The sequence below is a fragment of the Zootoca vivipara genome, chromosome Z1, assembly GCF_965207765.1.
Source record: "Zootoca vivipara chromosome Z1, rZooViv2.hap1.1, whole genome shotgun sequence".
Taxonomy (NCBI): Eukaryota; Metazoa; Chordata; class Lepidosauria; order Squamata; family Lacertidae; genus Zootoca; species Zootoca vivipara.
Genome location: NC_142583.1, coordinates 11,701,221 through 11,773,309, shown reverse-complemented (window position 1 = coordinate 11,773,309; position 72,089 = coordinate 11,701,221).

Here is a 72,089-nt window from a genome sequence, read left to right as displayed (position 1 = left end):
TTTGCATTGTGGGATCCATCTAACTATCATACTGACTTGAGACCCTTTCCAATTAAAGTAGTTCTCCAGCTGTTACATGTGACTGCTTCTATATATATTTCCCCATATCCACTGTCATTTGACCAGCAAACTTTTGATATTCTCAGAATAGTGAAGTGTAGAGCTCAAGATACATCAGGGTGAAGCTGAGCTGTACATAAAGTCTCCCTTGAAATTTTCCACCCTATTTACAGGCATTACCAGATCTACAAATTTTGTCCTTGGGGGAAGAAGTGGATGTGTAGTAAACTAGGCAAAAATGTTTTTTACAACATAAAATGAAAGCAATGAAAAATCTATGCAAGCAAGCTTCTAATTAAAGTATTAGATGAATCATTAGTTATTGAAATAATGGATGCTTTGTTTAAACTATTTGCTAATTTCTGTTCTTAATTTTGGTAATTGTAAATAATGCTTATATTCACCAAGAGGTGTTATAATTTACAGAGGTTGGAATGTATTTGTTTTGCATTCTGATAAATTTATAAATAACCATGCATGCAGTTTTCCTGTCTACTGAATCGGTTTGGTATTCATGGTTATTAATTAATTTATCATTTAGCAGAAGGAATTATCAAATAATAGAATTGTAGAGTTGGAAGAGTCCCAAGGGTCATCTAGTGATGCAGGAATTTCAACTAATGTATCCATGACATGTGGCCATTCAATCTTTGCCTTAAAACTTCCAATGAAAGAGAGTCCAGTACCTTCTGAGGCAGTCCATTCCCCTGTCAAACAGCTCTTACTGGCAGAAAGTTCTTCCTAATCTTTAGTAGGAATCTCCTTTCTTGTAACTTGAATCCATTGGTTTGGGTCCTAGCCTCCAGCAGGAGGAAAAAAAACTTGCTCCATCTTCCATGTGACAGCCCTTTAGATATTTGAAGATGGATATCATATCTCTTATCAGTGTCCTCTTTCCCAGGCTTAACATACCCAACTCCCTCAATCATTCCTCATAATCCTATAACAGGATAAAGTAATCCAGGCATGGTCTGCCAAGGCAGAACAGAGTGATACTATTGCTTCCCTTGTTTGGGACACTATACTTACATTGATGCAACCTAGAAGAGCATTAGCTTTCCCCCCTTTTTCTTTTTGCTGCTGCACCACACTGTTGACTCACGTTAAGCTGAAGGTCTATTAAGACCCCTAGGTTCTTTTCACACATATTACTGACAAGCCAGGTGTCATCCATCTTATATTTGTGCAGCTCGTTCTTCCTGCTTAAGTATAGAACCTGACATTTTCCCTATTGAAATCCCCCCCTTTTTTTTAGTTTGGACCCAGATCTCCAATCTTTTAAGGTCAACATGAGTCCTAATTCGGTCTTCAGCATCATTGACTATCCCTTCCAGTTTGGTGTCATCTGCAAATTTGATGAGCATCCCCCTCAATACCTTCATCCAAGTCATTTATAAAGATGTCCTGTAACAACGGACCCGGGACAGAACCCTGTGGCACCCCACTTGTCACTTTTTTCCAGGATATTGAGGAACTGTTAGTGAGCACTCTTGGGGATCAGCCTGTCAACCTTCTCCCTTCAACTGTCGGCTACTCATGTATATTCCTCCCCTTTCTTACATCTCAGCTGATCTGTAAGCTCCTTGTGCGGCCACACTGGTTTCTTTAGATGTCTCCCACTTTTCCTTCCTGTTGCAATTGTCTGCACTTGTGTCTTCAACATTTCACCTTTAAGAAACTCCCATCCATCTTGGACTCCCTTGTCTTGGAGTATTTCTGACCATGGGACTTCACCTAGAGGAGCATACTAGAACTTTGTTATATCCCATGTCCTGAAGAAAATTGGCCCCTCTGGTATGTTCCATGGAGAATTTCATGCAACCAGGTCAGGAAAAGCATCTGCATGGATTTCTAAAGAAGTTTCAAGAATTTTAATACATATAGCGTCTTCCTTTGCCACTCATAGTTGTACCTTGCTCTGAATGCTTGCCAAAAACACTTTCAAGCAATGTGAACTATGTCGCCAACAGTGGTAATGTTGAAACTTTATATAAAACAGAGTCAGAGGCTGTGCATTCTAACAATGAGGGTCTATGCTAGCAAGATATGAAAGCTAGGAAAAGAAGCGTACAGAATCAGATAGATATCAAGGGAACCAAGCAACCAATGTAAAATGGTACAATGGAATAAAGCATCCATACACTTTAAATAACTTCTTTTGCTCTCCACAGAGTTTGTCATGAGCACTTGGATTCTAAGAGGGCTCAGCATGGCAGAGAATGTGTCTGGCAATCATCAGCATATTGGATATCTATATTTTCATCTTTCCTCCCACATCTGACATTTGACTATCCGTACCACAAGGAAAATCATTTCCAAACATTAAGAGTGTGTGACTTTGAAACAGGGCGAGTATAATCACTGGAAGACTATTTTAGTTCAAGCAGATTCTGAAGAGTCCTCAAATCCGGGATTCTGAAGAGTTGCTGGCATTTTGAAAGCTTTGATAAGAGATTCTTATCTTTCAAATCTTTCCTTTTTATAGGTGCTTGCAGAACCAGAAAACTGTAGGCCAAAGAGATGGCGCCCTGCATTATTTCTAACAGCTACCACAAATGGAGATGACCGCCATCCTTAGGGTCCTTTCACACATGATTGCTGCGATATGAGGAGGGCAGCCCGGGAGCTCCCTGTCACACCACTTAAGTAATTCTTCAAAGCCTAGAATAATGTGGATCTTTCCACCCAATCATTTTCTGGTATTGAGAAAGTGACACAATTGGCTGTTTGTTTGTTTATCTATTTCATAAATAGGAAGGACTTGCATGATTAGCCTGAGTAACAATCCTCAGCTATTACTAAGGAGGGCTCAGTTGTAACGCTAATCGTCACCCGGATGTGTAGCATTGTGGAGTGATAATTATTTCTGCACAGTCATGGTTCGACTACACCACAGCAGTAAATTGGCACTGCAAGTAATATAGTGCTGGCAACTGAACTTTCTGTATCAGGACAAGGTCCATCTAATCTAGCATTTTCATTCAAATAGTCTGGGTATCCTCAAGCAAGCGAAGATTGCAACTGCCTTCCCCTACTGCTTTTCCCCAAAATCCAGAACTGAGAGGTATAATGCATTTAGCACTTGTGGCTGAAAGTGTGGGATATAAAGCTATCAGTAAAGGAGGCCCGGCTCGCCCATTGACTCTAGTGGCGCAATGCACCACGGCGCCTGGGTGATCAGGGGGCACTGAGGGGCGCCCCAGCAAGTGGGGGAGCTTCGCGGTGGCCTCCCTTTTCCCTCCACCAGCCGTGCCGCGAGAGCAGGGAGGGAAGCGAGTGGAACAGGGGCACTAGGACCCTGTTCCGCTCTGCAGCGCCAGGGTCATCCCTCACCCCGGCACTGCGTTTCATTAGTAGAGGTGACACCACATGGCAGCACCTCTACCAATGAAACACAGCGCCCTGTTGGCGGGAAGGAACCCGCCGTGGCCCGGCCTGCCCAGGCATCCCGCTCCACTGGGAGAAGGGAGGAAGGCCGCGCGGAGCAGCGGCACCCCCTCCCCCACTCAATCCGGTGGCATCGGACAGGCAGGCGGCCTCCGGCACAGCACGGCCCTGCTGTGAGGTGCGGGGGGCCGCCGTGAGGCTCCCGCCGCCCGGTACGCCAGGTAAGAGCTTTCCTTTTTTAAAAGAGTGGGGGGGGGCGCCCGCCCGAGGGATCCCTGCACCAGGGCGCCCAATGACCTTAAGATGGCCCTGCAATCAAGTCCAACATTCCAAGAGGACTAACTGCCTCTATGTGGCAGGCAGTTTTGTTCATTGATTGGTCAGTTGCTGTAAGGAGTGTTAATTGTTAACTGCTCGAATACTGTCTTCTCATAATTCACTACTATCTAGTATATAGTTTATCTGTTATGTAACCAAAGTCTGCCTTCAGGAACAACTATGTGAACCTGAATGAATCTGAAAGTAAAGTAGTTTATGTTAATATGATTCAGATTCATGTGTGTTTTCTTTAAGAGGGACAGAAAGGGATTATCAACCAGGAAGGTATAATTATTGATAGGACTCAAATGAGTTAGCAACCCGTTTGTCGCTGCATAAACTCAAACAGGGGATGGTTTAAACTCTGCTAAATTATATAAATGTTCCCACAGAAAGCTGGTAAGACATCTCCATGAATCTATCACTGTCTTTTCTAAACCCACTAAAGATTATAGCTATAGCTACATATTGTGGTTCTGAATTGCATAAGTAAACTACCCTGTGATCCTCAGAAGAAGGACAGAATGTATATTTCATAAATAAAGTAAGTTCATGCATTATGCCCTAAAGTACTCGTTTCAGTGGTGGCATAGGCTGGAGTCAGGTTTTCCTCTTTTGGCTTGAATATATGATCTACAAAAATGTATCACTGCATAGCAACACTTGTTGCAAGCCGACTTCAACTTTTCTTGTTTTGTTTCACGCATAACACTTGTAATTTTTTATAGCACTTAAGAGTCTTTTGCATTTTGCATACAAACATGATCTCATTCAATAAGGACAGGTCAGTATTATTATGCCCATATTGCAGATTGGGTGGATAAATTGACTTAAACTAAACACTAAAAACTCCATTAAGGCTATTGGCCTTAGTGGCAAAAGTGGGACTTGAATCTGTAACTTTATAACAGTTCCTTAACCACTTGTGCCATGATACTTACATTCTATATTTGCAGTTTCAAAATGTATCTAAAAAGGAAAACAAAAGCACTATTTAAGCAAGCTCTCTGCACCCAGGATCTATCCACAGTTAGAATGAACAATCACCCATTAAGAAGGAGCAGCTAGGTAAATGAAGATTTATAGAAAGAGATTCAGTAGTGGTTTCAAATAAGAGAAAAGGTAGGAAGACAACCATTGATAATGTATCTGAAGTTTCCTCTCCAGTACACTTATTGCCTTAATTTAAAAATGAGTTTAGTGCTAATGAAGTTTGGAAGGAAAACAAGTTCCAGATAACAGAGAATAGTTTGGTCCTCAAGGGGTAAAAGGCCTGAAGACCACACAGAATCCAGCCCTCTGCCGAAGCAAAGAATTAGATTTTGTGTGTAGCTTTTGACTGCAAAGTGTGCTAAAAAACAGCCTCCCCAGTTTTTCTGCCTTGTGTGTTAAATACTAAAGGAAGTGGCAATTCTGTGCACGTTTGGGTTGCATATGAGTGTATGTTTCTATTTCTACCACAAAAACAAAATAAAACCAAACCTACGTTCAACTAGAGTCACAACAATAGATTATAAGAATATACTTGCCCTACGTGGCTGTAGAAACATACCCTCCAACTTTTCTCTGGTGAAAGTAGGGATGTCTTAAGGAAAAGCGAGATGTTCTGGGTTCATATCAGAAATTGTGGCAGCTTCTGTCCATCTAGGACTGTCCCTGGGGAACAGGGACACTAAGAGGCTCTGTGCCATTTCTCATTTTGCTTGGTATATCCAGTGTTGGTTTTTTTTCTTTAAAAAATGTTTAGGGGTACTCTCATTTTGACACAAGAAAATCACCATTTTATAGTTCAAATTGGGGAAAAATAAATACAGTAAGTGGACAAAAGTACAGTGATTCACAAAATGTTTAGGGGTATGCATCCCCCTGCGTCGCCCCAGGGGGAAAAAAACACTGGGTATATCTAAATGGTTTGGATATGCTTAAAGAAAGATAAAACAACTTTTTTGTAACTCAAAAAACAAACAAAAGAACACAAAAGAACACTTTATACCACCCGGCTGCCTACGCTTCCTGGAAAGCCCTTGGGAGGACATAATGAGGACATAATGGGTGTGTTTAGGAGAGGATTAGACAAATTCATGGCTCAATGGCTATCTCTGATGTCTATGTCATACATCCAGGGTTGGAGGCAGTGTGTCTTTGAATGCTAGCTGCTGTGAATCACGTGAGCAGAGTGCTGTTTTGCACTCAAGTCCTGCTTTTGGACTAGATGAGCCTTTGGAACATTCTTTCATATGTGGTGGACCTGTAAAGGGATAAAAGAGTATTGGGAAATGATCCATAATGAATTGAAAAAAATGTTTAAAAGTACTTTTTCCAAAGAAACCAGAGTCCTTTCTGTTGGGGATAATTCAGATGGAAATTCCCAGGTGTAAAAAAATGTTATTTATGTATGCTACTGTGGCATACTACACTGCGTACTACTGTGGTCCGCGTTTTGTTAGCCCCCAAAATGGAAAGCAAGCAAGGTCCCAACTAAAGAAGAATGGCAACTTAAACTGATGGAATATGTGCAGTTCGTGTACCTAACATATAGAACAGGAGAACAAGAAGAACATACGTTTAAAGAAGATTGGAAAACGTTTATTGAATATATGAGGGAAAACTGTGTACACTGGAAAATGTGGGCAGCATTAAGATAAATTCAACAGTGTAAATAAGTTCTGATGGATGTAATAATGGAATACTGAATGGTTTAGTTTATGTAAAATATGCAGGGATTTATGATATGCAAAATGAACAATGGAAAGAGAAGAAGGGAAGTCATTGATATTTTAAGGTTGTTTCTAAATTGTAAAATGCCAAGTTGGGAGGAAGTGTGCCTAGTGGGAAGCCAGAGTGCAACACGCCCCCGCTGTGAGGTGGAAGCGACTTCTTCTTAGGCTTTTAATGTCCTCCCTTTAGGCAATCTAGGAAGTGTGGACATACCAGTCTATGTGCATAGGATTCTCCCAGCAGCTTTCAATGTGTGGACCTCCTTTGCAGGATCAATGTGTGATGGGGGCTTAAGTTTTCTTAACTGCAATGTGAGAGATGCGTACTGCAATTCTGAACATATTTACTTCAAAGCAAGTCCTACTGTATTCAGAGGGAATTACTCCCAGGTTAAGTGTGCATAAAATCTGCCTTATTCTTAAACAGAAGCTCATTTCTCTGACTGCCCTTACTTGTAGCTTAATATGTTTGACTTTGGTTAGAGAATGTTCATATTAGCCAACAGTCTTGAGACATTTGCTGCCATTCCTGCTTTACTGAATTGTTTCTTAATTTGTTTAATTGAATTTTAATGTGCTTTTTATTCGTGTAAGATTCACTGTTGCTGGGTTTTAAAAATAGACTTTAAACACCACCACGAGTGCTTCTTAGCAGAAAAAAGCCGTTAATGTGGTTTAAATTAAAGGGTGTAATAAAACAAAAATTAAGTACTTTTTAGTTCCATTGGTTCCAGTGGGAGAGTTGTATCGTGTGCTTCACACTCTCATTGAAATCGATAGAACTTTAAGGAGCTTATTTATCCCAAAATAAATAACATAATTGAAACAAATGGAAAGTTCTTCTGAAGCTCAAAGGAGAAGCAAACTCCATTGGCTGGTGACTAGGGTGATGTGATCTTCCTCTTGCCATTTGTTCTTGATTTGAAAGCATTGCAAGTCTTGCCCAGCTGAGTGGTCCCTGAGCCAGAATATTGTTCGCCATTCCTGTAGCCACAGGGCAATTTGTAGCATCCATCATATAGACAAACACACTTCTCTTTGAGTCATGGACACTTAGTGAATACAGCTTTGGTCCTAAGTTAACAAAATGAAGTTGTGTTAACCTGAGAGAAAGAACATTTAGCACATTTCCTTTTAAATCAAATTATGATTTTTTTTTAATCATTTGCAATTTTGGTCTCAATTTTTGCATGAGAGCACCATAACTGACCTTTCACAAATGCCAGCAATAATATTTAATATTAATATGCTCCACAGCCATTGTTCAACACTCTAATATTGTTTAATATGAAAAAATAATCGTGATATTTGTACTCAAAATGTCACTGCATACTGCATGAACAGTGATCATGCTGATTTTGTTCTCAACTTAACTTGGGCATCCAATGTCTTATAATACCAGATGGCTTAAGAAAAGGAGATGGTAAAGAAAACATAATTTTCCTTGCAAATTCAGTGCGGGAAATTGGTATTTTTGTTATTATGACTATACCAGGTGAAAAAGATCCGGCATTGTAGAAATGCTGAAGAGAAAGTTGCAGGAGGATGACTACAAGGAATCATAATTTGTACCTCAAAGGGGGGGGGGCATAAGAGACATATAATTTCAATATTCACTCAGAAAGAATCACATCTGATTCAGTCAAACAAAGTCCAGATAGATGGATAGAAAGAAAGAATGGCAGACATTCACACTGTTTCCCTGGCTGCTGCTACTCTTTACCATGATTTTTCTTCTTTGAATTCACTGTTTCCAGTCTCTGTGGTCATTTAAATCTTATCCATGGTGACTGAGGTGACCTTGTATTTCAGTTCTGCAATGTAATGACAGGAGATGCAACATTGTGATATCATTGGCTAAAGCAAGCGGGTTGCCAGAGCCAATAGGATTACCGTAAGTGGCAGTAGGGGTGACAATGGGGCCAAGAACAGTGAGGGCAAAGAGGAAGAAGGAGCATAGTTTTAAGAAGAAAAACTTTGAAACAACACAAATATGTTGGCAACAAATGCTAAACACTGACAAAGAAGTGCCTTTTGAAAGTGAAATGAGGTTATCCTCATTGGAGTTCAATAGCTGGTGAAGAAACCCACCAACAAACTGTACACAAAGTCATTGGGTTATTGGGTTAGAGTTTCCACCAGAGAAAAATCCCAAGGGATGTCTTGGGATTATTACTTGAGCAATATAGACAATGAATTTAGAGGGAAGTAAAGTGGGGGTTTGGGGGGGGGGCGTGCGACCCATCCCTAATTAAAATAAATGGTATTAGTGCAAGAACTTTAGCATGGCTGGATTTAAAAGCTGAACAACTATCAGGAGCACACATAGAATTATAGAATCATAGGGTTGGAAGAGACCACAAGGGCCATCCAGTCCAACCCCCTGCCAAGCAGGAAACACCATCAAAGCATTCTTGACATATGCCTGTCAAGCCTCTGCTTAAAGACCTCCAAAGAAGGAGACTCCACCACACTCCTTGGCAGCAAATTCCACTGCCAAACAGCTCTTGCTGTCAGGAAGTTATTCCTAATGTTCAGGTGGAATCTTCTTTCTTGTAGTTTGAATCCATTGCTCCGTGTCCGCTTCTCTGGAGCAGCAGAAAACAATCTTTCTCCCTCCTCTATATGACATCCTTTTATATATTTGAACATGGCAATCATATCACCCCTTAACCTTCTCTTCTCCAGGCTAAACATACCCAGCTCCCTAAGCCGTTCCTCATAAGGCATCGTTTCCAGGCCTTTGACCATTTTGGTTGCCCTGCTCTGGACACGTTCCAGCTTGTCTGTATCCTTCTTGAACTGTGGTGCCCAGAACTGGACACAGTACTCCAGGTGAGGTCTGACCAGAGCAGAATACAGTGGTACTATTACTTCGCTTGATCTAGATGCTATACTCCTATTGATGCAGCCCAGAATTGCATTGGCTTTTTTAGCTGCTGCATCACACTGTTGACTCATGTCAAGTTTGTGGTCTACCAAGACTCCTAGATCCTATTCACATGTACTGCTCTCAAGCCAGGTGTCTCCCAATCTGTATTTGTGCCTTTCTTTCTTTCTTTCTTTCTTTCTTTCTTTCTTTCTTTCTTTCTTTCTTTCTTTCTTTCTTTCTTTCTTTCTTTCTTTTTTGCCCAAGTGTAGTACTTTACATTTCTCCTTGTTACATTTCTCCTTCTCCCACACATGGGAGGACATGCGAGATTTCGTTTGCACAAAAGCTCCCAGCATGGAAATAAGAAGCTGATGCACATTCTTTACCAGATTCCTGGGACATTTGAGAAGTTTCCACTTGCACTGTTGGTGCTTCTGTTAATATCCTGGTTCCAATGTAGATTCCAGGCCCAACTCAAGCAGGCAGTACAATTTCTCTGACGTGTCTTCTCCCACTGAGCAGAAACCATCCATCTTGTTGGGGTACTAAAGAATGGAGGACCATGAAGCAGTTAGGGAGATGCATGTAACATATAGAACTCACTTTATTTAAGGTATTTTTATTAAAGATTTCTTGAATTACAAAGGTGTGTGCAGTGTCTCTCATATTTTACATGGCTTATTTTTGCAAATCAGTTTCATTTCTTAAGACACTAAGAAGAAAGAAGGGAAACACTTTGAGCCGAATCAGACACTAGGAAGAGGAGTTAATTATCAAGCCTACTTGGTGACAGCGATGGCAGCAAAGAGGCACAACCTCTCTGCCTCCATTGTATGTATACCTTCAATCCAAGAAAGAACTTTACACACCAGGAACCATCAAAAGACTGGTTTATTACAAGGAATAGAAAGAATGCTGCTTTAAACAGTTACAAAGAAATTATATGCAGGCAGAAGAGAACCCCTGATGATCTCTTCTAGAGATAAATATATCGTAACTTCCAGGAAATATAGAGGAAAAAGCAAACATAACAAACATTGTGGAACAGAGACAGGAGCAAAGTTATACCTTGCCCTGGAGATAGTCAAGAAACACATCGGGATTAGATTTTCTATACCTGTTGAGAGTTAATCTATCAAGATATATCTGTAACCTACAAGCTGTCCTGAGGTCCATAGGATTGCAATTGTAGAAGAAATTGTAGAAGCAAAGATGCGTTGAAGTAAAGTGTGCTAATAGCCCCTTGCCCAACCTGAAGCTTAAATATGTTTTGGGGTCTCGCTAATTCTATGAAAAGGAGGCACAGATGCTGACATGGAAAGCTGAACAAAGTTTCTTTGAAAAAAGCAGTTTGCCATGGTGCTTACATGAGATACAGTTGAAGTAAAGAAGACAAACTCTGCTTGAAGTTGGGTTCCTCTTTAAGGAAACTCATAACCAGATATTTCCTGGCAAGTAGAAAATTTGTTGATATGGTCAGGTGAAGGCTTTTCCATGTCACGAATAAGTGAGGGGCTATACAAAATAATTGTTTACTGGGGGGGGGGATTTCAAAAATTGCAAGCAAATGGGCCAGGCAAAAGTCCAAAAGTATACCTCCTTGACATTGATGCTCTACAGGCATGTAAAACCTGCGGCCCTCCAGATGTTTTGGACTACAATTCCCATCTTCCCCAGCCACTGGTCCTGCTAGCTAGGGATCATGGGAGTTGTAGGCCAAAACATCTGGCGGGCCGCAGGTTTGACATGCCTGCATGATCCCTCTCCTAATGGTCTTCCTACAGAAGCCTGCCTGGTCTCCATATTGCTGACTTCTTCCTAAACCTTTAAAGGTCATGGGTTAAGTTCTTATAGTACATTTGGTCATTCTAATCCAGGTATTTGATTGGTGTTCTTTGGTTCTCTGCTGTATACTATTTTTGTTGTGTTGATTTTGTATTTGCATTCTTAGGCTGGCTGCCCCCTACATCTTTTTTTCTTTTTACAGCATGACTTTATTTTTATGTTTATATTGTCTTTTTATTTGTATGTTCATTTTATGAGATTTATTGTGAATTTATTTTATAAGATGCCTCATAAATATAATCAATACCAGGAGTAAATAAGAAATAAATGCAGAAATTGTGATTCCCCCCCCCTTCTCATTTCTCCTCCACCCCTACATGTGTGAGGGTGTTTCTGTTCAATACAGTCAGCAAGGAGCTGCTGTTGTGGCTTTCTGCCACTCTCTGGTTTCTGCTTAACATCACTCACGTTCATACCTGCCAAGTTGCTGTCAGAGAAATAAGGGACCGGGCCGGAAATAGCAGACCGGAAGTAGCGCTGCCGCCATTTTGGAACTGGGCGGAGCATGCTCAGAAGTGACTTTTGATGCTGCTTTGCCCAGTTCCAAAATGGCTGCCGCGCCAGAAGTCGCACTGCAGCCATTTTAGAACTGGGTAGAGCAGCATCAAAAGTCGCTTCTGAGCATGCTCTGCCCAGTTCCAAAATGGCCGCCGTGCCAGAATAAACCGAGGAAAAACAAAAAAATCTGGTTTTTCAGCTAGGAACAGTTGGAAAAACGAGGATTTCCCACGGAAACCGGGTGACTTGGCAGCTATGCTCACGTTTGATGATTACTTAGTCTGTCATCTTTTGAGAAGGGGGGGGGACTTCTCAGATTGAATGAGCCAACCCTTTTTCCTACTCACTGACCTGGGAAAAATAAAAATAAACCACAATATGAAACCTATAGTACTTTCTCTCCCCCCCACTCCCCCCCATCATCCCACCCTAGTTATAGATTCTCAGAGAGAATTTAACAAATTAGCAGTGGCGTAGCAAGGGGCCGGGGCGATAGGTGCCACCCTGGACGGGGGTGAAATTTGGCTCCCCCCCACTGGGGGACATTTTTTTTCCTGTTGCATGAGATTTTTCAACTGTTCTTATATGTTCTTTCAATGCTGATTTCATATCTGAAGTCGGTTTTGTTCTGTAAGCTCTAGTGTGTTTTGCAATTCATGTTTTTCACTTTTCACCAGAGCCAGGGCCAGGGCCAGAGCCATATGTGGGGGGTGACAAAAAAAAACGCACCGGGTACCACCTGGGCTTGCTACGCCTCTGCAAATTAGTAAGGCATAACCTTCATCTTTGGGGGATGTTAGCTTCCTTTAATCAAACTGCGCTTTTTTAACTTGACAGATTGAAACAAAAACTTCTAATACTTTTGGCACAAGCTGAAGCTAAAGTATATTTGGTCTTTTATTCCCTGCCATATCCCTAGGCTTCTTCTTAAGAATGATATTACATTGACTTTCCCATTTCTGTTCCTTTTTTTCATTAGCTCCTACAGTGTAGCTGTTTTCTGGGACTATGGTCGCTTTAGGGGTGCCTGTTTACTGAGCATTCATTCTAATTTGTTTGCACGAAGTTTTTGCTGCTGTGTGTTAAGACAACGCCAGCTATTCATTGATCACTTATTCTGATTTGTTTGTGGGGAGATTATCTGACATTGTGTCAAGGCAGACTCTCAATTTCCAGTGCGCATTCCTTAGGGCAAAAAGTCCCATTTTAGAGAGAACAAAGTTTTCTTGCACAAGACTATCAAATCAACTTAATTGAACTACCTGAATTTGCTCTTATGTGATTGAATCACACCCCAAAATAGCAACAGTATGGAAGCACCAGCTTTCAGATTCTACCTACTTTACCCTTTTCCTACTTAACAGCAGTGGATTCCTCCTCATCTTAATTTATCATTATTTATTGTCAGAATTCCTTCTAATAGCAAAGTCAGATGCTTCAGTGACCAGTCATTCCATGTCGATGTTAAATGGCCACAACTATCCATATGGAACAAATATTCATTGTTTCTTTTACTACCTCTAATATAACAATGAAAAGAGCAATGCAGTATAAAAAAGTCAAGTTTACTTCTCATGAAACTTAATATATGGTTGTGTTTATCAGAAATATTCAGAAACAGCACGAGGCACTATCTTTACTGACTCCCCAAAATGTCAACAAGTATGAGAGAGAGAAGGAGGGAGGAGAAGATTTACTATTAACTGTAATGTATTAGTGAGGAGGAATCTATTGGGGAAGTAAGTCGGGGTTGCTAATTAAAACTTTATTCCACACAGAAGTTTAAAAGTGGAATTTGCCATTCAGCCTTTCATGTTATTTCCTGACAGTTGGCAGATAACTTCAGAGGCTAGGTTGCACTGTCAAAATAATTTATATATATTAAATGTCAACACAACTCAGGAGGAAGATAAAAATTTGCTTCCAGTGTGACATTTATATGCCGGCTCTTGATTCAGATATGCAGAGGTAGCGAGACATGTTAGCTAAAAGTAGTCACACTGCACATTTCTAAACATGATGTCCCATTTATGTTCAAAATGATGTGGACCTGAATCAATTAGGAGAAACAAGTGAGTTCCGAGAAGTATTTTTTAAAGAGCTGGTGGAGTTGCTTAGTAACCTGATGCTGTATTTCATTTCCCAAAAGGGCTGTAAAGCTGTCAGCACTAGTAATGGAGGAGCTCCTAGCGATGAATCAATTCTCATGCGCTTTGTCAAAGAACATGGGCAATATCAAATTACAGAGCTCACTTCTAGGCATTGCACAGATGCACCAAGTAATGTATGCAACAGGACAATGAGCTTGTGCTCTTTGCCACTGAATGCTATGTTTGTATCCTAGGGTAGGTTACATTTAATTGCCACACATCCAAAGATTTCCCGAGCAACACTTTCCCTGGGAGTGAATCCCACCCATTTCTCAGAGTGGTCTTAGTGGAAATCTCCTTTGTTCTGCATTGACAGAAATCTACCATTGTAAACCATGCAAACAAGCTTTTCATGTCTGATGCCTCTGGCGGGTCCCTAAAATCATCCCATATTTCTGACACATAGCTGTGTTGTTACAACATTTGACAAGCATTTTTTTATTATTCATGAATTAAATCTTGGACTTGTGCTGAAGTAATGACAGAGTTGGATTTACGTGATCACTTTTTCTGTCTTAATAGTAAGCTGTGAGATGGGCATCCATGAGTATGTTGGCAAGCAGTTCCGATACCTTCATGTCAGACATCACATTGTGATGGCATTGGTAAAATCATATGGGGTCATCACAGCAGATTGGATTAAACATCAATGAGGGAAAAGGAGTCAGAGCATAGCTGTCAAGTATCCCGTTTTCCCCGGGAAACCCCTGTTTTTTCATACCGTTTCCCGGCGGTCCCCTGTATCTCTTCATCTCCCATTATTCTCCCTTATATTATCCTACCGGCGGCCATTTTTTTACTGATTTGCCCATCTATGGGCACTGAAAATGGCCGGTGCCGGCTTCGAAAGTCGCGTCTACGCATGTCCAGAAGTGCATAGACGTGACTTCTGGTGTCGGCGGCAGCCATTTTTGGTGCCCATAGATGGACAGAGCGACACCGGAAGTTGCGTCTAAGCACTTCCGGACATGCATAGATGCGACTTTCGAAGCCGGCGCCGGCCATTTTTGGTGCCCATGGGCAAAGCGACACCGGAAGTTGCGTCTACGTAACTTCCGGTGTCACGCGGCTGCCGGTCCCGGATTCTGCAGTCTGGGACCTGGCAGGTATGAGTCAGAGACAAAAAGGGAAACTGTGCCAGGAAGAACAACATAGGAGGGGAACAAATATGTTTGCAATGAGACTAAAATACCAATATATATATATATATATATATATATATATATATATATATATATATATATATATATATATATATATATCTAGATAGCAGGCAACACCTGCAACCATTACACCAGGCAGGCAATTCACCCAGTGATCTGCATGTTCATCACATCCATCAAATCTGAGCTCCTAATTATCACATCACCCACTATCCCTCCAGTCCCCAGATACATATCCTCATCATGCCCCTCTTCCTCAGAGTGTCAACCTCTTTTCCCCAAACCCTCCTTCTCCATAACAGCAGGGCAGCAGTGTGCTTCTCAAATTGCTGGGAGTAGGGAATTGAAAAGAGGAATTAAATCACATCTGTTAAGCCCCTAGGGCGTGTGGAATTAACAATGGGTGTTGATAAATTGGGGTTTAATAAACAATGGCTAGTGAGTCAACTGTAGGGTTGCCATATTTCAAAAAGTGAAAATCCAGACACAATTTATAGAGCTTTTTTTTTTTTGCCAAAGTTGTTGACATGAGTTGCCATATGTCTGGATTTTTCCAGACATTTCACTGTTTTCTGCCCGGACACGGTTACCTGGCTATGTCCAGGAAATTCCAGACATAAGGCAACCCTTGCTGGGAATTAAGTCCTTGGGGGAAGAGGCTTCCATCCTGAGAATCATATTTTAAAACTTTCAGTAATAACAGTAATAAAAAACTAAATTTTACTTGATTTTTTTCTAACTACAACATTACCTTGAAAAGTACCACTTTTCATGTATTTTTATGCTGTACCTTGCACTCTAGCTTTGATAAACCAGACTATGTTATTTTTAAGCTGATTTAAATTTATCTGAAAGCCAAAACTTTAAGCTGACTCTCCACCTCCCGATCAAACCACCTAGCCTTTTTAATTAAGAAACACTGAAGACTACCCTAAGCTATTTTTAAAGGATAAATCTATCTTTTAAAAAATCTAAGATGACTCTCCCACTGGTTAGATCTGTACTATATAGAACGACATATGTTTATGAGGTTTTCCTTTTTATCCTTTCTCCAAAAAATGGAATTTAGTGTAGTTTACTGTGGTGTTTCTAGCTTACTGTAGCTTCCTTGCTGAATTTTTACAGGCTTTCTACTCCTAGAATTTAGCTATTTAGCTATATGCTATTGTAGGGTTTGGCTTTTAGCACAGAGCGACCTTAGTCCAGTGTGAGCTAATTAATGTGAGCTGTCACTTAATTATTAAATAAATAGCTGTCCCTTTCATCAATTGGCTGTTTAATTTGCTGTGATGTTTTGTTTTGTTTTCAGCTGAGAGCTGAGCCGCTTTGTTAGAGCCACTTTGTTAGCTCTTCCCCCTAATGTTGCTGTTCTACATCTCCCATCATCTCTGACCGTAGGGTGAGGGTTATGGGAAGTAGAGTCCAACATTGTCTAGAAGACCACAAGTTCCTCACAATTTCCCTAGGGACATCTATGGGCATGTCAAAGGCTGGCAGTGGGATCAGTGGTAGGGTCCCCATGGGAAACTTATCTGCTGACCATATATGCCTACTTTTGATAACAACCTGCTTTACAGCCTGATGTTGTGTGCTCTATATTGCTGAGTTTTTACTTGAAACTACATTCAAAGTGAATTTGAGAGTTCATTTTCAAAGGAAACATTTGAGGAATTTGAAAAGAAGGCTGGAAACAACTTTCAAGAGAGTTCCATTAACTGACTAGATTTCCAAAGTAATCACCACATTTTGTTTAAAGCAAAATCCGAAGCAGCTTTGAGGGCTCTGGGAAGCCAAATGGACTTATGATGCGAGAAAGAAAGAAATTCAGGTGGCTTGCGCACATCCCTAATCCCCTAAAAATTATTTTCCAAGCACTATAAATGACCTACTTCTTCCCAAGTGTCAAGACCTCAGCTCTGTTGTGTGATAATTATCTTTAGGTTTGTCTTCACATGGGTTTTGGGGCCATGAGCCATTCCTTACTTCTTGATCTTCGCTACAAACACAGCTGTTCTGGCACTCTTCAACAGTTTTGTACTTATTTGTCTAAACACTCGTCTGGTGTTCCTTTTGGCAGTGTTACTTCACTTCATCTTTCCCTCTTCCCTTTGGTTCCCTCCCCTCCTCCTCCTCCCTGCTTGGTTCTGATCTTGCTTTCCTTCTATTTTTTCCTTTATGGTTTTTTCCCTGGGAGCTGTTATCAAGGCTCACAGCTTCCACAGATTCTATGCTGATGATCCTCAGATGTTTTTCCCTGATCTCTTGTCCTCTGTTCAGATTTGTATGTCTAACAGTCTGTCTAAAAATTTCCTCTGGATGTCTGAGGCATCTTAAACTTAATATGTCAAAAAAATCGAATTTCTTATTTCCCCCCTAAACCTACTCTTTCCCCACATTTTGGTCTCCATTGGCAACACTATTATCTTTCCTGTCACTCAGACACATAGCCTCAGAGCCAGCCCCCCCCCACATTCTTCACTTTTCTTTGCTTCTGAGATTCAGTCTGTTGCTAAGCTTTGCAGGGCTTTTAAGGCTCACTTTCCTTTCTGCCGCCAAAACTCTAATCTGCCTTCTCATATTGTCTATTTGATTACTGAAATCTACTTTGAAACCTCCTTGATCATCTCTCAATTTCCAATGTTCATTAGACTTCCTGCATTTGAACTTTTACAGAGCCAAAGAGGATGCACATTTCCCAATGAGTATCTGTTAACTGAAAGGGCATGTCTTTTCTCTCTCTTTTGGAAATAATTTTTATTTGATTTTACAAATATAAAATTATAACAATACAATCATACACATCAACAGTTAACAGATTCCTTCAAATCTCTGGACTTACCACCTTCTCCTCCATGGGTCCTTTTATTAAACCTTTTCTACTGCACCTTTTTCAATCACCCACATTTTATATAACTCAAATATCTCCCTATTGCTTGCTACGTTACAAATGTTACTGCAATCCTGCTAGCGTTTTCGTCTGCTTAAGCAGTTTCTCCCCATAGAGGAGAACATGGGTTGCGGAAGGGTTAACAAGACATCCCAGGGTTGGAGAGGCGGGTCAGTTTGGATGGCCACATGTGTGATTGGTGAGTGTGCTGTTGCTGGGGAAATTTGCATGTAGCAAATGATTGATTGACAGCTTTACCCTATATATGCTTAGCGAGCAGCTTTCAGGTCCACTTTTGCTGCTCGCAATGAATCTCCCGCCCGCCCTCCTCTAATTTTAGGCGTTCTTGCATTGACCTTGCTGTGCCTCTCATGGGGTCGCCTGTTTTGGATCAGGGGCCTGGTAGGAATTTTGCCACTTGGCTGGTGCCAGGTGGTTTTTGCCTCCTACGCTGCAATAAGTCACAACTTGTAAGGTTGGCGGTTAGGCATTGGTTCAAATTAGATGGTGGAGGCGTACGGATTTTGGTTGGGCCTGCCCCTCATGGTTGCTGCTGCCTTTAGGGGTATTCCTTTAAAGGAATCCGGGGGCTCTACATGTTTGTCCGTTTATCCCCCACTAGGGGCCAGGGCAGCGCATGAGCCTCGGGGAGCATCTGAGGGATGAGGTCAAGGGTGTGGCCCCTGCCCCGATCTCTCCCAGAGGGTGCTTACCTACTGGCTCCCCTACTAGGCTAGAGGGAGTCAGATCTGTCCCAGGCAGGGGACAGATGGCAAGAACCAATGCCTAAGCAACCACTCACATTCAGTTGTATTTAAATAAAGTTGTGGCCAAATGAATGCCAAAAACCTTAAACTTAAAATATTGTGTGAAGTGTGAGTTATTGGGGGGATGTCTTGGTACCTCGGCACGCAACAGTGGTCTCCAAGATAAGTTATAACTTTTCCTCATTTTTTATTAAAATTTTGGTCTTCTTGGTTCCTGAGCTTTCTGGTCAGTTTTGCCATTTCAGCATAGTGTACCAGTTTAATTTGTCATTGTCTTTAGTAGGGACTTTCTTACCATCTCTGGGCTAGTACCATCCATGCGGCTGTATTCACATGCATAAAAAGTCTTTTCTGCTCCCTTGGAATATCGGCACTTACAATTCCTAATAAAAAAGCCTCTGGGTTATTTAATATTAAAGATAATTTAAACTTTTTTTCCAGTTCATTGTATATCATTTCCCAGAATGTTTTTATTACCTTACAGGTCCAATATTTTAAAGGCTAGTGATAGCAATAGGGATAATTTATTGGCCAAGTACCAAATATACTTGGAACTTTGCTTGATCAGACCAAAGGCCCAACTAATCCAGCACCGTTTGGGAAGTCTCAAGAACAACACTGTTCCAAACAGTGATTCCCAGTAACTGGTATTTAGAAACCTATTGCCTGTGACACTGAAGGAAGCCCATAGCCATCATGGCTAGTAGCCACACCTAGCCTTATTAATTTGCATAAACCCGTTTCAAAGCAGTCCAAGTTGGGGACCATCACTACATCTTGTGCTAATGAATTCTGTTGTGTGCGTGAAACTGGCAAAAATGAAGCACTCTGGTTTTGTGACGTCATGCCACCAAAAACTCATGGGCTCCATGGCATTGTATGGCCATTGCATTTCATTCTGGGAAGAATAGATGTCTTTTCCAGAGTATTTAAATAAATATTATAGTAGGATGGACTCATGAGCAGGATTTGAGCTATGACCAACAACAGAAGGAATTAGATTGTGGTTATGACTCGATAGATAGAAGACAGGGCACAGCAGAAGGACAGAGACAACAACTCAATGGAAAAAGAGGTGGGAAGTTGACAAAAATAAAAGAAAAATGAAATTGTGTTTTGACTGTATATGCTAAAAATGTTGAAACTTAATAAGATATATCTGAGGTGGGGAGGGTTACTGTATTGGCCTGAATATAAGCCTCACTTTTTTCCAAATTCCAACCGTGAAAAGTTAAAGTGCGGTTTAAATTTGTGACCTTACAAAAAAAAAATGCCTTTTATGATATTACTGCTGAAACAGACATACGGTAAAACAGAACGGGTGTGAGTGCCTGCAGAATTTTAAGGGAGCAGCTTATATTTGAGTATTGTCTTTTTTCTGTGCCCCCCCCCCCCGAATGTTAAAAGTGTGGTTTATATTCGGGTCTGGGTTATATTCGGGCCAATATGGTACATTTCATTCTGTACATATTCTCCAGTTAATTAGGATCACATTTCCAGGAAATGTTGTTGTTTTTCTCCTCCATGAAAAAGATCTAGGTTTACAGTATATGTTAATTTAAAGAAATTCATACAGCTAGTTGCCAGTTTTAGTGATATCAACAAAATTAAACATCTGCTATCTAGCATGGTTAAACTTGTAATGTTGAACATAGCTATGTTGGCTGTGAAAGCTTCCCAACTCATAGGAGTCTATGAGACGAGCCTCACAGCATGAGAATTGTGCCACATTTGCATGTTTTATCTATTATACATATGTTATTGTCTTTTCTTGGTTGCTGAAATTTGTTTGCTAGTTTGGGGTTTTTTTGTTTTGTTTTGTTTTGTTTTCCTATAAACTGTTTGGTTGACCCAAGAACCAAGGATGGAAAATAAAAATAGCACCTTCAACCAGCTGGGAAAAGTGAGAAATGGTGGTGAAGGCTCAGTTAGAAATTTGAGCCAATCAACAGCAATACTTCCATGCCAAAAAATTAAAACCGATTAAAAAAATAAATCACAATCAATATTTGGAGCAGGGTTGACTCACTTGCTCACTAGGATATCAACATTGTGAATGCAATTTTACACTACCTGAAACTTGAAATTAAATATTCCGAGTGCCTGGAAGTAAGGTTCAAATCAGAACCTGAGATAGATGCTCAAATACATAAGCAACACAAGTCTAACCACGGTCAATGCTTGTTATACCACTAAATGGTTCCTTTGAATCAACCGCTGAAGTGACTCTCCCATCCTTTTGAGCAAAAACAGGCCACTGTGTATAGAGGCTTGTGATGCACAATTGCTTCCAGCTAGCCTCTGCCTAACAGGTAGAGGCACAGTCCAAGTCGACCCAATTCCTAGAAATGAGATATTTGTCTGGATGATCAATATTTTGCATTAGACATTGCAGCATGGGAAAGAAAGAAAAAAGACATGAATGGCTACAGCTTTTAAAAAACAGGTATGGCAAAATAATTAAAGGAAAACAGGCACAGTGTGAAGGGAAATACTCTCTTTCTCTCAGCTATGGATGAATGGAACTCCCCTTTTCAAATGTCCTCGTTCTATCAAAACATGCTAAAAAGGTAAAGGTACCCCTGACCATTAGGCCCAGTTGCGGATGACTCTCCGAGGGAGCCAGTGTTTGTCCACAGACAGCTTCCAGGTCATGTGGCCAGCATGACTAAGCCACTTCTGGTGAACCAGAGCAGCGCACGGAAATGCCGTTTACCTTCCTGCCGGAGCGGTACCTATTTATCTTCTTGCACTTGACGTGCTTTCGAACCACTAGGTGGGCAGAAGCTGGGACCGAACAACAGGAGCTCACCCCGTCGCAGGGATTCGAACCACCAACCTTCTGATCAGCAAGCCCTAGGCTTAGTGGTTTAGACTACAGCACCACCCTCATCCCTATCAAAACATGCTGGATTACTTCCTAATAATTCCCCTAAATTTCCTGCCTCATGAGGAGCCCTCGATATTTTTTCCCAAATGTTGCTTGAGGCAAAATGTACTTCCACTCTCAGTTGTGCTTTTTATTGGTCTGACCTCAAGGCATCCAGCAGTAACAGTCTAGTCAAAGTGAAAACCCTATACCTGCCTACTAAACAGGTCTGTACATCCAAAACATGTCCCTTGCAGGTTGAGGGAGATGGCAGGGTCTTCACGCCAGACCTTCAAGTAGTCTTAGATCAGCAGTTCCTTGCACTCAACCCAAGGACTAGCTATCACTCCTCAAAGCAAGCTTTGCTGTGTGAGAATTCCACCAATCCTCATTTTATATTCCCTTCATGTACGGCTGTCTTCTTGCATGTAGGAAGCTAGCCATAATTTTATTATTTGTTTCTGTTCTGTGATTTAGAAGAGTAAGAGTAAGAACATTCCTCCAGGTGTTCTTCGACTACAGCTCTTGCCATCCCTGGTCATGCTTGCTAAGGGTGATGAGAGGTGAACTACTACAAGATATGAAAAGTATTGTGTTAGGTACCCCTGGTATAGATCAAGGTAACTTCTGATATGTGCAGATGAGGTGAGCAAATTAAACTGGAGTTACTATGAAAAAATGAACAACTAGGGAAGGGAATATCTACCACCTGTTGTTGGACAAATAACACTGTATAGATCATTTTCATTTTCAAGACTTGGAGCGGCAGTTGTGCGGGAACAAACATGTACAATTGGGCACACTGCAATAGGCAAATTAAACCATCATCTCCTTCCAGTACTATGAAATCCCCATCTTTCCCCAAAAGGCTAATTGAGAAAAAGAGGACAAATGGTTTCTCTGCCAAGCACAATCTATTCTTAATCTCAATTTCTTTACCAAAACCTTTTATAGCTGTTTCCATAAGGTAACTGATTCTCGGAAGGGGAGAATGGAACAAACTATTAATTGTAATCATTTTATCTGTACCCGTGCAAAAACTGCCAAAATACAATGTATGCCTTTGCAGTTTTGACAACTTTATTCTTACTTTACTGTTTGCTTTATAATCTCTTCAAACTATATAGTTAAAAGCAATGTGCCTCAACTGTTTATTCATGTGAAAGACACCCAGAGCTGAATCAGCCAAAGAGATTGGAGTTCTTCCAAGAAAGATAATTCCATAACTGAGCACCTAAACACATATTTACTATGTGCTGTTCATTACTGACCTTTCTAACCCAACTGCCATTTGGCTCCTCTCTTCACTGAACTGTCGCCATTCCAATAGGACATTTTAAGAACAATTGTGAAAAATTATGAGGTAACTGATTTTCCTCTTTCTCCTTGTGTGTTGTTATAAGAGTGCAGACCTACAGCCCTGGACCATCTCGTTCTTTATTCTTTGTACAGTGCCTAGAAAAATGTTTGGATGGTATTATGGCTGGGGAAACCCAGCCAGATGGGTGGGTGTTGTTGTTGTTGTTGTTGTTGTTGTTGTTGTTGTTGTTGTTATTCATCACCACAATAACAATCACTACATAGTCTAGAATTGGAACTGGAGAACCTAAGTGACTAATTTGACATGGACTCAGTATGATATTTCTTTTACATCTATATTCCCTCTCCCTCAAAACAGACCACAAATTGATAGGGTCATGCAGGGGTGATGATTTAACACAGGTCCTGGGGTTTGAAAGTTTGGGGTAGAACTTCAGCTTCCTTTCTTCAGAATCAAACTGATCGCAAAGCCCCTCCAGCTTTTTTCCAACTCCTCTCCAATATAGATATATTTGTCCCAGTGGTTTAAAAAGATGGTGTTAAAATATACCACGACCAAATATACTACTTCCAAAGTTTTTCTTGTTTATCACCTATTTCTCCTTTTTTATTCCATGTCAGAATATATATGCACACATGCATACATAGTTGAGGCCTGAAGGAGATTATGATTAGATAGAAATAAAGACCTCTCTCAGAAGGAAAATAGATTCAGGAACTCTGATTCCATTAGTTTCTGCGGAAGGGAATCCAGTGGTGTAGCATGGGGCAATTACCTCATGGCCCAAGTTTGTTAGGGGGGGACAAAATTTCAAACTAGGTGTTGCCTCAATACAGTTTGGCACTTCTGTCTCTGGACTCCACTGAAAATGGCTTCTCCATGTGAACTAGGAAGTGACATCTTCAGACAATGGAATAACTCTTCCTTTCCTATCTCTGCAGCTACAATTTCCTGGGTGATGCAGACACCATCACACAGTTGAATGTTCATGCGTACTCCATCCATTTCCTACTCCCCCTCCACGCGGCACTGGCAACCACCCTATGCCACAGAGGGAATCTCCTGAGTTTGAGAGCTTCATGGACAAAATAGTGTCACGAACAAAGGATGATCTCAAATATATAAAAATTTTCAATGAGGTAACACAACAGAGTGAGCAGAAGTTGTTCTAGTAATAAAGTGTCTTGGTCTACATATGCATTCAGTTTCCAGTGTGTCTAGATCATGGGGAAGTAAGTAACATAATGATACCCCAGTGAGTTAGTCAAGTTCTTTGCATATGTAATTATAGCAAAGAGAAATTCAATATACTGGAGAAGCAAAAATTCTGCACACTGTATATGTTACTGCATCTAACACTCGTTATTTTTACTGTAAAATTTTAATGCTGTGGTTAACAAAGTAAGAGTCAGGAGACTGTAGAGTAAGAATAGAGATGTATGAGATTGTGCTGTAAATTAAATGTCTGTCAGCTATATTCACTAAAGGCATGCATACAAGCCCAGTAAAGAGGAACAGCCTGTTCAGTATTAACTTTTTTTTTTGTAAAGCTGCTGTATGTTACATATAATTTACTGTTATAATATAGAATATACATTTTTATGTGTTGAATACCCACAGCACTGCATTTGCGGTTGCTGCCAGAAGCAAAAGAACCAATATTAAAAATGTAGCAGTCATTTAATCAGCGAGTAATTTATTTCTAATTGTAAGGTACCTGTAAAGGCTCCCTGAAAATCATGGGAATGCAAACCTCAATCAATGTACCCATTACAGAGTTATGGGATGCTATAATCTATCTTAATTGCTCCTCGCGTATTACCATTGACAAACTTGCTTTTCTTGTTTTGTTTTATAGCCAAATAGACCATTTAACTATGGTAGCATTTATTAGTGGCTTCCAATCACAATGATTTTACTAAGCATCCGGCAAAGCTTAAAAACTGAGCATTCAGAGAGAGAAACTGCAGTCACTGACCTGCTAAATCTCATAAAAGGTCCAAGATCCTGTGGCTGATGCCAGCCAACCAGATCTCTCCGGCAATATATCAAGCACAGCACATCTAGGGAATAGAATGATCTGGTACTCTGCTTCTAAAAGCTTAGGTTTAGTTTAATGGGCATTGACCATTATTGTTGATAGACCTGATCAGCTTGGAGAAGAGAGAATGAAATGGAGATATGATAGTCATATTCAGCCAGACAGGCAGTGTGTTGTAGTGGTTAGATTATCTAGTGGATTAGGACCTGTGAGACCAGAGATGAGATATGCCCACTCCTCCATGAAGTTCATTGGGGGACCTTGGGCCTCTAAACCTAACTGAGCTCACAATGTTGTTGTTAAGTAAAAAATGGGACGAGGGCAAATCACTGATGGAATCTTGAGCTCCTTGGAGGAAAGTTGAGGTACAAATGTAATAATAAACAAACAAACAAACAAAATAAACAATCTGAAGAAGATGGAGCAAACATCTTCTCTGCTGCCCAAGAGGGCAAGATTAAAACTATTGTGTGGAAATCACAGGGAAGCAGAATTCAGCTACATATCAGAAGAAACTTCCTAATAGTATGGTCACATCCATTCCAAATATTTAAAGCATGTGGTCCCCCCCCCAATAATCCTAAGGAACTGTAGTTTACCCTTACTCTTCCCAGCATCCTTAATGAATTATATTTCCCTGGATATTTTGTGAGGAAGTGATATATTTTAAATGGATGGAATAGCTTTGGAATAGACTGTCTTGTCTCTTTGGAATAGACTGTCTCTTTTCCTGGCAGAGGCTGGATAGACATTTGTCGAGGAATGCTGCAGTCGCGTCCTGTATTGGACAGCCTGCTTGGAGCAGGAGTTGGACTAGATTATCTAGATTATGAACCTTATTACTGAGTCATCTGCAGTTCTACAATTTACTCTTCTTCCCAGGCTGAGAGGGAAAATGCTGAAAACAGGTTAATGGGATAGCGTGATGCCAGAAATCACATCTGCACATGTCCGCGGTGCTGGAAATTGCTTCTGCGCATGCCCAGACACCCCAAATCACACTTGCACAGAAGCGATTTTCGGCATCTGGGCATGTGCAGAAGCGATTTCTGGAGCATTGGAAGAGTGTCCCTGCACGCTGCGCTAAACAGGGCAGCTCGGTTCGGGGGCGGTCCGGGGGTCGGTTAAACGGCCTCTGTGGGCTGCTTCCAGCCCATGGGCCTTAGGTTGCTGACCCCTGCCTTATGCCCTTGCCACCAGGGTTGTGTGGCAGAAGCCACTGCCTCACGATCCCAGTAAGCAGGGTTGCAGTGGGGTGGCTGGGTGGGGACAGGTGTGGGAGATGGTGACAGCACTTTCCCATTGCAGCTCAGGCAATGATATGGGATGGGTCACCCTGATAGCAGCCCCAGTCTGAAATAGGAGGACTGATAGGTCAGTCAGTAGAGCATGAGACCCTTAATTCCAGGGCCATGAGTCTGGACAAAAGATTCCTGCATTGCAAGTGGTTGGACTAGCTCTATGATTCTATGAAATGCTGTTCCGTCATCCTTTGGTTGAGTTTCATTACAAGGAAAGAAACTCAACGTGTTGAACAATCCACTGAATTAAGAGCTGGGCAGCACTATCTTAGCACACACACACACACACACACACACACACACACACACACACACACACAATTCTCTCTCTTTGTCAGACTCTGGTCGTGGAAATGGATTCCATTATGAAATGATTCATATTGGTGAAAGGGTGTGAGGGCTTCTCAAAAGCCTCATTGTTCTTTCAAACCATGGCCTGCATCCAAAGAACTGCTTCCAAATGTCCAAGAAGCCACTGGTGTTTCATGGAGAAGAAGAGCTCTCCATGCCACATGGCAGATTTCCTTTGAAGGGAAGGAAGTTCCTACACAGTTAGTTATCTGATAGGGGGCAATAGAGATTAAAGAAAAATAGCTACAAATTGTCCAGCACACAATGTCCAAGCCCTTGACATTCCAAAAGGAGCTTGATGGATCTCAGCCAAAATAAATGGGGTTTGGATCCCTGGTCAAAGTGAGTGACAAAACTGTTGATGTAAATGCACCATCTACCCCATCCCTATGAAACAGGGGTCTTCAGGTATAGGAAACAAGGTCCTTAAAAATTCCTTAGAATACGCAGGCCCTTTTGCTATACCACCTCTCATATTCAAGGGCATGTCAGAGTGGTTTAAAATAAAACTCAAATGTTAACATCCCCCATCTGGGAGAGTCTTGAACTTGCCTCGAAATTAAGTGGAGAGATCATCTGAAGTGGGCACACATATGGGTTCAGTTATAATTGAAACCGATGCTAAGACCAAAGGGAATTTATCTTAATTCAGCTTTTGAATACCGTAACAAACTGCATTTTGAAATATTAGTGTCAGCAGTTACCCTCTAACCAGTTTTACTTCCTCTCCTTCGAGTTATCTTTAATTATTTGATATACAGATTGAAACTGATTACTTATTCCCAGTAATCCATTTAATTTGTTAGGGCTGTCTAGATGTGTTTGCTAGTAACTCAGTTGAAATAGAAACTATGCAGTTGATCTTCAAGAAATGTTATTTCAGTTCAGGGCTTACTGCCTGTGTGCATTGCCCCCACCCCCCAAACAATTTCAATATATATTTGAGGAGGATGTTGTCATATGACAAAGAGATTCCCTGGTGCCATCTTCCAGCATTGGAAAAGTCATCTTTAGGGGAAAATATATGTAAATTTGTAGGAGAAAATAGTAACTGCATAAAAGTTGTAATAAATGATTGACAGCAGTATCATTAGATTACTAAATGTATTACGGTTTTAATTTTCAATAACTGCCATACATTTCTACTTATATATGTGTTAATTCCCATCCCTAAAAACCACCAAATGAAAAGTATGCTTTCAGATAATTCGGCATCATTGCCTACTCCCAAAATCAAAGATTGCAAGTTTTAATTTGCTTGGACTACTGCAATGCGCTCTACGTGGGGCTACCTTTGAAGGTGACCCGGAAACTGCAATTACTCCAGAATGCGGCAGCTAGACAGGTGAATGGGAGCGGCCGCCGAGACCACATAACACCAGTCCTAAGAGACCTACATTGGCTCCCAGTACGTTTCCGAGCACAATTCAAAGTGTTGGTGCTGACCTTTAAAGCCCTAAACGGCCTCGGTCCTATATACCTGAAGGAGCGTCTCCACCCCCATTGTTCAGCCCGGACACTGATATCCAGTGCTGAGGGCCTTCTGGCGGTTCCCTCACTGCGAGAAGCAAAGCTACAGGGAACCAGGCAGAGGGCCTTCTCGGTAGTGGCACCCGCTCGGTAGTGGCGCCCGCTCTGTGGAACGCCCTTCCATCGGAGGTCAGGGAGATAAACAACTACCTAACATTTAGAAAACACCTAAAGGCAGCCCTGTTTAGGGAAGTTTTTAATCTGTGATATTTTAATGTATTTTGTTGGAAGCCGCCCAGAGTGGCCGGGGAAACCCAGCCAGATCGGCGGGGTATAATAATAATAATAATAATAATAATAATAATAATAATAATAATAATAATTAGTTTAATGGGTAGGTTAATCAACCAGCACTTTTCAACTCAATTCTATTAATGTTTACCTACAACTTAGTCCCAGTGTTTTCAATGGAAAATTCTACCATATATTTACAAAGGCTTAGTTAGCTTCCTTTTTTAAGACATATTTTTTATTGCTTTAGTGATTCCAAAAAGAAAACAGTCAACAAAAAATTAAAACACATTACAATAAGATATAGTACTTTCATAATACATAGCTTCTATGGCGACTTCCAACCACCCTATCATGGGTCCTGTGTGGTTTTAGTGTGGGAATGTTCAGGGAGGCAGGAGAGGATATATTGTTCATTCATATCCTTCATAACCTGCGGTAGCAAGTTCCTTTACTTAGCAGAGTTTCACATTCCCCCTTTAAATGCACAGCTGGTAGCTGGTTGCAGGCTTGTATAAGCCTCTCACTATCAGGTTCCTGGTAATTTGCCTTTTATCCCTCTTAAAAGAATAAACACACCACAATCTTGTGTAAAGTATATAAAAGTAGTTTACTCACATTCAGTTCACAGATGGATCCCTGAAGGCAGACTTAGTTACAAAATATATACACGTGGAGCCATCCCATATGGGGATAATCCCAGTGTCCCCTGTTGGCTGGAAGCCAACAGAGCATCTCTAGCTAAAAGCCGCTTCCATGATGGAGGAAGTCAAAAAGAAAGAGAGTTCGCTCCCTTTTGTTACCTGGACAGGTAAGGTCATGCCCACCTCTAGTCACCGTCAAAGGAAGTATGTCCCAGTCAGGAGGAAACAGGAAGTTTTTGGCTTGCTGGATCAAACATTTCCTCGCATGTCCACTCTAGGAAAACAAGGAATGTCGTACTTGACTGCTACTTATGCATAACATCCCACATTTAGCTTGTCGCACTTATCTTTATCAATGATAATACATCTTGGCTCTCTTAAGTTTCTACACAAAAGCATAGTTAGCTTCCTACAGCAACATACTGATGGTTTTGAGACTTGGGGGTATGAGTCACATACACCTCTCCATGAATGTAACTTTTGCTGGATTGAAGATTACTGAAGGATTAAAGATAATGCTATTCTTCCCTCCTGCTGGCAGATAAGTGAATGGTGCCATGAGGATGGTAGTCTGGGTGTGCTGGTGAACTCAATGTGGCCAACAAACCGAGTTTTCTGATGTTATGGTTAATTTAACTGATTTTATAGTTACTGTACCTTTTATAATGTTACCCTGCACTGCTTAACAACACAGTTTATAAGCAAAATCTAAATTGTTGAAATAGATATAAAACAGCTGAAAGGAAAGAGAGAGGGCACCATCCGGGTGTGCTCATGGAGGACAGACTGTGCCCTTGGTTCTGATGTGTTACCATAAATGCCCAAAATAAATTAAGATAAATTAAAATACTATATTGCACACCTTTTGTTTTCTGGCTGAATTGTAATTTGTCAGCACGCCAGGAAAAAGAGTCAAGACAACCAAATGCGGATAAGTAGGTTATATCTATTAAATACAACTTGAAGATCACCAAAACAAACCAACTAGTCGGATGTGGTATCTATGGATGTGGTAACCAATGTAGCCCAATCAAATTACATTCAAGCAGGTGTTCACTGCCTGACAACAGTGACTGAGGGATACCACATGGCTAGTACAATGCCTCAGGTAAGTGGTCCATTCCTTCTGAAATCTTTTCACCTGCTTGGATTGCAAGCCAATTAGCCAGACTGAAGGAATACCACACAGAGCCAATTTGGGTCTTCCCCCAAAATGATAACAACGCCCTGGAAAACAGGTGACCATTCTGTAGGCCCACAGTTCAAAATGGACTAGGAGGGTGGGTGGGTGGGTGCTGCATAAAGAAAATGGGAAAGTGTGGGGCGGGGCAGGCTGAAATTGGGCAAAATCACCCTCAGGTCACAACATTCTCCCCTAGGAAGATATCACTTCCCCTTTTCTTCCAGGGAAGGAGGGTTGTGGCAAATTCACACACACACACACACACACACACACACACACACACACAAACACACACCAAAAATGTGGGGAACAGCATTATCTCATCCTTCTTTCAATATCCACAGACATGGATTTTGGTAGTATGCAAGTTAATTTATATTTTATCAATCAATGGTTAAAAAGCAAATGGCTAATCAGCTAAAATATTTAGTTGATTGACAGCACTCATAAAATTTTGTACTTATAGAAAGTAGACCAATAGAGTAAGCTATCATAATGTAGCTCTCCCCTCCCCCCCCCTCCACAGTTTGGAAAAGGAAAAAGGGCTCTATTTTCAAAAATTGAGAAATGATTTTGATTGCCTCCATTATTTTCATATTCTTTTCTGCACTTTCTGAAAATTAGGCCCTTTAGAGATCTGTCTGATTTGGCAGTGTAAAACCTAAGTGCTCAAAATCATAAAACTTATTTTTTTAAAAAAGATTAAAGACACTATGCTTGACATTTCCCTTAAAAAAGAAGCCATTTAAAAAAAACACAAATGTAGCTTGTTTGGAGGCAATGCCAGAGCAATGGTTCACATTAGCATGCATATTACTTGATTGCAACATTGCCACTGGACAACTGCAGACTCTTAAAGGGCCAGTGCTCTTGCTTGAAGATGGATGCTTCTCCTTTGTTCCATGGCTTTCCACCTGACATGCTACCTGGACCTGCAAGGGGTTGAACTTTGCACCTTCTGCATGCCAATAAGATGCTCTACCACTGAGCTACAAACCTTCCCCAGTCATGGTCCTTCCCATGAGTGTCCCAGCTCTAGTTTTATGGCACCTGGTACTGTGGGATCCAGTTCAAAGGTCTCTGGTATTGGACTCAAAATCAGGAACTTGGTCTATCCCCTCAGCCAGTAGCCTTGTAGCCTCTGATCCAGGATCCTGGTCACCGCTGGATTCCAGGGTCATGGTAACAGTTTTCACAATGGATGGATGGATGAAAGAAATGAATTAGAAGTGGACAGATCAAAGCTGGTTGCCCTTTCTCATCATACCAGAATGCAGGTAAGTCCAATGAACCAACTAGTGGGAGATTTGGGACTGGCAAAAGGAAGTACATCCTCACACAACACACAGTGTATCTGTGGAATCTGCTACCACAAGATGCAGTGATGGCCATCAACTTGGGACTACTATAAAGATGATGAGGCAAATTCATGGAAGATGAAGCTATCACATTGTTATGTTTAAAGTCTCACTCAGCCATGAAGCTTTCTGGGTGAGCTTGGGCCAGTTACTGATTTTCAGCTTAGCCTTCCTAAAAGGAGATTCAGCTTCAGAGGAAAGGGTGTTTCACAGGTGTTTCTCTGAGTTTCTTGGGGGAAGTGTGAGATATAAATATGAGCAGCAGCCTTTTCACATGTTCTCTTTAGAAACCAAGATAAAACACAAATGAAGAATATCTCTACTGGGTTTATAGTTTTCTTGGGATTTGGTTTCACTGTTGCCCCAATATGTCTATATATCAATTTAAACAGCCAGTCAGGACATAACTGTATCCTGTACCAACATTTTCAGGGTCCCAAGTATCTCAGCAAATGCTTCCCCTCACATGTGCCTCCTCATTCCCCTTGACCTGATGGTATCATTGTTCACAAATGTATAGAATACACAGTACTGGGCAGCTCCTTCCGAATGATGCCTATATGTCAGAACACATTCCGGAGGTAAGTTCACCTGACCACTTCAGTGATGTCTGGGAAAAGCCAAATCTTTCCGTTCTGGATTCTCTCAGCTTCTTATTTTTCACAATCTTCAGTTTACTTCTCCACATTTCCACATCAGTATGCAAATATTTATCTTTTTTTTTTAAAAGGAGTCATGAAAATTCACCAGTGCACTCTTCTCCAAATATGCACATTTTCCAAGGCAATTTTGCCTAATATATGCATTTTTGCAAAGCAGTTTTCTTTAAGGCAGCGCAGGTTTTTGTGTTATTTCACTTATATATGCCTGTCAATGAGCACTTTATCCTAGCATATGCTTTTCGTTTAAATTACTTGGCTGGAGAACTGCATTGGCTGGAGAACTGCATTGCAAAATTCAGAGAAGTTTTAATTTTTGAAGGATGACTAGGTTTCTATTTGTGCACTGTTTTGGAAAGAGCAGCTTAGGTAAGATCACCTTTGAATGTGAACTGAATTGAATTTCTCCCCCATACCTACTGATGTTATTCCATACCATTAAAAATAATAATTGAGAAATGCATCTCCGTGCCACTTGGCCATTCATTTTATTTTAACTGAACTTTGCTATGATACAGCTTTTGCGAAATTATGTGTATTGCTGTGGTGGGTGACCCTTGCTCCGAAAAGTGTGGTTAAAATTAATGGTTCAGGAACTCAGACCAGACCAAATTTCATAAAATCATAATACACATACTTTACTAAAACAAAACTCTGGAAGAGAGAAAAACTCCAAATAATTACACAGATTAAAATGGCTCAGAAGGTAAGAAAACAACAAACACTAACTTATCCAGCTAATTAACATAAACACTTACACTTAAATCTCAGCAGGCTGAGCAATGGAACAAGATGCTATGAAAAGCCAAATAGACGCTGACTTTGGCTTGGCTAGCTGCCGAGAGCTCCCACCAACTCAGGTTTTACAGGAACTTAGCCCATGGGTGTTCATCTCTTCCACCCAATTACCTTGTGACACCAGCCTTCAAGCCTTAATGGGAGACAGTTGTATTTAAGCTCATTATTTCCAACCCATTCCCATAAACCATTCAAGGGGTGATAACACCACAGTTGCTTCATAGACTGCTGCAAACAAAGAAAATGTATTTTAAACATTAAACAGATACCATATTGAAATCTTTTTTCTGTGATCCACCTCTTTTATCTCCATCTTCAACAGAACCACACCTTAGGGACTATCTGTCTTGCTAGATGCATTTTATTTTCAATGGCTCCCTTGTTCATTGTTGTCAAAGGCAAAGTCTCATCTTCTTCAACAGACATAGACAGCGTGCCCTAAACACATCACCCTTTCAACAAGGGAGCCATAATCAGTGATCAAGCTAGCAATCTGACTGATCCCTGGCTAGTATTTTGTTAAGAATTAAAGTTCAACAAGGTTAACCAGCTGTAACTGAAAAATAATGACTCGGAGAAAGATCTAATTAAGTCATGAATACATCTAGAGAGTATTCACACACATCCCCTCCCCCAAAAGGGAGGGGGTATTACACTGTGTGAGGCAGGGGCTTGGATTTGGGGAAATGAGGCCAATGAAGCCACCAAGGGAAAGACCCTCCTCTATGGAATCAAACAAGATCCCTGCACTGACAAGGGGCTAGGTGGGCTGCCCACCTCAAGATCATGTTCTGACAAGCGGATCAATATCCACTGGAAAGATAAATAAATCTATGTCCCCCTTTAATAAATGAATAGATCCAGTGCGGTGTAGTGGTTAAGAGCGGTAGACTCGTAATCTGGGGAACCGGGTTCGCATCTCGGCTCCTCCACATGCAGCTGCTGGGTGACCTTGGGCTAGTCACACTTCTCTGAAGTCTCTCAGCCCCACTCACCTCACAGAGTGTTTGTTGTGGGGGAGGAAGGGAAAGGAGATTGTTAGCCGCTTTGAGACTCCTTAAGGGGAGTGAAAGGAGGGGTATCAAATCCAAACTCCTACTCCTACTCCTCTTCTTCTTGTGACATCTGCACATATAGCTTATAGACATAGACTGCATCTGGCTAAATATGACATTTGGAAAGCATTTATAAAAATATAGTAAGTTATAAATAAGCGTCTATGTGTTAGAATAATAATTTCATTCATATACATTTGTATTAGACAAGGATGTACAGAATTAGAGTGTATTTTTGTTTTGTTTTCCCATTTTTATGCACCTTTTGTTTTGTTTTCTATTTGTTTTCTCTTTATTTTAAATGAAATATCCCACCCCCATTATGATGTGCATACACAGTTGTGCCTAACCCGCCATTCCATCATACGATAAACTGTTAGGGATTCAGAAAAACCAATTACCCACCCCCCACCCCCCTTTGCCGTCCCCCCATCTCAACTGACACTCTCAATATTTTGTGCCTCAGCTGCCCTCAACATTTCAACGCTTTTTATTAGAGATCCTTCTCAGGCCATTCACATATTTGAAATTGCTTGTTCTTTTAACGAACTTAGATGAAGCTAGCAGCCCCACCCCAATATACAGAAACCACTATCTTATTTTGGGGTGATTCTATTTTGTTTTTTAAAAAAGTATAGGATGAAGGATGCCCTACAAATGCAATGAATATAAATAAACTGATAGGCACTTGACTATGCAAGCTAAGTATGGACTCAGCTACATTTGTCAAAATACACCATTATAAATGTGTTATATTAGGGGAAGATTAGATAGATACATAGATAGATGATAGATAGAACATATTAACATTTACCATGGCATATTAACATTTACCACTGTGTATATATAGTGACATTTGTTATGTTTTCCGCATTAAAAGAACACAATAGATGAGGGATTGCCAAGTAAAGGACCTAGAGGGGAAAACATTATCCCTATCCTTAGGGAAACTAAAACTTACTAGTGTGTGGCCTATTTTAAGGAAACAGATCAAATCCTGAGGTCATTAAGCTCTGCACAATGTCATTAAAGTAATCAAAGTTAATCATGCAGGACTTACAATCCACTGATATAAATAGGGAAGTTTCTTTTAGCAATTACTTTAGGTTACGGTTCTGTGAAAAGGGTTGTAAAGGCCAAAATGCTGAACAACTGTAAAGCCCAGGACCCTGGGAACAGGAAACCAACTCTCTGACCCTCTCAACATTGCCTGAGCCCCTTCCTTGATCAGATCCTGAACATTCTACTGTGTTTTGTTAAGCTGTCCCATGTTGTGGTCTGCAATTCCATTTCCTGTGTCTGGAGAAGCTTAAGATGTGTCTTAAACATCCATAATTAAGGGCAGAGCCTAATAATAACAAAAAAGCACAACTCCCAGCATGATTTAGAACCCTGACATTCCAAGGTTCCAAATTTAGAACTCTGATATTCCAAGGTTCCAAATCATGCAGGAAGGCTACATACTAACAGCAGGCTTCCTGCTTCAGAAGTTACTCTTGCAACCCACGAGGGCTACATGGATCAGGTCATCATAATATCTATTGCACACATGGCTTCCGCCCTACATGCAGACTACACTAATCTGATCCCTAGTGTGGCCAATGCCAGTGCTGGAAAATTGGCACTGTCCATTAATCCTGGTCACCAGATGTCAGGGGCTGGACTGAGGAGGAATGGTGGGAACCACCCTTCCTTCCCAAGAACAGGAGGACAGTATAGATTTAGAACAGTGGTGTGCAGAAGGACATAGTTCAGAGGCTGCAGAGGGGAGAAGCTGGGAAATATTGGAAGAGGATCAACAGGAAGAAGACCCACCAGAGACAGCTGACAGACAGTGTCCTTGGAAAGCATTCCTGACCCCCCCCCCAGGACCAGGTGGGCATTGGGGGTATTAGAACAGTGAGCTCAGAGGCAGAAAGCTCAGATTAACTGACACAGGAGTGACGTCAAATAAGGGAGACATAGGGGGGTGGGACTTTACTTGGAGCAACACCATTATTAAGGAAGGCTGCATTCCTTCGTCGTTCTCCATGAATTACTGAATAAATTGCTGGGTAAGAACTTTTATTGTTGCACTGATTCTGAGTTGCCACCGTGGGAGGGATCTGATTCCCCGAAGCCTGACATGTCCCCATCATGGAGTAGGGCAGGTATAGAGGTTCAAATTACCTCCAGAAAAAAAAAGGTTTAAAATGGTCACAATTTTTAGTGGTTACAGCTTACAGAGCTAGAACGTAAGAAGCAGCGCATAAGAGATATATGCTGCTTTTGATTCTGGAGGTAGTCGCAATCATGGCTATTACCAAGATTGTCAGCTTGCATCAAGGTGTAAGCGGCAGGACGCTGATGGCTGGCACTCTCTGAAGGCACTCTCATAGCCATAAATATCTGTTCGATAAAAGAATTAGATTTGGACAATAAACAGACATAGTCTGGACCGAAGAAGACTGAGAAAAAACCTGCAGAACTGCACAGTCCCTGGTGTTTAAGCTTGGACTTCAAAGAGATTCTCATCATTGTGTTTGGATTACGGAGGTACGTTCTTTTTTTCTTCTCAATGCCTACAAACCTCATTAAGAAACCTTTTTTTAAAAAAAAAAGTACAGATGGACTTCTATTTATAATTAAGTATTCAATTGCACAGCTTTACTTAGACTTGAAAGACTTGATAAAGATACAAGAAGAAACAAGAAGGCCCTTGTTAATATGACGCAGCATGGAAAAATGAGAATTCCTCCCTTTTTTGAGGGAAGTGGGAAATACTTGCTAGTTGGCTTTATAATGACTTGAGACAACAATTTGGGATAACATACAGTGCATCTGTTTGCAGAATTTCTTCATTATGAGCGAGAGAGAAGGCTAAATGGATGTCTATCAACCCCACATCTAGGGCCCAGAGGGGGAGGATTGTGTGGATCTCCGGGAAAGCTGATCAATCGCCAAATTACCTATATCTGTGGAATTCAGTTCATTTACATTGCAATATTGCAAACAGTATGCTCAACAATTTAACGACGGGAAATCAGTAACAACTAAACAATGTGGAAGTTACTGCATCATTAAATTTCAAACGACAGGCTTGGACAACAGCCTGGATTGGAATAATTTAACAACTTGGGAGTTGCTGCGTCATTAAACTTCAAATGATAGACTTGGACAACAGCCCGGATTGGAAGGTTGGATTGAAGTCAGGAAAAGCTGTGCTGGCAAATAGGCAGTTGAATAAATATATATACACAAATAAAGCTGTACTCGATTGATGAAAGGATATATAATTTCTGACATGACTGAGAATCACATAGCCAGGGACGGAGAACTGGAATGTGGAAAATATGAGAACAACAAGAAGAAGGCAGGAACGAAGATATTGGAGATATACGTCAGAAGTCCAGACTATGGGAAGCCTGGAAAAATTATAATTTGGATTGTGATTTGGTTGTTTTTTTATTTTAATTTATTGTTTTCAATTGGATTATGATTATTATTTGATGGATATGTTAATTGGCTGTTTTTATTGGAAAATCAATAAAAATGATTTTTTAAAAAAGCCCACAGATGTGTCTTACAAATGTGGAATGGGTATTATGTGACACCAATTCTGCCGATTGCAGTGGCTGAGTGGTCACATGTGGGGTAAGGCAATCTCTTACGGTATGTACATATCTTTAAATATTTCTCCAATGAAAATAGGGATGTCCTATTCTTCTTCTATTATTATTATTATTATTATTATTATTATTATTATTATTATTTATTCAATTAATACACTGCTCTATACCCGGAGGTCTCAGGGCGGTTCACAAGCCTACATATATAAAAACATAATAGACATTTTTTAAAAAAATTTCCCTATACAGGGCTGCCTTCAGGTGTCTTCTAAAGGTTGTCTAGTTACTTATCTTCTTGGCAGCACACCTTCCAACATTTTCTCTAATGAAAATAGGGGCATCCTAAGGAAAAGTGAGACATTCTGGGATCAAACCAGAAACTGGGACAGCTTCTGTAAATCCAGGACTGCTCCTGGAAAATATGTATATATGAAGGGTCTGTAGGTAAACTGTTCCCAAGCTGTTAAGTGCTTATTTGCTAATAGGAATAACTTGAACTTGGGCTGGTAGCAAATCAGCAACCAGTGCAGATCTCTGAGCACAGGTGCTATATGCTGACAAGGTCTCATCCCGTCAGTAGTCATGCTGCAGAATTCTGTACTAACTGCACCTTCCAGATCAAGTGCAAGGGAAGTATTGCATAAAGCACATTAGAAGTAATCCAGTATTGAAGAAACCAACACATGGACTACTGTGGCAAGGCTTTCCTGGCCCAGGGATGGGTTAAATGCACTTCCATATGTTTTTTTATCCAAGAACTGTATTGCAAATTTTGGAGAAGTGCTAAGTATCATTACTTTCCGATCCATACATCCAGAAAGAGCAGATCAGGTCAGCTCACATCAGGAATCTAAGTCTTCAAGCAACCTAAATGTAAAGGAACAAAATCTCCCTCAAAGGCAAAAATGGAGACGAAACAGGAATACTTATTTACCAGAAAAGGAAATCAGACAATAGGGATTTTTTCCTGGCAAATAAGGATGGTTGGAGCCTGTACAAATGTTTGGCCATTTGTTGATAGTTTAGCGAGGATCACTATCAGAATGTATAAAGCTGTTTGTTTTTCATAACTCTTTCCTAAAGAGCTTCCAGTCAAGTTATATAAGCCCAATGCAATCAATGCTAGAATCCTCCGTCACTGACATTCATATTTCATGCCATAGATTTCACCTACAAGATATCCAATGGCATGATATTGTTTTCCTCTATAATAAGAACATTGCTTTGTTCTGCAGATAGGGGGAAATCCTTAGTTTTAAACTTGGGGATTGGAGAATGAAAAATATAATGTAATAAAAGTGGTTTTAGTTAGGAAAGAACACTGGAAACCATACAATTGTTGTCTGAATAATTCAGGGCTGCTGATAAATCACAATTTAAAAATATATTGAAATGGCTTATTCTGCATGTTAATGTTGGGCAAAATCAAATGTATGAAGTGGACAAATATTATTGGTAAAACACAACCATTCCCATGTGCTTGGAGAATAGGCAGCTTGCACATTTTCCTCTGAGAAAGACTTGGAATACTGGATTACACAAGAGGACCACTGACAGACCCTGCTGCTATAAAGAATGACCACAGTCTGCACAGCTGCGGATCAGTGAATGGAAGAGTTGGTCTATGACAAAGATCTCCATAGAGGCAGAGCCAAAGGCAGGAAGAGCAAACACATTCTAGTTTTGCCCCCATCTTCTTCCTTTCTGAGTTCTACAATGGCAACACTGAGTTAAGAAGGAGGAAGGTGAAAGCTACTATCTTTCTATTGCTATAAGTAGGAAGGTGAGCAGGCGAGAACTAGCTGAAGGCAGACTGACATCGGTGGGGTGACAAGTTGGTGCCCAACTTGGTGCAATAGATCAGCTGCCACTGCTTCCCATCCTCCTCAGCCAACATGGCCAGTGGTCCAACATGATGGAGGGCTCCATGTTGATTACTCGGTCCCTATTTTCCAGGGACAGCCCTGGTTTCTGGTTTGATCCTGGAATGTCCTGCTTTTCCTTAGGATGTCCCTATCCTCATCAGAGAAATGTTGGATGATATAGAGCAGGCTTCCTCAGCCTCGGCCCTCCAGATGTTTTTGGCCTACAACTCCCATGATCCCTAGCTAGCAGGACCAGTGGTCAGGGATGATGGGAATTGTAGTCTCAAAACATCTGGGGAGCCAAGGTTGAGGAAGCCTGATATAGAGCTATCCAACCCCTGAGCCATCTAATGGCAGTCCTGTATAGGGAAGTTTTTTAATGTTTAATGTTTTATTGTGTTTTTATATTTGTTGGAAGCTGCTTAGAGTGTGTGAAGTTTAAATATAATAATAATAATAATAATAATAATAATAATAATAATAATAATAATAGGATACAGTGTCCTTATTTTCATCAGACAAATGTTGGGGGGGGGGGTTGAGAGAGAGAGAGATGTCGTATGACGTTATCCTTCTTTTCCCCATTAGTCTAAAGGAGTTCATTGACTTAATTTAGACTAATTTAAGGACTAATTCATCCATAATTATTAGTAGTTTAAAGGGCAATTAGGAAAAGGTGTTATTGTATAACATTTAGTTTATATTGCGTGATAGGATGAGACTTTACTGAATGAATAATATGACAAAACTGCTAATATACTGTAATGCTGCAGGCTTTACTTGGCATAAACACTAGATCAACTAAAGCGTCAGCTGATTGATCAGTGGGGACCAATTTTAATCAGCCAAGGTAAATTTTATACGGTGAGGATGGGAGTTATTGACAGACTTGTTTATTTTGTTTTATTTTTCGAGGCTGTTTTGATTCTGGGAACTTAGGGAATAAGGGCTGAGAAGGAAAATATTAACGATAGCTTTCCATTCCATCAACAAGTGGGAGCTTTCGTTTATTCATTTATGTTTTCTTCAATACCTCGAACCGGGCAGCAATACTGAGTTTCATAATAAAAACATTTATTTTAATTTAATCGATTAATCCATTGATTAATTGGTTAGAAGACAGAAGATTAATCAACTAAAAGTTATTTATTCAGCTGGCAAGCATAAAACGATGGCATAGAAAAAGAGTGCTTATTTGTGCTTTGTGTAACTATAGGAACTGCAACTCACATCGGCCCGTATATTATACTATTTCCATTGCACTATCACTATGCAACATCAATTTCCATAGCATTTCACAGTGTGATGTCAAAGGGGGCGGGGGTTAGAGAGGCTTTGTGGATCTGGAGGGGAGCTGCCTACAGTTCATGTTTAATCAGAGACAAGAAAGAATTTGCCTCTTATCTGAAGAGCAGCTTATGAATACCTCAATCTCATTTCGGGCCTGTAAGTTTGGCTAGCATGTGTTTATATTGTTAAAATGGACATGGGTGGTGCTGTGGTCTAAACCACTGAGCTTCTTGGGTTTGCCGATTGGAAGGTCAGCAGTTTGAATCTCTGTGACGGGGTGAGTTCCCGTTGCTCTGTACCAGCTCCTGCCAACCCACCAGTTCGAAAGCACGCCAGTTTAAGTAGATAAATAAGTACCACTGCAGCGGGAAGGTAAACAGTGTTTCTATGCACTCTGGTTTCCATCGTGGTATCCCATTGTGGGCCAGAAGCGGTTTAGTCCTGCTGGTCACATGACTCGGAAATCTGTCTGTGGACAAATGTCGGCTCCCTGGGCCTGAAAGCGAGATGAGCGTCGCAACCCCGTAGTCGCCTTTGACTGGACTTAACCGTTTAGGGATCCTTTACCTTTTTTAAAAACTTTTTTATATTGTTATGGGCCTCCCCAATCTTTTCCAAGTGGTGCACAAGATTCCAAGGGGTATTGGCACTCAACCAGAGTCTATGCTCCTTTGGGGAAAATGAGGTGTGGCGGAGTCTTTGAAATATACTTTATTTACACATATTTACACTGGAAGCTTTCACTTGAGAGGCTTTTCACAGCATTCACATTTCAGCAGCCCAGCACTGGATCCCAGACATCTGCATGCCTCTCTCCCCATCTGCCTCCAGCCCAGCTTGATGGTTTGGCCCTTAACAGTGGCTTCTGCAGTCATCCCCCTCAACCTATAAATTTCAGAAGGACACTTTTCCCCCCCTCATATGACATCATGCCCCCTATCACCCTGGCAACTACCTCCCCTCACTGGCAGAGCCTCCTTCCTGGTTGATTTATTATTATTATTATTATTATTATTATTATTATTATTATTATTGGGTTAATGACTTGCTTTCAGCAAATTTGCTACTTATTCTCTACAAAGAATTGAAAAGTCCATAATAAACAGCAGCTGCAACCAGGAGGAAAAGAGAGATTGGAAATGGAGAAGTGCTCAAGATCAGAAACAGTAATGGAGACAGGAGTGCTTCAACTAATCACAAGGGTAATGGGGCCAATGCAAAAAAGGCTCAATTTAGTTCTGATATTAAGAGAAATATTTTATAGCAAGGTCAATCAAAGACTGAAGCGGTGAGCCTAATGAGGTGGTAACAGTGCAGCCACTTCCGTCTCTCAGCTAAGGTTAAATGATGTCATTGAAAGCAGAGTGGAGAATCCATATAGATTCTTTCAAAACTATACTTTTTATCCAATATTGTAAAAGTTAAGGAGTCCATCCTTTGATTCTGATGAAAGGACTGCTGTTAATGCAGTACTTTATGAAAAGCCACATTATTTCTGTTATTGGAACATTTTGCTGTCACCTACCCTGGATACAGAGTAAAGTGAGTCTTTTCTTTTAAGCTGAATTGCATAGAAACAATCTTAAGGTATAATCATAGCATAAATCCAGAACACAACCATGAGATGGGATAAATAAGAATATCTTTTTTTCTCTGTGGCGGCACACATCAATATACATATGCAACCTGGTGTCAGTATCATTTCAGCATCCCCACTCCATCACCCAACTTGTCTCCCCATAAACCAAAATAGCTGTAAAATTAGTTTCAAATTGGAAAATGCAGCTGAACACAGTATATGTCATTTTACATCTCTACCACAGAATTGTGGCAGATATTAATAATATTTGGACCAAATATTAATATTGAACCACCTGGCTGAAAAGTATGCAGGCAAAGCCCCAAAAGCTCTGCATGTGGCCTTTATTGACTTCAAACAGGCCTTTGACCGGATTTCTAGGGGAAAGCTATGGACAAAACTGGCTGCCACAACAATTGATCGTCGTCTTCATCTGATCATTAATCTGCATACGAACACCTTTCTGAGAGTCAAGCTAGATAATAATGGTCTAGTGTCTAACCCTGTTACCACCTCTAGGGGAGTAAGACAGGGCTGCCTGTTGGCCTCAGCACTGTTTAATTTCTACGTTAATTCACTGGTGGTCCACATGGCCAAAAATGCTTACCACCCCCCTAAATTAGCTGGTCGATTACTAAATGTTCTCCTGTATGCGGATGATGCCGCACTCCTAGCTAGATCTCTCATTGGGCTGAGGAGAATGCTACCGTACAAGCTACAAGCACTCCATGAATACTGTGTACAGCATGAGCTTCAACCTAATTATGCTAAGACCAAGATTATCCGCCCGACCCAAATTTCACTCGTGGTCGAAGAATGGTTCTACATTGGAGCAGGTTAACTGTTTCAATCTGGGACAAGTAATTTGATCAAATAGGTCCTTTCTGGCTCATAGAGATTATATAACTACAAACACATCTAAAGCAGCTATGATGGTTAGATCTCTATATGCTAAGAACCAAGTTCAATCAGTGAAAGTTGCCTTGAAACTGTTTCAAATGAAAGTCCTTCCCCTCCTGTTGGTGGGCATTTCCCTGGGTGCCCGTAGGGATTTTCTCAGATTGGAATCTATCCAATCACGATTTCTTAGAGCCATCCTTAGGATCCTCCCTTCTGTAGCGGGGGCGGTCATGAGATTAGAGGTTGGTTGGCAAGCATTCCGATATGTGGCCTTGAAGGCAAAACTCTGGCTATGGCTTAAGCTATGTTTTAACCCGGTGGGCATGGCCCCCTTGATATTGAGGGATGATTTCCAATCATCATGGGAAATGAATGAAGTGCAGGCCTACGGATTGTCACATCTTTTCCTGGAGTCTATGGCATTTAGTCAAGCCAGAGCTGTGATCACTCAAAGACTGAGTGACTTTGCTAGACAATCGAACATTGCCCTTGTGAAACCTGGGGTGTTCTTGGTGGATCAGATATTTCAGATTACACCAGCCTCTTACCTTGCGGAAATCCACTATGTAGAATACCATAGACTCCTCACTGTTGCTAGGTTAAATGTCCTGGAATCGGAGGTTTTGTTGGGAAGGTACAAGGGAGTCCTATATGCACAGAGATTTTGTCATTGTGCCCTGAGAGTGGTTGAGTCAACTGGACATATTCTTTTGATCTGCCCATTCTATGCAGATCTTAGACAAAAACTCATAGCTTCACTCCCTAGGCCAACTTAGTCCTGCAGCCAGAGAAAGACAGGTTTTGTTTCTGCTGAACAAGTTTACTGGAACAACAGCCTCCTTGGTGGCCAAATTTCTTTTCCTGGCCCTTAAGCATCGTAAAGTCAAAATTGACAGCATTGACATGGGTCTAAATGCACAGCCTACTTCTTATTGTTGGTTTAAGTTTTAAGTTCCTTTAGATGTTTTGATGTTTTAATTTTTGTATGGATAAATGTTTATTTCTGACTGACAGTCGAATAAAATCTGATTGATTAGCAAAAATGATGCTCATTGTTAGATAAAAGTGGCTTTGAGCCAGGAGAGTTAAAGGAGAAAGAATTCTGCGGGATACTTTTTTAACAGTATGCAAAACTGCCAGTAAGTTTCCATCTTTGCTAGGGAAACTATAGGTGATGTGTCTCCATGGGAGCAATGACTAGAAGCTTAATTTCATCTTGTTGGAGTTGTGTTGTGCCTTGAAACTCTTTGTGCAGCAGCAGCAGACCCTGTAACCTGGAGCCTGAGTCAGAAAGCCTACGAAGATCAAAACAAGTTTGTGTTGCTCAGCAGTCTGAAGGGAGACCTCAACGAAACAGAAGGGCAACCCAGAGGTTAAACCTTTGCCAGTTGCAATAGGCCTCACTATGGAATAGCCCCCACCCACCCACTTTTAAATGGAAATTATGGATTGAGCATCATTTCCTGCCAGGAATCATGTAACTTGTACTTTACAAGACATGTTACCCATGTAGGAATCGATGCTAGAGACTGGGAGCCCATGACTTACAAGATGTTTGACTCCGACACCCATAAACACCAGCTGGAATGGCCAAAAGTGAGAAATGATGAGATCTGTAGTCCAGCAACATGGTTTCCCCAATCCCTGTCTACACACACCTACCCATGTGGAGGTGAGCATTCCCACAATCAATACACCCATGTGATCCCAGTTTGGTTGCTGCAGGTCGCCTGCCAGTCCTCCTCGCACACAGTGGAAATCACATAGGAATCAAGGGTTGCATGATGTTAGTCCTAGGGAGAGTAAACCACTGACATTAACATACATGGCTCACATAAGTCTATTGGTATCAGTGGGTCTGCTAGGGACTGTGCCCAGCTCAATCTGCTTCTTAGCCCCCTGCCATTCCCTGCACAATAACTCTCTAGAGCTTCCCCTTCCCACCCCATGCAGGTACTAAGCTCCTTTTTCATTTTCCCAACCCCATTTATAAAGATAATTCTCTGTTCTCCTCTGTAGCCCTGCTTTGCCCCTTCACCCCCATGACTCCTTCTCCTTTTGTGCAACCCCCTTGCACAAACCAAACGCATGCTAGCCTCCTGCATCTTCCCCTTCCCATGCATTGCAACCCCTTTTTGCCTTCCAAGCAATTATGAAGCAACCATCACCTCCTGTTCTTTGGACCCTTTTGTGCCCCTGCTTCACGCCCATTCACCCTCCTTCCCTCCCTTTGCAATATATATATGAAGAAAATGAGGGAAAATGGATGTTAAGATATTGTGCATCAACTAATAAAAGCACACTGAGTGATAAAAGCATGCAGGGCCAGCATATTGGATGCTGGAAGTTGATTGCTGCCACTAATTACATGAAAGGTAGACAAAATTAAAGTAGAAATGTTGCATTTGCCATGGTCTTATGTGCTCCCATTAACTTCTTCATAGAGAGGTGTCGCCGGCGTCTGTTACTGTAAATCACAATGGAAATTATTCTAAATGAAAATTGTTTCTAGTAGAGGCAAGACCCAGAGAGATGACTTCCAGAAGGGAGAACAGATGGTTCAGTAGCATTTATTGTGGATCCTGCCCACCTCCAATGTTACATAAATTAACCTGCCTGTAACTGAGCCAATGGGGGATCAATACTAATGCCAAATGAAGTTCAGTGGACCAGCGACAATAAAGGAAGTTAAGTATGCCATTCACAATGGCCAGTTTCCCTTTACAGACTAATAACTTTCCACAGTAGCCTCCTTCTGGGAACAGCTATTTGACAAAATTACTGTGACTCTCGTACCTCCAAATAGTGTATAAATGCAACTAACACTTCTTGATGCAATGCATTATGTAACTAAATTACTGCTCTTCAGCTAGATATTGCTTGCATTAATTCTATGTTTATAGCCATTAAACAATCACTGGTATCTGAAGAAGTGTGCATGCACACGAAAGCTCATACCAATGACAAACTTAGTTGGTCTCTAAGGTGCTACTGGAAGGAAAAAAACAAACACTGTTAGGGAAGGATAAACACATTGGAAGCTTCGCAAAATGTCCAGATTATGGCACATAAATGATCTAGTATTTAAAGGTATTTTCTTTAAAAATGTGCAACCTTTAATTGATTTTAATCTTACAAAAATGGGTTATCAGTTGAACCATATGAAGCCTCTGCATCCTCCCTTATCCATTCTTGCTCTCCACAACTCACAACAATCCAGTTTAAAAGAAGAAAGTAAAAGGAAGACAACATAAGGAAACGGTAGAGTAAAAATTGAGAGGGAAAGAAGGACCCAGGAATGGAAGGGAGAGACCACCTAGGGTTTGGGTGCACTAATCTAGAGTGTTGTTGCTGCATCAGTTTGGTAAATAGTTTCCAGACTGAACTTTAGGTTTTTTAAGCAAGCGCAGTTGATGTATGTTACCCCACCCATGGCCTGACAAACCATTCTAAGATATGTCCTCCTTTGAAATCTTACAGGGAATATCTTAATCCCAGCATGAAGCAACGTGTCTGCACCTTCCATCTGTTGGGAGCCTTCAAAAGTTGGCAAGTTGGCTAGAGTCACCCTACACTCTTTTTCTATGCACAGAGAGAAAATAGGAGCCTTCGGCAGCAACTGTTATAGGTTTCAGACAAGGGATATTCCCATCTTTACCTAGAGATGCTTGTTTACAAATGCTTGTTTACTTATAAACGTCATCTCCAACTCCTCGAAAGATTCCATCAACGGTGTTACTAAAAAAAAAATTACACATCACTTGGGAAGACAGGCAAACTAATGCCAGTGTACTGGAAGAAGCAAAGATCACCGGTTTTGAAGCAATGATTCTTCAACTTCAACTTCATTGGACTGGTTACAGGTAGGTAGCCGTGTTGGTCTGAGTCGAAACAAAATAAAAAAATTCCTTCAGTAGCACCTTAAAGACCAACTAAGTTTTTATTTTGGTATGAGCTTTTGTGTGCATGCACACTTCATCAGATACACTGAAACAGAAACTTCTTTGGAAGATGATAATCAGGCATCTGCACAACATGACCAGTCCACACTCCCTCAAAATCATGCACCAGGGGCTATGCTCTCCCCTCCGTCTCTCCCCATGCTACCAGAGGGTCTGAGGGATATTGTTGGGCTTTCCCAGGGAAAGCAGAGGAACAACAATATCGTTTACCACTGAATCAGAACAGAGATCAATCAGGCTTTCTGCGGATTGATGTTTGTTTTGATTCAACAGTAGGTTTTCCTGGGGAAAGCAGTGAGACAAGAGGGAAAACCCTCTCGGACCCGTGCCTAGGAATCACAGGGCAAATGGAAGAAAACATGAGACAAACTGAAGTATGGATGAGCCCTAGGTGCACCACACTGGCTTTGCATTTGAGGCATTTGCTAGAAATGTTTTAAAGCAAGTTAAGTGATCTTGAATATGCTCTCAAGGGCAACGGCTTACAACTCCCAAGTGAATCTAGCACAGGGAGCCATGTGTGCCTCTTCTAGCTTCTGGTTTAGCAGCAGCAGCAGTCACCTGAGGCAAAGAACAATGCTGTCAACTCTCTGGGTAGGAAAAAAAAAGGGGATCTGAATCCAGCCACAAACATACACAAAACTGCAGGTGTTTCACCACCTTAGGAACACTGATTGGAGAGGTGTGATAAGGTGATCAGAGACTCTCGGTGCCGTGTGACTAGCAAGGAAATGTGTAGCTCTTTCAAGTGTTACTTCATATTCAAATTGAAACAGTGGGTATCTTCAAGGCAGGCTACACTTCCAGCCAAGACAGCTAGATTAAGCTGTTTCTCCTGTTATACAACAGTCAGAAGTCCAAAGGAGGTCGCAAAACACACCAGAAAGGAGGAAAATGCAATTTTGCAGCCGGTACCTCTCATCTATTCGTCAAGATAACATAAAATTGGCTTATTTTCTATGAAAGGATAATGAGGACAGGTTGATCCGTAATCTGAGATATACAGGAACATGCTGTACTCCGGCGCTGCCAACGCTGACTTCACAAACATTGCAGGGAAAAGGAAAAAACTAATTAAGGCAACCGTGTGTTTTGGCCTGAACAGTCATAAACAAGTAATGACAGCAGGCCTGTTTCACATTCTGACAACCTCTGCACTTGAAGAAGTGACCTTAAGCATTTTAATTGCTTCGAGTTTCCAGCCCCCAGGTAAATAAGAGCTCTGACATCTCCTCTTGGTAAGAGAGAAAGGGAGACTTAATTAAATCCAAAATGCTCAACTATACCCAAATGGACAGAAGCTTTGCATGATCCCTCAATATTGTTTAGACCAATGCAAGCCGATGGATAAGTAGCCACATGCTCTACAGACTGAACGACTGATCTGCGTGAGCAGGGATTGGTTTATTCATGCCGGTGTTAGAGATCACCATTGTGATTAATAAAATGAATGTGGAAGCAAAGCTCTTATCTGTGGAGTGCAACAGTTGCATACCAGCAGCTGCGTACTAGTGATGCAGTTTGCAATCTGAAAAGTTCTGTTGAACTAATAATAATAATAATAATAATAATAATAATAATAATAATTTATTATTTATACCCCGCCCATCTGGCCGGGTTTCCCCAGCCACTCTGGGCGGCTTCCAACAGAAACATTAAAATACACTAATTTCTTAAACATTAAAAGCCTCCCTAAACAGGGCTGCCTTCAGATGTCTTCTAAAAAGCTGGTAGCTGTTTTCCTTTTTGACATCTGATGGGAGGGTGTTCCACAGGGCAGGCGCCACCACCGAGAAGGCCCTTATTGAGTCTTATGGTCATAGCAGCCCCTCCAAGTGTCCCTGTTTTCCAAGGACATCCTTGATTTAGAGAAGCCATCCCGGTTTCTCATTTGATCCTGGAATGTTCCGCTTTTCCTTTGGATGTCCCTATTTTCACTGGAGAAATGTTGGAGGGTATGAAATTATCCAACCCCTGAGCTGTCTGAATGCAATCCTGTATAGGGAAGTTCTTTTTGTTTTGTTTTTAATGTATTTAACATTTTTTTATGTTTTTTATATATGTTGGAAGCTGCCCAGAGTGCTAGGGCAACCCGGTCAGATGGGCAGGATATAATTAGTAAAATTATCATTATGGAATGGGACGTCCCCATTTTAATTGGAGAAATGTTGGAGGGTATATCATAGGCCTGTATCAGTAATTTCCTGCAATTTGACCCCAGGGTGCTTTAAAAATCCCTTCCTCCATCACACCAGGGGCGTGTACACAAGGGCAAGAGCCTGTACATTTAAAGGAGTGATGGATTTAGAATCAAGGCTCTAACCTTGTACCCGGGAGATGCCCTATTCAAAAGTTCATGCAATCAGCACTCCAGAGAGCTGCCCACATACTAACAATATTGATTTCTAAAGAGGCCCTTACTGCTCAGTGATAAAATACATAGATTACTAAGACAGTTGTATGGCACCTTGTACGTCTCCTTCCAACAACTCCTGCCAAATGTATTGCTCTGCTTTCCTTTGGACCGTATCAGCCTGAGGGGGGTGGTGGTGTTTTGTCATCTTGGCAGCCCAGGACCTCCCTACACACTGCTCAGGTGGAGTAATTAAGCTCAAATGTTTACACACTCATCTGAACTTTAAAAGAAATATAAAGTTTATTTAAGAGTGGAGGGTCTAGGCTCCATTCAAATACATAGAATTGTAGAAATGTAGAGTTCTGTTTAAAAACCTCCAAAGAAGGAGAATCCACTACCTCTTACAAGAGTCTGTTCCACTGTTGAACAGCTCTTACTTTCAGAAGAACTTGCTGAGACCAGGACAAGCTAGTAGGTGCAATCCTGCACCCTTGCACATGTTAAGTTTGGTGTTGATGAACATGAAGAGGGATACCATATCAGCCTTCCAGATCAACCCCGACTGGTGTGCTTTGACCAATGTTGTTTTATCACATGTCATATCTCTGAGATAACCTTCTTTCCCCCTTATGTCATATAATGTTTTGGTAGACAACATGAAGAATTTAGGAGCAGGTATGAGGGAGGCGTTTAGGTCAGATCGATTCATATTTTGCCTTTACCTCTGCAGTTGTATGTATACCACCTTGGCAATAAATCCCATTGAATCTATAAGTATTTCTTTCCAAATATCCATGCACTGGATCAGGATGCTTCCTGATTTTATAGCTTTGTATACTGTTGCTTTCAGGGTTGGGCTGTTCTCCAGCCTGCATTCTTGCAAGCAGTCAAATATGAATTTATGAGATGCTGCAGTTTTATCTAATCTCGGTGTAGAAAACTGCTAATTACACAACAATTTCCATTCCCTTTTTAAATCATTAGGCCTTACCCATTCCCACACACCCCCTTGCCAAGGAGGAAGCAATTAGAAGGAAGTGTACTGGTTACAGCTTTTAACAAGGACGCAGCTAACTCGATTTTGTTTCATTATTACTCTCCTGATTCAATTAAAATAATTTTAGTTATAGGGAATGTCTGGGAAGTTGTGCGCAGTTTTAAAAGCCAAAGAAATAAATATCTGCTGATAAAAGCAGCAATCACTGTGCTCTGTGGACATTCCAGAGTTACATGGACTTAGGGATGTTTAAGCCTTTTCATAAGGGACACGGGTGGCACTGTGGTCTAAACCACAGAGCCTAGGGCTTGTCGATCAGAAGGTCGGCAGTTCAAACCCCCACGATGGGGTGAGCTCCCGTTACTCAGTCCCAGATCCTGCCAACCTAGCAGTTCAAAAGCACACCTGTGCAAGTAAATAAATAGGTACCGCTCCGGCAGGAAGGTAAATGGTGTTTCCGTGCGCTGCTCTGGTTCCCCAGAAGCGGCTTAGTCATGCTGGCCACATGACCCGGAAGCTGTCTGCGGACAAATGTCGGCCAGTAAAGCGAGATGAGCACCGCAAACCCAGATTCATCCGCGACTGGACTTAATGGTCAGGGGTCCCTTTACCTTTACCTTTAAGGCTTTTCATTGGACACTTATGTCTTCTGAAGATGTAGGACACTTATGTCCTATGTAGATGTAACACTGAACTTGAGTCACTGATGAACACATCCTTAATTCTGTTCTCATGCTCATTCTGTTTTGATGTTTGTTGACCCATTTGTAATGCTTTATGTGTCTTGGAGGGGGGTTTAATTGACTGCCAGTTGCTCCTTTAATAGAGTTGCCACCAAAATCTCCCCTAGTGCAGCATTCAAATTAGAGCTTTTGTCCTCAGGTGACATTTTCATAATAGCGGTTCCTTTTTAGGAAGAGTTTCACACATTGCAGTTGAGCTTGTACTTAGTCAGTGTGAACGGTGACGGATACTCCAGAAAATCTGATGGCGATGAGAGGAAAAAGCAGACTTTCCGTAAACACATTTCACGATCAGCTCCACATTTGCAGGAGATTAATATTACCAAGAAAGAAGAAAATAGCACTTTGGCCCAATTAAAGATGAACTTCAAAGCCAAGTAATACGGTATGTGCATTATTGATTGGTTATGTAATGATAGTGTGCCACACAGGAATCTCAATTTACCCAAAGGTTGTGCAAAGGCAAAAGAATCTTCATACTGAAAATGTTGACTTACGTTAAGTTCAAAGCTTGACAATACTAAGTACACATGCAGCGTGTTCCCAATAACTGAGAATTAAGTCCCACTTAATTCAAGAAAGTGCTCTTCAGTGATTGTACTCAGAATGGTGGCCTTACTTGAAGCTTAATTGCATGCAGATACACAACTGCATAGGACTTAATTGCACACAGAGGTGAAAGGCAATTTTTTGAATTAAATTGGGATCGCAACATTTTTTTTCTTTCCTGTGCTAGAAAAAAGACTGCTTAGGAGTTTTCAAAAGAGTTAGTCTCCCCACACACCCTTGAACTGGAATTCTGTTTGGCACTCATTAGTCATCTTCGAATTGACCAATTTTTTCATTAAATTTAAAAGCATGTTTACTGGTTAAAAGTCAACAACAGGAAGAAATGTGTCTTATTCTTTTAAACACACAAAAGTAAAGCTCTACTAATAAAGAGCTCTTACATCTGCTGCTTCCATTATCCTGATTAACTATCATTAAATCCGTAACAGCAGTGAACAAGCTGCAGTTTTAAAAAGGGCATCCTTTCTATTCTGGTAGAAAATGAATAATGAGTGGTGGGAACACCACTTGAATACAAGAATAAGAAATATGACATTTAAAAACACATGTTAAAATACATGTTAGTGGTTTTTGGGGGGGAATGGCAAAACCAAATGTTCTTTATTACTAAATACCATGTTTATTTACCTTGGAGTAAATTACAACGAAGTCAGTGGAACTGAGGAGACAATGGCTAGGATAGCATTGTAATTTTCCTAACCATCACCAATCCTGCTGCTTCTCACTTGGGTTGCATACCAAAGAGAACATACACACAACATTTATATATATATAATGGAATATTTGTGCTTAGTCAGATGTAGGGGATATTGTGATAGTTTTCCTGATTATAATGCGGGTTCACCATCATGGTGAGCACGATTTGTGGTGGGGGCTTAACAAACCACTCCTGAGTTCCAAAGGTGGGGGCATGAGTGGTCACTGTTGGATAGGTCCCTGGATGTTGCTGGGCAAAATTGTATGTTGCAATGTTGATGGGTCAGCCCCCTTGGTTTAAAAGCCAAAGAGAGAGGTTTCTCTTTCTCTTTGGCTGCGTTTTCAGATCCCCACCCTCCCTCTGCTGTTTTTAGGGCTCTGTGTTGACATTGCTGTGCCTCTCATGGGGTCGCCTGTATTCAGGGACCTGGTAGGAATTTTTTCCATTTGGCTGATTGGCTGGTGCCATCTGTTTTTTGCCTACTGCATAGCAAATAGTCACAACTTGTAAGGTTGGCGGTTAGGCATTGGTTATTGGTTGTATATGGGGTCTGTTGACTGCATTGGCCCCTTGAGTGAATGCCTGAGTTAGGGGAGATTCCGGTCAGGAATACAGGGGCTCTATGCAGTGTCCATAACCCTGGTAGGGGACCAGCAACACGCATGAGCCCCTGGGAGCCTGAGGGGAGAGGGGAGAGCCTATTGGACCCGACTCCCTGTCTCTCCCTGTAGGGTCTCCCCTTGTTGACAAGGCGAGGTTATTTCTGTCCTTAGATGACAGTTGGAGAACCAATGCCTATGCAACCACTCACTTGTTTTATATTTGTATTTCAATAAAAGTTGTGGCCAAATTCATGCCAAAAAACCATTAAACAAAAATTCTGTCTATGGTGTGAGTTATCTGAGGGGTGGTTTTGGGGACCTCCACACACAATGCTTGTGCTTCTGTCCCATTTTCTTATGTTCCCTTTGCACTGAACTACCTGTTGCATTATGGAGCTGTGACTTTTTGTTCAATATACAATACGAGCATGCCACTCTAAATTCCACTCGCACCGGTGGGTGTGGTACAACACAACAACAAACATCCTTGGACATTGTTTCTTCCTGCTGCCCCTTTTGCACATACCTGCTTTTGTCCCCCTACGATCCCCCCCATGAAAATGGCAGGAAAGAACTGCATGCCCCAAATGTTGTCACTTTATTCCTGCAATTTTTCTGGGTTCACAGGATGTCCAATGGCAAGGCTCAGCCGAAAAGGAATGAGTTCAGTGGAAGAGCACATGTTTTCCACAACCATGGCTGCAATTTACCCTGTTAACTCTGCAGTTAAAGGACCACAAGTTTTAAGGATGAGACCAATTTCTGCCAAGGACTGTGAACAGCCGGTCAGAATTGGACAAGATGAGGACCGAGAGACAGAGGCTTTGCATTGTAGTTTACTTTCCTTAAAGCACCTCTGATAAACTAACATCCCCATAATTCTTGGAAGGGGTGTGTGCTTTAAATTGGGTGGGGGTGGGGGGTGGGAATTGCCTGACTCCCTATAAGACAGCTTCGTGTTTTCTGTTATTGGGCAGTCTGGGAACGGAGCTAAGCTGAAGCCTCAAAATCATATTCCAGAGTAGTTTACCATAAGATGCCCCAGCAAATGAACAATCATAGAATTATAAAATTGAAAGGGACCCTGAGAACCATTGAGTCCCACCCCCCTGCAATGTAGAACTATGCAGCTGTCCCATTCAACGATCGAACCTGCAACCAATGTAGTTTCCAGTTCAAGTCCCAGCTGATAGTTGCACAACCTCACCAGTTCATTTATCTAGCTTGGCATTCCCTCCACCTGATATTTAAGATGATATTGGGCAGGGATCACATATTCAATGCAATCATTCAGCAAAGACACGCTGGAAATTGTCGTGAGTTATTGGGCGAGTGTGAACTGGTTTGAGTGATTTATTACCTAAACAAGAAAGTTCCATTTTTGGACTATTGCCACACAAGTACACTAGCTCATATGTGGGTTAAAAAAAAAAGCAACAGTGCCTTCTTTCGTTAAAACAAAGAAAGTATAAAGATGGGAGTTCATATTTCTTTGCTTGGTCTGGAATGGGAAGCATGGTTAATTGTAATGCTTGATTCAAATATGAGAAGTACCTTGCAATCATCCAATTTATTGTTTGGCTTAGAGTCTAAGGAGGGTGTTGAGTTGGAGATCATATAGGTGGGGATGAGGGAGGGTTTGTACACTCATTGGGGAGAACTTGGAGGAGGGATCGGTGTGACGACATTAGATTTGGCTCAAAGTAGCTTGGAATAGGTCATCAAACTCCCATTTCCCCCCAGTTCAAGATGCTCATGGGTTTTATCGGTCTGCATTTTTAAGCAAACCGATCAGATCTGCAGTGCCGAGACTATTACATGAATCACCAAGACATTTACGCTTCAGCTTTCACACTTCTGTAAATTTCTCAATACATTTCTCAGCTCAAAGAAAAAGAAAATGCATATGAAGATGTGTAGTTCCATATATGTATTTTAGGATAAATACATACAAAAACGTCTTATGGTAAATGTTGCTTGAAACTTGCAGTTGTGGGGAAAATGTACAAAAATGCACAGTTGTGTGCTATATGCTAAATATGCTTGCTATCTACCATCTATAAATCTATCTATTATCTATATCTATCTATTTGTTATCTCTATCTATCTATTTATCATCTATCTATCTGATTGATGTGGAAATAGGAGAGAATGCACTTATGAATGAATGCCATGGACCAGTATGAACCATTCATTCAGCTTTACTCTCATGCAATAAACAATAAAGGCTGTATTTTATTCTTGCTGGAGCCTATGTTTTGTTCGCTTTCATCCTTCTAGATAATAGCACTGGTTTTCAAACATCCCATCCTTCCATCAGCCCTTTTCAAATTCATGCCTCTGTGTGCCCTGCTTGTAGCAAAAAATTCTGGGTTCTAGAGAGCATGTGCAATTCACATGTGACATTGAACAGGCTTAGGATGTCTCCAGCACTCCTATATTGCAGTAGATCACTAGCAGTTAAGGGAGACAACCATCGTATCTTCCATCACTTTTTGCTTTTTCACTGAGGAACACTTGGTGAACTGCTGAGGAACCCCAGGGTTCTTAGAGATATACTTTGAAAACTACTCAATTATACTTCCATGATGCACTGCTAATGTAATGTATTGCGTACCCTCAAACATTTCTCCAATGAAAATAGGAATGTCCTATTCCAGGGGTGGCCAACTCCGATCTACTCACAGAGTTAAAAACTGGCAGTGATCTACCCACTTCAGGTCAAAGTTGTTAAGCTTTTTTTAGGGAGGAGGAAAGCCCATTTTTAGGGGTTAGGGTCAGAGTTGTTGAGCTTTTCTGAGGCGGGAGGAAAGCCCTGTTTTGGGGGGGTGAAGGGCTAAAACAGGCATCCCCAAACTTCGGGCCTCCAGATGTTTTGGACTACAATTCCCATCTTCCCCAACCACTGGTCCTGTTAGCTAGGAATCATGGGAGTTGTAGGCCAAAACATCTGGAGGGCCGCAGTTTGGGGATGCCTGGGCTAAAATGTTGAGCATTTTTTAGGGGAGCCAAAGTTGTTGAGCTTCTTTGCAGGGAGCCAGTGATCTACCACAGATGTCCAGTGATCTACCAGTAGATCACAATCTACCTGTTGGACATGCTTGTCCTATTCCATTATTATTATTATTATTATTATTATTATTATTATTATTATTATACGCCACCCATCTGACTAGGTTGCCCCAGCTACTCTGGGTAGCTTTCAACATAAAAAATTAAACATTAAACGTTTAAAAATTGTATAGTTGCTTATCTCCTTGGCTCGGGGGTAGGTGGGTAGGTTACATAACTCCCAGCATTTCTCTGATGAAAAGAGGAACATCCTAAGGAGAGGTGGGACATTCTGGGGGGAAATCAGAAACTGGGATGGCTTCTGTAAATCTGGGACTGTCCCTGGAAAATAGGGACACTTGGAGGGTCCGGACCTGGAGGGTTTATCTGCCAGTTTATACAAGCTATCCTTGCAGACATTCCAGTAGCAGTCCAACAACATGAAGTGACTTCCATTTGGCCACAAGGGCTGTAACATATGGCCTAACTACAGTAGGAAAACTGATGTTTTTTAATTTATGGTAGTTCTCTAACACCATCATCTGATGGGCCAACAAGAGGATTTCCCCCCATCAAGCAGTTTCCAAAGCTTAATTTCTACTTAAATGAAAACTATAGCAAACTTTCCTGGTTAATGAGATTCTGTGTTAATCCCCCATGCTGCAAATCAAATATTTAAAGCCTTTCACAGCTAATGGATCATATAGTGCTTTCTGATTAACACCAACAAGCTAGTTTTAATACAGTGAAGCAATCAACAGTCTTAACAATTCTGCTTTCTTAATGCCTTTCCCATTTTATCAGTGGAGGGGACACAATCTAGATAATAAATGCTTTATTTGTATGCAAACAAATTAATCTCAAATGATAAGGGAGAATTTCCCATTTCTTTGCTAGGCGGCAAACATTTTGACATTAAATGTTGATTACTCATTCCCTATCTCATAAATATCAGGACTAAAGTTTACTAATGCAAATATTGAAGGCACTAGTATGTGGCAATTATTAGAGCTCTGATATAAATAAATTTTATTTATTAGCAGCATATTTTGCCTAGGTAGAACAAATTGCTGCAATATAGACATTAATGGTTCATCTGCCATTTTTCTGTTTTAGACTATCAAAATGCCTCTTTCCCTTTCCAAGGGTTCCTAAAATACTGCTCTCTATTTATTTTGAAACATAGTTTTCATTAAAACTCATACTTGGTATGAAGCCATATTTGTGACAAGAACACTATAAACATGAAAATGAAGTGTAGGGAAGAAACACTTACCCCAAGTAGGGATGGGGTAGAAATTTGATTGAGTTTGCATTTAAAGATAAATTCAGACTTTCCAAAAACAATATGCAAATTGAAACACAGCCATCCTTCAAAACGCACACTTACCCAAATTTTGCAATGCAGTTCTCCAGGCAAGGAAATGTGTACAAACATGTTTATAAGAGAGTGAAGTGTGCCTATATATAGTGTGCCTATATACGGTATATTAGTGCCTATATATGCATGTACTGTATTACTGAAAATAGCATACCATATTGTATTACATTGTGGGGGGAGCTTTGAGGAGGGATCCAGGTGGCGCTGTGGGTTAAACCACAGAGTCTAGGGCTTGCTGATCAGAAGGTCGGCGGTTCGAATCCCTGTGACGGGGTGAGCTCCCGTTGCTCGGTCCCAGCTCCTGCCCACCTAGCAGTTCAAAAGCACATCAAAGTGCAAGTAGATAAATAGGGACCGCTCCGGCGGGAAGGTAAACGGCATTTCCGTGTGCTGCTCTGTCATGCTAGCCACGACTGGACCTGATGGTCAGGGGCCCCTTTACCTTTTTTATTCATGTACTGTATTACTGAAAATAGCATACAATCTTGTATTACATTGGGAGGGGCAGAAGCTTTGAGAAAATGTATGTATATAAGAATGTGTATAGGAGGAGAGAAATTTGCACAAAAATGTCGATGAATTTTCCTGAGAACCTAAAATGAAATTGGAAAATGGTGTGGAAATGTGGAGAACTGAACAAAATGAAACTGAAATTGGCATGCCCATCCACCCCTCCTCCGAAATCTCATTCTACACCAGACATCCCCAAACTTCGGCCCTCCAGATGTTTTGGACTACAATTCCCATCTTCCCCGACCATTGGTCCTGTTAGCTAGGGATCATGGGAGTTGTAGGCCAAAACATCTGGAGGGCTGCAGTTTGGGGGTGGCTGTTCTACACCATGAAAAGAAGGGTCCTACATGGGCTGTCCCTTGTAATGATGTAGAAAAGGGGGGAAGTTCATAGAATCATAGAATCATAGAGTTGGAAGACACCACAAGGGCCATCCAGTCCAACCCCCTGCCGAGCAGGAAACACCATCAAAGCATTCCTGACAGATGGCTGTCAAGCCTCTGCTTAAAGACCTCCAAAGAAGGAGACTCCACCACACTCCTTGGCAGCAAATTCCACTGCCGAACAGCTCTTACTGTCAGGAAGTTCTTCCTAATGTTTAGGTGGAATCTTCTTTCTTGTAGTTTGAATCCATTGCTCCGTGTCCGCTTCTCTGGAGCAGCAGAAAACAACCTCCCTCCCTCCTCTATATGACATTCTTTTATATATTTGAACATGACTATCACATCACCCCTTAACCTTCTCTTCTCCAGGCTAAACATACCCAGCACCCTAAGCCGTTCCTCATAAGGCATCCTTTCCAAGCCTTTGACCATTTTGGTTGCCCTCTTCTGGACACGTTCCAGCTTGTCAGTATCCTTCTTGAACTGTGGTGCCCAGAACTGGACACAGTACTCCAGGTGAGGTATGACCAGAGCAGAATACAGTGGTACTATTACTTCCCTTGATCTAGATGCTGTACTCCTAAACTTCACCCAGAAATAAATTTATCACAGCAACTCAGCTTTATGCAGTATATATATTTTTGTTTTACAGAAGTTTCATTCCCAGTTTTGATACTGAGTGATGATGGCGGTGACACTAAAGTAGAGGTGTGAGAAGGACAATCACATTTGTTACATTTTGGACACACCGTGAACCTCTTGTTTACTTGAATTGCAGAAACAACCATCATCTCCAGAAGGAGGTCAGTCAGTTCCACATAGGTTTCATTTAGGCTGGTGGTTCTTTCTCAGAGAGGACCATGTGAAAATGTTCATGCACAAATTAGAATAGGCAAGCTGCAACTTGAGAGACCGGCCACATTTCATAGAGTGAAAAGGCAAGTCAAGCAACATAAGTTCACACGCTCATTGTACCCCAGGGCATACAAACTATGGTTGGCATAATGAGTCCAGTGTCAGAGGAGTGGTACAGAATATTTTGTGTGATATATTGGGAATGCCAATGCAGATATGCTTGGTATGAATAAAGTTGGAAGGTAATAACTTAAGAATTACTAGGTATGCTTTCTCATTCTGTCACTGACAAGCCGAAAGTCTTCTGCTCACGAATTTTTAGGTCTGTTTATACAATATTTACAATGATCACTTTGGGAAATAATTTTAAATCAGTAGTAAATTGGTTCGCTAAAGCTGTGCTCAGACCAATATTAAAAACTGAGAATTGGCATCAGTTCTAAGGAACTGAGGTAGCAATCCTATACTGATTTATTTATTTGCTACAGTTCTTTTTTTTCTACCTTTAAGGATACAAATCTTTCCAAGGCAGGTTACAAATTAAATTAAAATACACAAGCCTTCAGGATCCTTCCCCCCAGGCGAATTCCATTAATCTGTGAAAGGTGTGGGTTGCCTGTAAAATAGCCCCTCTTCTTGTCTGCTGGCTATCTATCTGGGCTGTGATCTTCAACCTGTCTCGGGATCTTCAGGAGGGACAAGGCTTTTCTGTATTGGACACCTCCATGCCCACTGGTCATGGCAGTGGTTACCCATGGAATCTATTAATGTAGCAGAACTGGTCCTCCAGTAATCAGAATGTGGAGCAAACCAGCACACGTAATTGGTGGCCAAGACCTAACCTTTTCCTTCTGTCACGTGAGAAAGGCAACTTCCAAACCAAGGTATCCAAGGGATAGCTTTGCTCCCTGCATGAGTGAATGCATTTGAGTATCTAGCATGACGGTCGCACAAATATTTTTCTTTCCCTCAGAAACTCAAGCTTCAACTAAGTTATTGACTCACATCAAAGACCTGTCAACCTCCAAGGTCTGATTGTTCTATACTTTGAGGGTGGCAGACCAGAAATGCATATTTCAAGTTGATTGATTGATTGCATTTGTATTATGACTGTCCCACGGACTTATGAATTTAAAAAATGTGCAAGAATAAATTAAACTAGCTTTCACCAAGGTATGGATATGAATTTCTCAAATCAAAGGATCTCTCTTTTAAAGTACAAAAGACATTGGCTTAGGCTGGAAGACTTAGGTGTGGGAGTGGGGAATCTGAAGATAGCACAACCACCATATGCTCCTGGGTATCTCAGTCATGTGCTAGGGATGTTGCCGACACAGTTGCCATTCATTTTGTTGTGACTTGGGAATGAGAGTTTCCCTGTGTGCCTCTGAGCACACTCCTAAGCAAACCCATTAGCCATTAAAATCCACAATAAGTCATTTGTAGGCTTTATGTTGACATGGAAACCAAAAGAAGTCTCTACTGGTGAGGATGACAGAAGGGGTCGGAATTACAGGCGAGCAATTTCAGGGAGGCAAAGACAGAACTGAAGCCACAAGACAAACATAAATCATGCCCCTTCTGGTTCATACGGAGCATGAGAGATGTCAAAAAACTGGAACCAAGGAAGTTATGAGGAGACTTTGCCACACTTCGTTTGGTGGGCACATTTTCCCTCTTGTGTCCAGATATAATAAAAATGGGTTAATTTGCAAACAACTGATTTATAGTAGCACTGCAAGGCAGCACCGCTGCTTTATCACTACATTTGTTAGGGATGTTGAAGAATGCTGGGTATTTTATGACTAAGAATAGTTGATCAGCTTGTACTGTGCCATACTGACATTTGAAAATTTTTCATTAGTCCCAGCAGGAGATTCAGAGTTTTATGCTTCCTGTCTTCTAAAGTAGCAATGTAGGAGCAAAAATGAACATGTGTATTTTTTTTTACCAAGTAAAGAAGATTGTAGGGTTTAGACTTGATTAAATAAAACCTCAGTAATAGGATGTTCCCTACAGCAGAATGATAGTGGCTGTTTGAGAGTGCATTTACTTTTAAGAAAGTATGTGCAGTGACAAGGTAAACAAGACATTTTTTCCCCTTCCTTGAAAGACTCTGAGCTATTTACTTCCCAATGTTAGTTACAAAGTGACAGAAATTATCAGAGTTCTGTGAGGTAACGGTTTGAGTTGACTGCAAGGTTTTCAGAGATGCTATGTTATTTACTTCTTATTTATCGCATGGCGGGGGGATATACTTGAATCTTGTTCTCTCTGGAACAAATAGTGCATACTCGGCTTCACACTGGACAGTCTACCACACTTCATGGGCACAAACAAGTCACACTCAACACAATGGGTTGTTGATGTGCTGAAGGTGATATTGTGGATGCAATACATTCAAACCAAAATTTGCAAAAATGCAGTGGAATAAACAACACAGAATCAAGTTGAGAAGGATCTTCTTATGCATTCTTAATAAAATATATAATTGGCTATACAATCAATCAATCAATACTTTATTGCAGTCCAAAGACCCACAAAACAATTTCAAAACTAGATACAGTTAAAACGACCAGACAGACAGATGGAAGAAACCAAGGCAGTCATTTTGTTTTTTTCTAGAAGAAGAAGAAGAGTTTGGATTTGATATCCCGCTTTATCACTACCCGAAGGAGTCTCAAAGCGGCTAACATTCTTCTTTCCCTTCCTCCTCCACAACAAACACTCTGTGAGGTGAGTGAGGCTGAGAGACTTCAGAGAAGTGTGACTAGCCCAAGGTCACCCAGCAGCTGCATGTGGAGGAGCGGAGACGCAAATCCAGTTCCCCAGAATACGAGTCTACCGCTCTTAACCACTACACCACACTGGCTAGGGCATAATGATATTTGTTTCTTATAACCTCTGAAAGAAACTTTGCCACAGCCAGTGTAATATCATTTGACCTGTCTTCCAAAAGACAGGTCAGGTCTTTGGGGGCCAGGTAAGTATCAGCTTTACGCGCAAAAGGCTGTTTCATGTACTGTACATTATCTTTTTTTTTGGATCCATAAGTTGTAGCCATACCAGAAAACCCATAATGTTTATCAAAGAGTTGGTTCTGTCCTATAACTTGAAAACAGCCAGGGCATTAAAGAAGTGGCTTCTGTGTGTAAAGGGGGCTGTCACAGACCACTCTGCAGATGAAGCATGACATCATGCACAACAAAATCAAGTGATGTACATGCATAAGTAAAGCAGTTCAGAGATAAAGTGCCCCTGTGCTGATGGGAGAATTAGCTTATCAGGTGACTTGTTTGCGGACTAAAAAGATGGAAGTTGGCAGTCAGCCATCATTACAAATTCAGTTTGATGCAGTTAAATTGAGCCTGAAGATGACTGCTTTGTCAATTTTGGATGACACCGCCTTTCACCTATTGCAGGCAAAGGCAAACTTTGGCCCTCCAGATGTTTTGGCCTACAACTCCCATTATCCCTAGCTAAGAGGACCAGTGGTCAGGGATGATGGGATGATTTGTAGTCCAAAACATCTGGAGGGCTGAAGTTTGCCTATGCCTGCCCTATGCCTGCCCTCCAGATGTTTTGGCCTACAACTCCCATTATCCCTAGCTAAGAGGACCAGTGGTCAGGGATGATGGGATGATTTGCAGTCCAAAACATCTGGAGGGCTGAAGTTTGCCTATGCCTGCCCTATGCCTGCCCTCCAGATGTTTTGGCCTACAACTCCCATTATCCCTAGCTAAGAGGACCAGTGGTCAGGGATGATGGGATGATTTGTAGTCCAAAACATCTGGAGGGCTGAAGTTTGCCTATGCCTGCCCTATGCCTGCCCTCCAGATGTTTTGGCCTACAACTCCCATTATCCCTAGCTAAGAGGACCAGTGGTCAGGGATGATGGGATGATTTGTAGTCCAAAACATCTGGAGGGCTGAAGTTTGCCTATGCCTGCCCTATGCCTGCCCTCCAGATGTTTTGGCCTACAACTCCCATTATCCCTAGCTAAGAGGACCAGTGGTCAGGGATGATGGGATGATTTGTAGTCCAAAACATCTGGAGGGCTGAAGTTTGCCTATGCCTGCCCTATGCCTGCCCTCCAGATGTTTTGGCCTACAACTCCCATTATCCCTAGCTAAGAGGACCAGTGGTCAGGGATGATGGGATGATTTGTAGTCCAAAACATCTGGAGGGCTGAAGTTTGCCTATGCCTGCCCTATGCCTGCCCTCCAGATGTTTTGGCCTACAACTCCCATTATCCCTAGCTAAGAGGACCAGTGGTCAGGGATGATGGGATGATTTGTAGTCCAAAACATCTGGAGGGCTGAAGTTTGCCTATGCCTGCCCTATGCCTGCCCTCCAGATGTTTTGGCCTACAACTCCCATTATCCCTAGCTAAGAGGACCAGTGGTCAGGGATGATGGGATGATTTGTAGTCCAAAACATCTGGAGGGCTGAAGTTTGCCTATGCCTGCCCTATGCCTGCCCTCCAGATGTTTTGGCCTACAACTCCCATTATCCGTAGCTAAGAGGACCAGTGGTCAGGGATGATGGGATGATTTGTAGTCCAAAACATCTGGAGGGCTGAAGTTTGCCTATGCCTGCCCTATTGTCTTAAAAACTGGTCCTTCTCACTCATCCATGCATTTCCTCCAACAACACAATTGACCTACTGATCTTAATGAGCATAGCTGAAAGCAAATGACTAAGTTCAAAGTAAGGACTTGTCAAGACATGCAATGGTGACCTTTGATTAAGGATTTTTATGAAAAAATAGCAATCAGCAGGTGTATGTTGGCACTAACTTGATGGGATAAATGATACTTGAATAAGGGGTGTTTTTTTCCTGCACCTGTACAGCTTTTATTGTATACAGAAGATACAACACTTTACGCCATCATTTGACACTTTTTCTCTCTCTCATATATAGCGGGTGAGAGACCAACTCTAGTTATGATTGTGATCTGTTTTAAATTGTTTTGATGGTGCATCCATAGCTGTCAAGTTCTCCCTTTTTTAAAGGGAAATCCCCTTATGCTGAATAGGCTTCCTCGAGAGAAAAGGGAAGCCTTGACAGCTATGCATTAGACATTGCTGTAAACCACACTGGGGCCTTCTAGTAAAGGGTGGGTAACAAGAATTTTCTACCATGTCTGCACAAAGCTACCTGCATGTTTCTCCAAATGGGCGAATAGTGGTTCAAGAGCAGAGAGAAAGTGTTAAAATCTTATTTTATTGCATTGTAGGTTCCCTAGTCAATTTAGCAGTCCCATGTGGCTGTTAGGACATTTAACACACACACACAAACACAAACACAAGATCCTGATCAAAGAACCACATTATTTCTAGTTTGGCCCTTAGTAGGTTTCCTCTCCCACCACAATCCTCTATAGCAGGCGTGTCCATCAGGTAGATCGTGATCTACCGGTAGATCACTGGACATCTGTGGTAGATCACTGGTAGATCACTGGCTCACCCCAGGCTCACCCCAAAGAAGCTCAACAACTTTGGCTCCCCTAAGAAAAGCTCAACATTATTGCCCCACACCCTCCAAAAATGGGGTTTTCCTCCTTCCTAAAAGCTCAAGAAAAGAACAACAACTTTGACCTGAACCCCACAAAAGGGGGTAGATCACTGCCAGCCTTTAACTCCGTGAGTAGATCACAGCCTCTTGGGAGTTGGCCACCCCTGCTCTATAGAACAAAGGCACAAAGACTAGCTTTGGGGGCTATGAGAAAGCTGGACAAGAAGAACAAATGAGCCAAGTTAAGACTGAGATCTCTGAGTTGATAGAGCATGGGACTCTAATCTCAGGGTTGTGAGTTCAAGCCCCATGTTGGGTGAAATATTTGGTTGGATTAGAACTAGATGATCCTTGCACTCTACAGTTCTGTGCTTATGTGAACTTTCTTTGCACTGCCAGTGAAATGAGCAAAAGGAAAACCTTTGCATCTCTTTTTCTGGCGTTGGACTTTGAAGCAGCATCAAAAGCATGACAACTGGAAGTATAACTCTTTTATGCTTCCCCTCCCTTCTATCCAAGTTGCATTCAACTAAATCCTATGCACATTAGATTATGTGAAATCAAAGGATCTGACTAACTTAAAAAATGATTGCTCCATGGCCACTTTTTTACATGCCTAGAAACTCCAACTCACACATGAGAAGCCTTCAGCATTGTAGGAGATTTATATTATTTCATAGTTCTGTGTGCTATTGCATGCATCTACTTCCATGTCATCTTTTTTTGCCAATATAATGTATCTGGAAAAGACTGAAAGTTAAGCAGCTACCAGGAAATCCTTGAAAATCCCAAACTGCCTTTCATGCATATTTAAATACAAGTAATGTTACACCAGGATTTTTCACTTGCATTAGCTTCTCTACATTCAGAATCAGACTTCATACTGAATAGCGCAACACAGAAAATAGATATAATAACCACTATAGCAAAACAAGTTATCTTTTTGTTAGTCCTGCCCCCCCTTTACAAAAAAGTCTTGCAATTAAGCCTCATAAGCAAATATAATATTATTTTGGGCATGATATTAGTAAAAATATCATGCAGTATTAATTCTGACATCATCTGCAGATTCAAGATCGCAAAAGGATTTGTCTGAAATGCTCATCAATTAAATATACAGAGTTTAGAGCATCTTTCAAAGAGTCTATCAATCCAGATTCCCAGCCCCTCTCCAGACCATTCTTTTCTTCAGCACTTACTGCAAAATGCCCCTTGAGGGACATTAGATGTTGCACTAGAATATTAGCTGACAACCAGCCTGAAAAGTGGAGGACATGATTCTTGATCAGCAGAAAGTCCAATGATTTATTTCTTTTGATTAGACTGAAATCCCCATTTATCTTCAAGGACAAGGAAAGCAAATCAGAGGCTTCTGGGAAACGGAAGACTTAAAATCTTCAATAGCTGCAAATCGGGCAGCTCACCAATTGATCACTATATCATTGCTGCACGAGATCGGTAGATAGATCCAGGTTAACCATTTTGCTGTCAGGCTACAACTGACAGGTGCAGCGAGGTGGCCCCAAGCTCGCACTCCCGCGGGAAGCTCCGGAGGTGCGAGGGAGCGGGAGCCTGGGACCACCTCCCCGCACCTCTCAGCTGTTTTTTATTTTATTTTTATTTTTTCTACTTTTTATTTTTTCTATTTTTTATTTTTATTTTTTCTATTTTTTATTTTCATTTTTCTATTTTTTATTTTTTTATTTTTCATTTTTTTTTATTTTTTATTAACTGCCAGAAGGTGATCTCGCCTAGGGCGCAAAAAAAACAACAACCTAGCACCAGCCCTGATTTTGTCACCTACTCATCTTGAAAGATGTGCATTAGGTGTAAATATGCATAATGTTTACCCCCTGAACACTTGGAATGAAGCAGAGCAGAGACCCACTTAGGAGCACATGAAGGCATTTATACCACGAGCAATTATGAAGTGTCTCTAAAGCAGATTAACAGTCTTAACACTCATAATGCAGCTAGCATGGTCCAATCTGTTAGTGGATGACTGCAGCTCAGAAAGCAAAGCAAAAACCTGACTAAGATTATGATGAAGGTGAAAATGGGAAGATGAGGCGTTGTGTGAAGAAATATGTTAAGATAAGGGTAAAGTTAAATGACCCCTGCCTGGATGGTTAAGCCCAGTCAAAGGTGACTATGGGGTGCAGTGCTCATCTCGTTTTCAGGCCAAGGGAGCTGGTGTTTGTCCACAGACAGCTTTCCGGGTCATATGGCCAACATGACTAAACCGCTTCTGGTGCAACGGGACACCGTGATGGAAGCCAGAGCGCATGGAAACACTGTTTACCTTCCTGCCGCAGCAGTACCTATTTATCTACTTGCACTGGTGTGCTTTCAAACTGCTAGGTTGGCAAATGCTGGGACAGAGCAACAGGAGCTCACTCCTTTGCTCGGATTTGAACCGCCAACTTTTCCAATCAGCAAGCCCAAGAGGCTCAGTAGGTTTAGACCACATTGCCATCCATGTGCTGCATATATTACATATATGTAAAGAGAGGAATCAGAGTGGATCTATTATTTATTTATTCTTGGCTATGTATTTTACCAACAAATGATGGTAACCCACTCTGGGATTAACTTGTATGAGGAGAGAAATGTTTTCACTAAATAAATATTACAAAAAGCAAATGGAAGAATTTAGCTTTCATTCCACTGTTCAGTTGGAAGACATGAAAGAACACTGAGCTATTTCTGGGCAAGGAGAAGAGAGAGACTCAATCCCCAGTTCACCTTTTGTTAAAATTCTTGCAGCTTCAATGAAGCACTGTGAGGAAAAGTTGTATAATGATGCGCAGTGATCCTGCAGTTACCTTGCTTCTTTTGGCTGAGGATATGGGGAAATCATGAAGTGCATTTAACTAAAACATAGTGAATGTTTGAAGCATTTTCTTTTTTTTATAATAATTTTTATTAATTTTACAAACAAAACTAAACAAACTACACACACATACAATATAACACTGTCCCTTCGTTTTCCCTCCACCCACTGGTTCACCTCTGCCACCAGTGAAACCCGTGTGCTTTGAGAGTCAAAGGGGTCCATTGTAAGTTGGGTTTGGCCTCCCCCCTCCCTCCTCCCCCCTCTTCCCCCCCCCCCTGCCACTGAAAGGACAGGAATGGAGGAGCTCTGAGGATTGGTTTCCCCCAGCTCATTCATAAGCATACTTGGACAAATACAAACATAACAATAATAGGGGAGAATTTTAACTCCCCAATTCTTATTACCTTAACCTTATACTTGTGACTTCCTCGATAGTCTTCCTCCTGGTTTTCCTTAAACAAAATCTAAAGTTTATGGCGGGTTTTCTATTTCAGTTTAAAATCATTTTCTTATAATATTAACTCAACCCTCCTCCTTTTCCATGCTGCCCTCCCACAGGCCCCCTCCTGCCACAAGAGGAACCCGTGGGGCACAGCATTTCCAAGGTTCCATTATATCCCCTCCTCACCCCTCTGAGCACTCCCTGCCACTGAGTATCTCAGAGCAAGGAAAGGAGAGTAGGCAGCTTTCTGCCTAAACCTAACTTAACTTACAAAAATTTACATTAACTTGAATTCTTTCCTAAGCCGTTCTTATAATTCCCTCCAGAAAACACAGCTTTTTCCATTCATTTTTACACTCCATCTCCTCTCCCTAAGTCTTTTCCCCCAATTGGATCAGCATTTCCGTTAACAGGCCAAAATTTCAAAAACCGTCTTTCAGAAACTAAAAGCAAAATCTTTTAACTAGAATATTCACCCCACACCCATTCTTTCCCATATCCATCTCCAGACCCTTGTCCCCCCCCTTCCCCTGTCTTTCCCATTCCTCCCTGACATCACCCCACATTTCAACCCCTCCAGGATCTTCAAGTCCATTAATCCTCAAATTCCTTTGCTTCTCATTTTCTTGCTCTGCTTGATTTTCTTCCTTTTGAAGTCCATGCTTTGCTTCATCCCAAACATATTTTTTATAGTCCAAGTCCTCTTTAAGATTTTCATCTAGTTGTTTCTCCTGACATCCAAATTCAATCTCCACAGTCTCCAAGATCAAATTTTCCTCTAAATCCTGGACTTGGACTTCATCTTCGACTGCTGGTAAATTGGGATGTTGCCGTTCCTTGTAAATATCCTCCCATATTTGTAGATAGTTTAGCACAGCCTCCTGGAAGGCTCGAGAGTACTTTGTTTTCATATTTCTCCTGACCGCAGACAAACAGGAGGCGGAGAACAAAGGGGATGCTGGAAAATTCCTTCCTCAGACGGTCGACTCCATTTTGGCTGTTCTTTTCCTTTGTCTTTTAACTCAATCACAACTCCATTCTTAATTCCAATATTGAATAGTTCTACCACGTTTTCAGTCAATTTTTACTGATTACAACAGTGCAATAAATCCACCCGGTCTTTTGACAGCTTGACAGCTTTTGACAGCTGTCAAAGCACTCTCCCCCTTAATAATGCTGTACCTCAAGGGGTGCCGGACTCGGGAGTTGAGAGGGTTCAAAAAAGTCTTTCTTTCTCTCGGGTCCACAGTCCCAGATGCCTTTTGTCGTTCAGCTTAAGATTATTTAAAGCGCCTCCCAGTTTTCCATTAGGAAGAGACCGACTTCCGTTTCTTTAAAGCCTCTCCTGTTTTTCCAATTAACGATTTTAAAGTCCGTGATCGCAATTCCACTTACTTTTTGGAAGTTTAAATTTGTTCGGAAGAATCTGCCGCTTGCCGGGTCAGGACTCGGAGCTTCACTTCTCGGAGGTAAGATATAGCCCAAAATGGCTCCCGCGGTTCCACCCCGCCGGCTCTCGATCGCTCTATTGAGCTCTCGGGCAGCGGGGGATCCGCAAAAAACGGAGCAACCGCTGGGCGCGTGAGTCACCGGGACTCTCTACCCGGTGTTTTTACGGGGAATCCGCTCGCTCTGCGGACTTCCCCCCCCCTCCGCGAAGCCAGGGACATCGGCGCGTGAGGTCCCTGCGTCCTTCTCTCCGCCGCGACAGACCGGAAGTCCCTGTTTGAAGCATTTTCAAGTCCAATACAGTGGTACCTCTGGTTACAAACTTAAATTGTTACGGAGGTCCGTTCTTAACTGAAACTGTTCTTAGCCTGAGGTACCACTTTAGCTAATGGGGCCTCCTGCTGCTGCCGCCACGTGATTTCTGTTCTCATCCTGAGGTAAAGTTCTTAACCCGAGGTACTACTTCTGGGTTAGCAGAGTCTGTAACCAAAGTGTTTGTAACCCAAGGTGTTTGTAACCTGAGGTACCACTATAGTCCAAAATATGAGCTATATTCAACTGGTTGTCAGTAGGAAATTACGAGTCATCCAACAACATTTGGGAAAAGGTGATCTGTGTGCCTTCAGGAAGCAGAATCCAATGATGCCCCTTTATGGGCAAGACTGTGAATTGTTGGGAGTCACTTCCCAAAGGGAGCATCCTGTCACTTCCTGCATCCCACATGAAAATTAGGTTGTGTGCTGCTAGTCACCACACAAAGTGGGTGGAGAGGGTGCCCTCAAGAGCAGCTGGATCCTACACTCCCTACATCAGCTTTTCTTGCTCTAGAGCGAAGCCAGCAGGGGAGAGGGATTGCCAGAGCCAGTGTGGTGTAGTGGTTAAGAGCGGTAGACTCCTAATCTTGGGAACCGGGTTCGCGTCTCCGCTCCTCCACACACAGCTGCTGGGTGACCTTGGGCTAGTCACACTTCTCTGAAGTCTCTCAGCCCCACTCACCTCACAGAGTGTTTGTTGTGGGGGAGGAAGGGAAAGGAGAATGTTAGCCGCTTTGAGACTCCTTCGGGTAGTGATAAAGCGGGATATCAAATCCAAACTCTTCTTCTTCCTCTTCTATGAGGCTAAGGGTCCACAGACTCCCTTTCCAAAATATTTTCATTATTAAGGGAGTCAAAAACACAGAGACTGAACCAGGTTTTGTTGTTTGTTTGTTTTTTAAAAAAATGTTCATAGCAATACAGGTCAATGCAGAATGAGAACATTTCGTGACCTCAGATTCATTTTGGAACATCAATAATCAAACATGATTAAGAGTTATTTTAGAGGATAAAAACCCTATTCAGGTGCTTGGGTGAGCATCTAGAATGCATGAAACCACCCTATGACAGAGACAGCCAAGCTTCTGTGATCTTCAGATGAAGGGTGGTATACAAATTCAATAACTAATAAATAAAGAAATGAAAAAGGAAGACTTTTTTGGTCATCTTACACCACATGAAAAGGCAGAAAGAAATGGTAAAACAAAATCCCTATCATTTAACTTAAAATTTACCCTATTTACGGTAGAGAACTGGAATCAACCTTAACATTTTATTTTATTTTTTAGCAGTTTGTCTTCAAAATTATGGGATCCAATCTTGGTTTTATTAAGACCTTTCCCCCCTTTTCTCTAAAATGGAGGATAATGGAAAGAATAGAGTCAGAGTAATGTGAAGCAAACTTTTCAAAGAACTCGGGGGCAGCAAATGAAATACTTTAAAAATGCAATTCTAAGAAATAATCTGACTACTTTCCAGGAGAAATAGCAATTCGAATTACTTTTCTTAGCAATCTCACCACTCCTGTCTTGATTGGAAGTCATACTATGGTTGTCATGGTAGCCCGCATGGGAACAGTTTTACTGTGCCAAGGAAAAGGTAATCAGTAATCAATTACCTTGAAGTAATCAGTATTACATACCTCTTAACGCATTATTTTTCAGATCCAGTAATCAGCAGTGCAATATAGTTGCTTCTTCAAACTACTTTGATAACCTTATCCACTGGGTTTATTCCTTTGTGTTTCTGCTAAGAAGCCTATCTGATTTATAAAACAATTAGGTAGCCAAATAATCTAAGGCTGCAATAGTCTTCTTCTGACATGGATGCCCCATGTGACCCAGAGCACAGAAGATTGTGACTTTCAGACTGCAGCAAAAAGGCTCATGGATAGGGTTGCCTGGTCTCCTGGGCTAACGGCACAATCTATACATGTCTATTCAGAAGTATATGCCATTAATTTCAAAGGTTATACCCAGGATCTGGTACAGGATTGCAACCTCAAGCTCTGGGACTCAAGAGAACTAATATCTGGCAGCTAATAAAATACCCAGGTGGCACTGTGGGTTAAACCACAGAGTCTAGGGCTTGCTGATCGGAAGGTCGGCGGTTCAAATCCCTGCAACGGGGTGAGCTCCCGTTGCTTGGTCCCAGCTCCTGCCCACCTAGCAGT